Source organism: Euprymna scolopes, chromosome 19, assembly GCF_053919585.1.
Source record: "Euprymna scolopes isolate OS-2025 chromosome 19, ASM5391958v1, whole genome shotgun sequence".
In the NCBI taxonomy this organism is placed as follows: Eukaryota; Metazoa; Mollusca; class Cephalopoda; order Sepiida; family Sepiolidae; genus Euprymna; species Euprymna scolopes.
The window spans coordinates 41,440,403-41,512,491 of NC_136500.1; positions in this window are offsets into that span (position 1 = coordinate 41,440,403).

A 72,089-nucleotide genomic window follows, 5' to 3' on the forward strand; every position below is an offset into this window, starting at 1 on the left:
TACAGATTGATATTCTCAAATTAATAGATGAGAAAATAAGAAGTGGCAATTTAGAACACCGCCGAACCCCCGATTTGTGAATCGGAGAAGACTAAAATCTATTACCACCGAGCTGAATGAAGTCTTGCCATTTTTTCCCAGTAAATAATTTTAAAACTGCTGCTAATACTTATCGATGCTGTTTGGAGTGGGAAAACGGAAATATAGAGGAAAAGAAAGAGCCCTGCTGGTGGAAACGTCTAAATGGGCAAATAAAGCAACTTCGAAAGGACCTAAGCAGAATACAAGTTGCCGGAGAAGACAAACCCAAAAATGTGATAAACTAAATCATAAATTTTACGTGCCAAAAAAAAAGGGTTTCAGTGTGTAACTGAAGAATTGAAAAAGCGTATCACAGCTAAAACTGCTAAAGTTAAACGCCACAGTGATAGAATTGAGCAATATCGGCAAAACCAACTGTTTGAGAATACCTAAAAACTTCTTTTTAACTAACCATCAGGAATAGAAAGACGAAAGGACTGATGAATCGCGTGTATTCCTGAAAGACATCTGGGAAAACGAAGAAAAACATTAAGACGATTCAGATTGAATTGAATTGAAAGAGAGGTGTCATCTAGAATCGAGCAAGAAATGAACATAACAGTCACGTTGGGGATGTTGGGGGCAAGACATTGTAAATATTGTAAACATAAGTGTGAACAAAGCAAAAACTTTGGACCATAACCATTGTTTCTAGTATTGAGCTTTCGAAACATTGAAAGGTTAGACATCAAGTCCACGAAGATCGTGCCCACAAGTAGCCTGGTCTGCATGGAATGTCATTAATTCAGGTAATAGTGTTTAAAGTGCAACAAGAGTTACAGAGAAGTCTTTATAATTTGAAAGCGTCTGGATCTGACGGAGTCCAGAGATACTGGTTTACAAAACTCCCAGCTCTCTACCTACTTCTTGCAACACTGCTAATCGGCTGTTTGATGTCTGGTAACTTCCCTGGTTGTCTGACAAAGAGAACTACAGTCCTAATTATAAAATATAAGGCAAACATGTGAGAAACCAATCACTTGCCTTTCAGTCATGTGGAAACTTTTCACTAGCTTACTGCCTTAAGGAATTTATGGCCATCTGGATCAAAACAATTTTCCGTCTGAAAACAGAAAGGCTGCCCAAAAAGATCAGGAAGCATCAAGGATCAGGGTTTGATTGATAAAATGATTTAAAAAAATTAGAAACGAACATTTACAAACCTTGTAATGGGTTGAGTAGACTACAAGAAGGCATTCGACATGGTTCTATATCCATGGATACTCAAGTGTTTGAACATTTTCGGAATAGCCCCTAACATCCGAGCATCTATAACAAATAGCATGAAGAATTGGGAAACCAATTTAACGTCAGAAAATGTTGTATTAGGCAAAGTGGAAATTAAGCAAGGAATCTTCCAGAGTGATAGTCTTTCCTCTCTGATTTTTGTCATCAGTATGATCCCGTTGACATTTCTTTTACGGAATGTAAAAGCAGGATATGAAATCGGAAAAGAACTTCCTACATTCAACCATCTATTATTTATGGATGACCTTAAAGCTTTTGTAGAGAATGAGAATCAACTTGATACCTTGATGAACACGATCTGATTATTTAGTAATGACATAAGGATGGAATTTGGCATCTCCAAATGTGCTGAATTCTTGTGATGAAAAGAGGGAAGCTAGTTCACTCAGATTACCTTAAACTTCCAACAAAAGATTTGATAAAGAATGTTGACAGCTAGAGAGGTTACAATATTTGGGAACTGGAAGCGGTTAAGATAACCTGAAGATGTAAGAAATAGTAAGAATGATAATGTGAAGGTATAGAGCGAGAGAAGCGGCATGAAATTGTCAGGATTTGGTAGTAATTGAAAGGTCTCAAATCCAAATATAGTCATGAATGTGTAGCGACATATTAATGCTTTTTATTTATGTGTGTGAGTTTTTACACTATGAACTTGAAAACGGCTGAATCGTTTTCACGAAATTTAACACAAATAGTATTTTGTGTGCGTGGCGGTGTTCCTAGATAGTTTTTTTTATCAAGTTGTCTTTTAAAAGTATCGGCAATCGAAATATTTAGATGAAAGACTGAACAGGCGATTTTAACAACAGTTGACAGTTTACACTACCTAAATATCGCAAGTGCATTTGAAAAGTTTTGTTGCTATACAAACCGAAAGGTCCGACATATAAAACCGTAGATTCTCGGATATGACAGGGACGCGTTCGAAGTGAATTTATCTGTTTAGAGCACAACTGAAGCATGATACTTGACTTTTTTTGATTTCAAACCTGTAGCCACGCCATTATATAAAATACGTTTTTTTTTCTTTTTTGCTTGTTACTTCTATATTTTATCCTTTCGAATTTCCGAATAACTGTCTACACTTTTGCCAGCTGATATAATCGCCATATTTATCGTAAGTTGAGTACTTTCGAATCTTTCTAGATTCACATTAAAAATAGATTAATCTAACTCGTTTTGAAGAATTTATATAATTCTTTAACGTGTACAATTTTTCATTGGTTAATTATTTTAAAAACTTTACAATCATTTTAGAATTGGTAAATTTAATTAATAGTAGCTGTTTAGTGTTGTAGTATTTAAAGTTTTCGTTTATTATTTCGTTTATTATTGGTATGTTTGAGTATAGATGTGCTGTCAACTAAAATCTTCTTAATTTTCTATATGATTTCCTAATTATAATTATATAAATATATATACACACACACACACACACACATATATATATATATATGTAGGTATATATATCTATATATACACCCACCCACCCATACACACACACACACATATATATATATATATATATATATATATATATATATATATATATATATATATAGTGGAGATGATAATTAATAAAAACTGAAGAAAGTGCTCAATACGGTTGGAGAGCAAATATGCGTTTTATTTTTTATTACAGTAACTTTCTGTTAAGTTTCATTATTGTTTCGGCTACGCGGCCGTTTTTTTTTTTGCCGTCTGTTGCGTCCTCAGACTTGTACAAAAATGTTCGCTATTTTCGGATGAAAGAGTGGAAGAGTGAATGAGGTCGGGGGGTTGCGAGGAGGGCGAAAGAGGAAGAGAGGAAGGGAACAAGCAGGGAAGTGGGGGCGTTTGGTATGTCGATAATGTTTTAGTTTTGGGGTTTAAGGAACCTGTGGGGGAGGGTCTGGGAAGTTCATTTCTGGTGTGGCTGAGGGCATGAGGATACATGAGGGGAAGGGGAATATGTTGGGGTGGGAGGAGGAGGGTTACTTTTAAATTCTAGTCGTAGTGTAAAAGTTTTTAGCGTCTCTTGGTGAGGTGATTACTTGGTAAGTATGTCTTGAGCTGTTGGGTGTTCGCTTATGTTTGGAGGCGGGATGGGGGGGGGGGCTATGATTCGGTTTATTTATTTTTAGTTTTTATTTTGTTGTTCATTGTTTGGGGAGGGCCAGCTAGCGGTCGCGGCCACGGGTACACACATGCGCACGTACACACATATATACTTAAAAGAAACGGTCAGGTACACATACATGCCCGCCCTGGCGTATATATATATATATATATATATATATATATATATATATATATATATGTATATATATGTATATATATATATGTATATATATATATATATATATATATATATATATATATATTAAGAGAGAATAAAAACTAGAGAGAGAGAGTGAAGGAGCGACATTTATAGGTCTGTAAACCAATCGATATTCTTTTAATACCCAGGGGCTTTCGAGGCGAGTGACCCAGATTCCGTGAGAATATTAGCAGAAAAAAATAAGAAGACTTGGCGCGAAGTTTATTAGTATGTATGAATATAGAAAATGGGAGTTAAGAGGTTCTTCGAGAACTAGACAAATTGAGTAAATGGAGCAAATTAAGATAACGAAATTAGTTGATGAATTGTAGATAAACGAGAGAAAAAAATCAAAAAACTGACTCAAGTAAAAGAAAAGAAGAATCGATATATAAATCGTGCTAATCTACACATTCGCTCTAAATCTAATAAAAATATCTTTCACTCTCAAAGGCCGATAAAACTGCCGATTATTTTCAGCGTATATTTTTTGTAACACTAGGTGGAAGCAGTAGTCGAAGTCTGTGACAGGACACATGTACCCTCAGTTAATATTGTATTCAATAATTCACTAGACTTGAGTCCTATTGCTCTAGATTTTGTGATTCTGGTTGAGATTGTCTGCTTTGTCTGAGTTCCGATTTCTCTTGCCTATTTGGTTGGATAATTATACATAGTTGAGCAAGAAATAAAGTTTTTATTGATATGAAGATAAGTAAAACTTTAATGTTATCTGAAAGGAAAATTAACCTTTTTTAGAAGGGGTCATATCTTGACTTTCACCGCCGTCTCGGATAAAGGATAGAAAACATAAATGAGAAAAAAGCAAATACACTTGACCATAACCATTGTTTCTAGTATTGAGCGTTTCAAACTGAAACGTTAAACATAAAGTCCACGAGGATCGTGCCTACAAATAGCCTGGTCAGCATGGAAGGCCATTAGTTCAGGTAATAGTGTTTCAAGTGCAACAAGAGTTACAGAGTTGGAAAAATGTGGCAAAACCTAAACCGATCGTTTATAGTTCTGGTTAATGCTACTTATGCTGCAGCTGATGTTTTGTTCTTGTTGTTGTTTAGCGGTTAGATGATGCTTAAGGATTTTCTAGTCTCCTCGTTGTTCGCACCTATAGCTTTACCCGTAGGATTTCAGATTTTACTCTCAACACTAGGAGCACCGAAGCCTAGCAGTTATTTGCAAACTCGAGTAAGGTTAGGCCTAGAAGCACGCGAGAGAATTGCGCAGAAACATTCTCAGTTGACTATATTGATTAGGAGATCTGTATCTGACACGTCTTTACTTCCTACACGTAGAAACAAACACGACCCAAAAGATACGTACCATAATACTGGCTCCTCCTAGATTTTCACCTGTACCTTGTTACTCGGGAATCTCTGGAACTACAATTTTAACACCGTGCCTATCAGGGTGAGGGAATGGGATATATATTTGAGGAGGTAATGCACGACGAAAGGAGGTGCTATAAACATATATCTATTTTCATAATGTACATGTGAATTAAGTGTGAAATTGAAAGAACACATGCTTCCAGGTTATATAAAGGTTCTGTAGACTGGCTAAAAAAGGATCGTTTTACTATGATCAGGAGAAAATTGACCAAGGTCATGAATACCTGACAAATGTTTGTAAAAATATTAGCGGCCTCACTGATGACAACAACTTCAGATTCTGTCAGACAGAAGTAAATAGTGTGAGCAACTTTACATCCACCTTTAAGGTTCTACTGAGAGACGGCTACTGTACGATGCGACACACTGGGGTGTGTAAATATATATATATATATATATATATATATATTGAGCAAGAGGTAAAACGTTGAATATCGCATTCTAGCAGGACGTTATGATAACGCTTATCAGAAAGAATAATTGAAAATAAATTATATACCCTGCACTATAACAATGCAATTCTCAGAGATACGTTCCTTGAAAGCAACTATTACCCCTGATATAATGCTATAAGACAAGAAGAAGAAGAAGTAGAAGAAGAAAGAAGCAACCTTACTAGAAGTTAGTGTATTCTATGAAGCTGCGTTAAACAGAGCTCAGAAGGAAAAAGGATAACGAAATCCAACTATAACGAAGTTTTATGCATGCCAGGAAAACAAACTGAATTATTAGAAAGGCATCTATTATTCCAGTAATTAGAAGTAACCGAACTCCTGAATAAGAATTCTAAATACTACTTAGCAAACATACCTCGTGAACCAAGTGCAATTGAGATTCAATCAATTGCTGTTAAAAGGACGGTCAGAATCTTGAATAGATTTTTAGTCGGCATATATAAGGTAGCAGATGCCCCATCCTTTGCTGATAAGAAAATTGAATAAAAGGGCTAATGTTGAAATGCAAATTAATGTGGCTATTACAACACCTATTTATTTAATCAAAGACTAGTCACATGAGTTGTTATAAATGTGTGTTAGTATTGACACGGTAGGTAAGCATGTACCCCATCTGGCTCAACAATAATGTGTGTACCTTGTTTCCATTCTCCTTCGTCTCCTATTGCCGTTCTGTCTGTATCTTCATCTTTTACATATTAGCGACTGATCAGTGCAAATACTTGTTCACAAATATAAAAAATGACCACTCAAAGCAGAAAATACAAACTCCGATTCATTCTGTAGATATCAGTTGGGCTCTGGGTGCGTGTCTTTCATTATCGTGGAAAATAAACTTCTAAACCCTAACGTTCACATCTTAGTTGTATGCAGAGGTCATGTTCGTAACTTACTGATCAATTCATTTCCCCATTAGAGCTGATCCATAATCTGCCTTCTATAATCCCAGTCAACTGTCGTCAACGATCGCAAACTCAAAACTGTTCGTAAACTGTCGATTACTGCCGTAATATGTAACAAAACTTACCCCCTTTTTACTTTAATACACGGAATAATATTTGGTGAAAATCCAGAATGATCATGATCTATATATCTATAAAAATGAGAATGTGTGTGTGAGAACACTTCTCAGCCTATATACTCAACAGATTTTGATTTTCAAACATGACATTTAGTATATAGGATATTCAGATATGTGGAAAACTTTTTAATCAATTTCACCCGGAAAATAGGGCTGCTAAGTGGTTAAAATAGAAAAATCTATAAAAACATTGTTCAATAACATGTTGTGCCAATCATACAGAACTCAGGTTTCGATCGGGCTAACTTTATGCAAGATAATGCCCCATGTCACAAGGCAAAGGTGGTAATGAGTTACCTTAGCAAGATTTCGAAATTATGGATTGGCCACCGCAAAGTCCTGACTTAAATCTAATAGAAAATCTTTGGAAAACCTTAGACGTGAAAGTTATGGAAAGAAACTCCATTACCACGGAGAATTTGTGGGTGAAGCCTCAAGAAGAATGGTCTAAAATTAGTATCGAGGATTGTCAAGAACTGATTCGTTCTTGTCGAAGATGTGCAACTGCCATTGAGATCAAGGGCTCATTTACTAAATATTGATTGTACATGTATTTTTATTGTTTTTTGCTGTTTACATTGTTTTTCTCAATTTTTTTTCCTTACTTTTGGACGTTTCTATTTTGAAAATAAGTAAATAAATGTCATAATTCTTTTTCTATCTTTTGCAAATGATTCAAATTTATGTATGTTATTATGGATGATAACGTCGACCATTCAGTCAGTATATGTTATAGCTAGTTATGTAATAATCAGTATACAGAATTAATGCATACACGCGCAAAAGTTGAATGCACGCGCGCGAAAACACGCATGGCGACCAGTGAAAAAATGATAATGTATTGAATAATAAAGGTCTTAACATCATTGCCCTTTAATTAAATGAAAAATAATTCATATAAGAGGTGTGTAATCCGTTGAGAAAATTGAAAAGGATTAACAGAAAATATAATGCAAGGAAAGAATGCGCATTTTTCAGGAAGTAATAATTAATGAATATTTTTCGGTGAGACATTTTCAAAGCAACTCTTAAAAAATATAACCCCCCTCACACGCGTTCTGAAGTGTTCCTACGTATTTTAAAAATGTTTGGAGATCCCTCCACATCCTGTTCTATCTTTTTCCTCCCCACCTGTCACCAAACTTGAAAAAAATACTAAAGATTACACATCTCGTTTACCGCTACGTGTGCAAGAAATTGGTGTTTCTTTTACGCTAAATTCATATAGGAATTTGATCCCTTCTGAAAAATGTTAAGTGCTAATTAGTTTTTTTTTAATTCCTTATCTTATGTTATCTTCATAGGCTATTGAAACGTATTTGCCCAAAAAGTAGATTTGGATATCTTTTAAGTAAACTACGATGGGTTATATCGTAAAAAATACCAAATATTTTTTTAAATATTTAAATTGATAGTTTTAGTTTGTTATTTATTTAGAAAAATATTTTTGGTTTTTGTTGAAACAATGCCAACTTGTAATGAAAATACAATCATGATAACCGTTTTAAAAGTTTTAGATGCTAAAAATGTACATGGCTTAAGGAGATATTCTACATATAACCAAAAGCATTTGTGAACAATATTTCTATATAAATATATGGTTATATTGTTTAAAATTAAAAATTAAAAAAGTTCATATTGTTTATAATTATAAAACTTCTATATATATTGTTTAAAAAATAAAAAGTTTTATATTGTTAAAAATAATAAAACGTTATATTTATATTGTCTAATTCCGTATATTCTGTTCAAAATAAATGAAAAGCGTTTATTAGTTTATTATTATTATATTTTATTTTTTAATATAACGTGTTTATTAGTTTTAATTATTATATTTTATTTTTTTAATATAACGTGTTTATTAATTTATTATTTTTAATTATTATATTTGTTTTTTGAATATAACGTGTTTATTGGTTTATTATTTTTAATTATTATATTTTATTTTTTTGATATAACGTGTTTATTAGTTTATTATTTATAATTATTATATTTTATTTTTTTAATATAACGTGTTTATTGGTTTATTATTTTTAATTATTATATTTTATTTTTTGAATATAACGTGTTTATTGGTTTATTATTTTTAATTATTATATTTTATTTTTTTAATATAACGTGTTTATTAGTTTATTATTTTTAATTATTATATGATATCTATATATATAAAAGCAAAAATGTGTGTTTGTATGTATGTATATCGGTGTATATTGCCACTTATTCTCAAATCTAATCCGATTCTTTGTATGTAAAACTCAAACCAGTTTTTAAAAGTATTGTTGGTTTTATTTATTTATTTATTTATTGTAAGGAGTGTATAAAAATAGATAAATTATAGCATAAATTATAGCATAAATTTTAAAATATGTATATTGAGAAAAAATACAATCCTGTAAATTGTTAGTTAAAAAAGAAAGCTATTAGCGCTTTACTTTTTATTTATTTACGAATTTTTTAACCTGGTGTCAAAGCACGGAACTGTAAAAGCGGAAGCCGATGTCTGGTTTAAATATCCAGGCAAGACGATTTGAGTCTTATAATATATATATATATATATATATATATATATATATATATATATATATATATATACATATTAAATTGTAATTCAATGAATTTAAAAAAACTTTCATTGAAATGAAGTGAAGTGGTTGAGGTTCATATCAAAGAATTTTTATTATTCTAAGTAAGACAAAGAATGGGTTAGAAAATTAATCTCCTTAATCTATAGGGTTTCGATGTCTACCATCTTATCAGAGGAGAGAAAATATTAGCAAATACTTATAAAGGTATGCACCCTATTTGCTAAAGTCAGTGAGACATGGAAAATCAAAATAATAAATTTATCAGAAGTCCTGTAGCAGGAGGATTTGCAGAAAAAGGATATGAAAGTTTTTTTAGATCCAGCTTGCTTGGTAAATTCCATGTTATGCGTTCTTTACATCCGTTTGGTAAGAAGGTCCAAGTTATATATTGGGTAATCCGCATAGCTGTGTAGATATCCGAATCGGGCAAGTGCTTTTATAAATTTGTTTGTGGGTCCACCGATAATAATTCAAAGTCTGATGAAATCCTTTTCATTAGAAGTCTATATTATTTTTAGTGGGGTGAGGTGTTAATATTAGGGAGAGTAGGTAGTGGTGAGTGGTAAGAAGTGGGGTGAAACATATGTGCATATTCATCCCTATATACACATGAACACACATATACAAACACACACATACACACAATATACATATATACATACATATACATATATATAGACTTATACATACATGTACACACATAAACATATATATATATATATATATATATATATATATATATATATATAGATATCTCTTCAAATAGAATTAAAAGAATCATAAAGTTGGACCGGTCGCTTAATTGAGGTCAGGTCGTGTACTAGATTTAGAGACTTGGTTCGGGAAGGGAAAAGGGGGGCGAGAAGAATATAAAGATAAGAATAAAAATAAAATAAAAATAAATATAAGATGATGGGCCAAATACGTAAATGCAATAATTCGTTTTTCCAGATTTATCCTAGTTTCATCTCAAATCTCTTTGTCAGTTTAATCGTATTTGTTCCGTCAACTCAAGTTATATATACTGCCCATGAGGTGCTAATTATTATTAATTTTATACGTATCTATATTTCCCTTAGAGAGGACGATTGACATAAGGTTTAGAATATACGAATGTTTATGAGCTAATTGTGAAACCAATTCTAAGATTATAAATGGAACGTTTTATCTTTATTTTATGATCCTTACGGTAATAGTTCAATACTAAATAACTAAAACAAAGGTAATAAAGTAATGATAATACCTTACTGAAAAACGTTTAAAATCAATAATATCCATAACATTATGCTATTTAATAATATTTAACTGGGGAAATTTTTTACAACTTCATTCAAATACACACAAAGCTACCTATAAATACATGAATACACACACACACACATCTCTCTCTCTCTCTCTCTCTCTATATATATATATATATATATATATATATGCATACACATACACACGTACACATGAATGCACGCATACAATATATATTTTTACATACACGCAACCATACAGTTTATACACACATACGCTCACTTATTCTATATATACTTACATCTAAGCCCATATATACCTACATATAACACGTATGTCCATATATACCTAGATATACCCTCATATATAATAAATAGATATTTAGACATAAAGAAAGTATACCATTATTTAACACTATTAATAATAACAATAATTAGTGTAGGTAACTTACCTAAGTTTATCATAGATAATTTTTAACACCTACACTGCTAATTTAACATTAATAATATGAAAAGAGTGGGATTGTGTAACTATTATCAATGGATCTGAGGTAATCTCGTCAGCATCAGACAAAGCCAAACTCTTTGTCAAGAACTTTGCAGCTAATTCTACCCTTTGCGACCAAGACCGCCAACCCCCAATATTTCCTCTTGTATCAGAAAACACGCTATGTGATATACGTATATCTGTACGTGATGTTGCCAAACTAATCAAAAACCTTGATTCCAGTAAAGCAACTGGCCCTGATGGTATTCCAATCATAGTACTCAAAAAACTTCAACCTGAACTAGCGCCCATACTTACAAAACTGTTTAAACGTTGTCTTAAGGAGAATAGTTTCCCATCTCCCTGGAAAATCTCATCAGTATGCCCTGTATTTAAGAATTCAGGTGATCGCTCATCCCCCTCTCAGTACAGGCCAATAAGTCTCCTGTGCGTCATGAGTAAGTTGCTAGAATCTGTATTAAATACAGAAGTAATCAAACATCTCAACAAAAATAACCTTCTTAGTGACACTCAATATGGTTTCCGTTCTGCTAGATCTACAGCAGATGTCCTTACAGTTATATCGCATAGGATTAGCAAATCTCTCGACGGTGGCAATCTTTCTAGGGCAATTGCTCTTGACATATCTAAAGCCTTTGATAGGGTATGGCATAAAGGTTTACTTCATAAGATCGCTAGCTATGGTATAGCTGGAAAAGTCTTCTCAATTATTAAATCATTTCTTTCTGATAGATTCATAAGAGTAGTAGTTGAGGGGCAAAAATCAGAAGCTCACAATATTAATGCCGGTGTCCCTCAGGGATCCATCCTGGGCCCAACTCTTTTCCTGATCTACATTAATGATCTTCCAAATCATATCCTTACATCATTTGTAGACATTTATGCTGACGACACTACCATTTATGGTACCACATCTAAAACAGTAAACGAGCAAGTTCTCTCCAATTCTCTCTCCTCTGATCTTGAGCACGTAGTACAATGGGGAAAGGAGTGGCTGGTTACTTTTAATGCATCTAAAACCAAGCTTCTCTCTTTACATCATCAACATTCTAATCCACATTTGTCATCAATTGAAATGAATGGCTCTCGTCTTCAGGAGGCCTCAAGTTTTGACAAGCTTCTGGGCTTGACCATTACTCCTGATCTTAAATGGAACACGTATATCAAATCTGTTGCCAAGGCCGCTGGAAAAATGGTGGGATCTTTCTATCGATCCAGTAGATATCTCACTGCTGATGCTATTCTCTATCTATATAAGAGCCAGGTACGTCCAAGGATGGAATACTGTTGCCACATCTGGGCAGGAGCTGCTAGAAAGAACTTGTCCTGCCTTGATAGAGTTCAAAATAGACTTCGTAGCCTCGTAGGAGATGTCCTTTTCTCCTCCTTGCAACCTCTATCTCACAGAAGAGATGTTGCGAGTTTGTCTCTGATGTATCGTTATTTTCATGGAAAGTGTTCAACTGAGCTTCAATCTATGGTCCCCCCTCGCCAAACTTTCACAAGAAACACTCGTCTAGCTGTAAACACTATCAATAATTTCCCCCACTCTTTATCTGTGCCCAAACCTAAACGTAGATTCCATGAACAAAGCTTCTTTCTTAGAACTGCACGCCTGTGGAATTGTCTTCCGTTTTCCTGCTTTCCGGCTGACTACAATATGGTTTTGTTCAAGTCTAAAGTAAATAAGTTCTTGATGAGCCGTTCCATATAAGTTATTAAATTTACCAAATTTTCATTACTAATGATTACTATATTGACCAACTTCTACTGTACACTCTTTAACCCTTATCCTTGAGTGGCCTCTGGGCCTTGATAATGTGGTGATGCCTCTGTAAAAAAAAAAAAAAAAAAAAAAAAAAAAAACTATGGTTATAGAATTGAATTACCCTAGTACCAACAGGGATGACTCATCAATGAGTATAGTTCATTCTTGTTTATACGTACGGATCTGGAGATTTCCATGCAATGGGGAATTTTTACCCCTTTTCGTGTTAGTAGGTGGGGACGAAATTTTAAATTCTTTAATTGGGAAGCTACATGTTTTTGGAAATACTATTATAATTAGATCTTAGAGAGCAAATTACGTGTAAGAGATTTAAAGTGTAGTATGTTAATACGCTTATAGTAAAGCCCTACTTAACATGTGCATATATACAAAAAGATAAATTTATTATATGGGTTAAAAGAGATGATTAAGAACCTATCTTTAGAAAATGAACATTATTATATTAGCAAAGTAATAGTTTAGATTTTAGTCAAGACTGATGTGTATTTAGTCCTTTGTTTTTACCTATTTATCATTTATACAGAGAGTGTATGTTATTTCATTTTAAGATCGCTGTATTTAAATTTTTTCTTGTGCTTACATCTGGACACTAGCTTATTCTTGGTATTTATTATGGGTTTGTTGAAGGTGATGATGTTAACGTCTTCAAATATACAAAGATTGCAAAACTTATCCCCTGGGGTATATGATCTAGATTTATTCAGTATGCTCTATTTAATTGAATATGGAATTTTCTTGTCCTCTAGGCTGTTGATTAATTTAGTTAAGGATGTACTATTATTATCATTGTTTTAAGATTTTTCATTTCTGAAAGAATGTAGGTGGTTTGAGATTCTTATTTTTATTAAACTTGATGATGCACCTATACGTGAATGTTTTCCTTGTTTTATTACTGTTTATTTGTTCATCGGTCCCATTGCTATTGAGTCCTATATTGTAGGGCTGGGCAAAGATGGGGCCTGGGGATTCATAGCCTTGGTTCTGGTTAATCCTAAACTGGTCTTCACTGGGAATTATATTATTGGATACGTTAGCCTGGCTGTTATTGTTTCTGTTGTTATTATTATTCGAGCCCTCACCATATTTCCCTATGTATGATTGCGTTCTGAATGCTTCGATTATATTCATTGTTTTCCTCGTTTGATTGGTTGTTTGCAAGTTTTGGTAATTGCGTGACTGTGCAGGCGTATACCACGTCTTTGTGTATGCAATCGTTATTAAGTGCGCATTCATTTTTATTTTGGCAGTTACATTGGTTACTAGGTATTATGTCAATTGGTATATCCAGCGCTTGTTTAATTTTCCTGTTATTAGTCGAGATTATTGTCTGTGCTTGATTAGGCATTGTGGAGTATGAGATTTTTATGCAGTTTTTGTTTAATATGCTACTATACTTATGAGGGTATTTAAAAGATTTTTCCTCTATTCTGAAAAATTCTTTGGAATGTTAGTTTTTACATTGGAGCTGAACTGAAGTATATATATATATATATATATATATATATATATATATATATGGGTGTGTGTGGGTGGGTGTAAATGTGTGTATGTATGTGTGTACACCCATTATATATACATATATATGCATGTATATATATGTATATCTTAATCAGCTATTTTTATGTCCCTTCAAACATATACAGTTTATATGATATAAAAGCCAAGTACGTCCAAGGATGGAGTACTGTTGCCACATCTGGACAGGAGCTGCTATAAATAACCTATCCTGCCTTGACAGAGTACAAAATATACTTCGTAGCTCAGTAGGGGGTGCCATTTTCTCTTCCCTGCAACCTCTCTCACACAGAAGAGACGTTGAGAGCCTGTCTTTGTTTTATCGTTATTTCCATGGCAAGAGTTTCATGAGCTTAAATTTCTGGTCCTTCCTCGCCAATCTTTCACGATAAACACCCGTCTCGCTGAAACCACTGTCAATAATTTTCCCCACTATTTATTTGTGCCTAAATCAAAAGGTAGATTCATGAACAAAGCTTCTTTCTTAAAAGTGCACGCTTGTGGAACTCTCTTCCGTTTGCCTCTTTCCCACCTGATTACAGCTTGGATGTCTTCAAGGCCAACAAAAACAAATTCCTGACAAACCGCCCTCTTAAGTAAGATACTTTATCAAATCTCCAATACTAATGATTACTACGATATTATCCCATTGATTACTGGACACGCAATAACCCTTATCCCCGAGTTGCTTCCGGGCTTTGATAAGTGGTTTCTTCTATGTAAAAAAAAAATTATGTCATATATATATATATATATATATATATATATATTTACAAACATATATATATATATATATATATATATATATATACGTACATATATGTAAAAATTGTATCATATATATATATATATTTACATACATATATATATATATATATATACGTACAGATATGTATATATGGCCTGATATATCTATTATTATTATTATTATTATTATTATTATATAAAAGTCACTTTGTGTGCGTGGGTTCCTTCCTCATAGGTTCCGAAACGGCTGAGCCTATCTTTTGCGAATTTCCTACATGAGGAATTTATTATTGTGGCAGTGGTGTTTTATATATTTCGAACAGAAATTCATCCGATAAGTGATAAAAATCCAAAAACTCCGATCTTAAAAATATTTTTCTTCTTTTATACATAAAAATGATTTTTATATAAAGTTTTATGTTACAGCGATTCTTTGTATTCATCTATGAGGGATGAAAACTACTTCAAAGATCATCAAAGCAAAATATCAGCTGACGTGATTTTGTAAACAAACACAGGCGGTATTTGATGGACGACATTATCATTATAATTGTTTTATTTATTTAGTTTTCGAATTAGCCCTCCAGGCAAATTATTGCTCATATAAGATAATATTCAATCAAGGACTATAACAATACAAATGCAATCTTCATAAATAAAAATATCATGTTTAAGCGTATTGTACGACCGGGCAACGCCTGGCGTCTAGCTAGTAAATCATACATGAAAATAAACTGAGAAAAAAAGCAATGCAATAGGAAAAAATAAGATATAATATATGTTTGTAATTATTTAATACATTGAATAAGAACAAATAATAAAAAAATAAATACAATAAAATATTCATAAACTTAAGTGAAAAGTATTTACAAGACATGGATCTTTGATTAAGTTATTTTTCTTAACGATATATTGTTTCTCTATATATAACTTATTAGAAGAGGTTACCTGTGTCTTGCTCAGATTTATATTTAGAACTCGCTAATTCGTATGCTTAAGGATATATGCACATGTGAGATATGTTTGATATTGAATGGATAAAGGCTGATTACTGTACAGGTAGAGAATAGTGTCGAGAAAGAGAGAGAGAGAGAGAGAGAGAGAGAGAGTGTGTGTGTGTGTGTGTGTGTGTGTGTCTGTGTTGTATAGAGCATCCCGGTAAACACTGATTCCGGACCACACTAGTTGTCTTTGCTAGGCTAAAAGAGAAATATTGTTTTAGTAAAATAACGTTAGCTGCAAGTAAATTATATAACTAGTTAAGTGATATGTTTATGTAAGTGATCATTATTAGTTAAATGATATGATATGTACGTTTTGTAGTTAGTTATAAACATAAGAATTTTGTAAATACAAAACAATAAAGTGACCTTGATCATGCCACATATAAAGAAGACTGGAGGTCACGTTAATGGGACGTATCCTTTATCAACTACGTCACCAGAAAAAGAGAAAACATTTTTTAGAATAGTCTAGGAGTTTTCGGCAAACCATTGGAACGTGAGAGAGTCTGCTCCAACTGCAACTGCAGCAGCATATTCAATGGTGTATTACGCTTTGCTATTTTTTTTTCAGCTGAAGTTTTATTGAAGGTATATAACAGTTAGCCAATGTGTTTAATTTGATGATCGTTTATTTTGTTATGAATAATCACTATATTCATCTCAACGGTTTTCCGTTAAAAATTTTTTTTTGTTTTCCTTGGAAGAGGAAGCGTGACTTTCAGTGTCAGTCTACAAACTTTAATTTTAAGTTATTACTAGAGCTATGACAACAGCATATTCTTTTCATTGTTTTGACTCTCGAGTATATATCTGACGCAGTTAATCAACCGAGAACCACATCACTCTATATAAAAGCATATGTCAACGGATACACAATCGAGTGTTAAAGCAATGAAAAGAATATGCTGTTGTCTTGGCTCTAGTTATTACTATCTTGCAGTAAATGTAACGTGGCCGTTACGCTCAAATCGTGTTCGTTAGAGTTCATACCTCCTTCAGAGCCACACGCCGTCCGGCATCGTCGAAAAGTAACAAACAGAAGTAAATAAATCCGACTTGGCTTTTCTTTCTTTTTTAGCATAAGTCGTTTATTACTATGTTTCTTTCTTTCTCCTTGTCTCAACATCAGTATATAAGTCTCTCGCGTTTGCTTCATTACATGCAGGCCGGAGCCTGTCATTTCTTATACGTCTATCTATTTCGACGGCACTATTTCTTCTTCCCCTACCACGTGATGTCTTTTTTTTCTTTCCCTAGGACATCAGCTCGTATTTACTTTTTAATTAGTTTTCTTTTCTTACAGCTGCTCCTAATATTTTCCACCGCGCTCATACGCGCTCTGTAAAATAAAGACATTAAAAAAGAAGATTTATTTTAATTAGAGAACACTTGTGTAAGTCACGTAAGCGTTGGATTCTATAAAACAGCAAATTTAATAATCGTCTACGATGCGAATAGTATACTGTACTATTCTGTTAAAATATGAAGCCGTTCCGGACGGCTTTGTTGTGGTTAAAGATTTTAACACTTTAAGGAAAAACCATACGTGGAATGTACTTATGTTACAGAATGGATTGAGAGAGAGAGAGAGAGAGAGAGAGTGAGAGAGAGAGAGGTGAGTAAACGTGGAGTGTAAACACGTTTACCAGAACCGAGGGTCAGCTGACCAGATTACGTATGAGTGACGTGGTCAGGTTGGCTAGATCTGTGAGACTGGATTTGGACTTTGAAGAAGACGGACGGCTTAATAGCTGTTCCCTCCCCTTCACTGGGGGTGGGGGACGCTGATGTGTTCAAAGCAAGCAAGATTTACTTCCATATTCTGTGTCGACATCTGGAAGGAGAATAAAATCTATAAAACCAATTCATCGTCTTGGAGTGATAAATCTTCGTCTAACAGGTACCAGTTTCCCGCTCAAGAGAAGATGAATTCCAGATGGATCACATCGACGACACATGAAGTAAGGTATGTCGAAGAAAATGCATGTAACACACACACAAAAGCATATGAACAATTCGAGATGAACACGCACAACCGCATATGAAACTAAACGATCATACGCACACGGAATCTCCTTTCATTCTAATAATAAGCATTCCATGACAACAAATACAATTATGGTCCTCCCCTTTTATGTTATACACCAAACGTCAATTTGGTGCCCCTCTATGATAACTCTAGGATAACTTCAATGATAAAGCTATGTAACAAACGTTCAATTTGGTGCTCGTGGACCAGTTTGCATCAATGATGCAAAAAACAGAACCTGGGGTAAATATAACACTTATAGATTTTTAAATATCCTCATTTCCCTCTACGAGAATAAACACAAAACATTACATATTTACACCTGAAAACGAATTAACACTACAAACAATCCCCTTCACAAAAACGTAACTAGTAGTGTAACGTGCCCGATAATCTTTCTCAACAGTATCGTTACAATTTAACATTCGGATCCACACGTTGTGTTAAAGGAACAAAAAAGGAATTCTACTCGGGTTTTTTAATTGAAATAACATGCCTCATGTTTATTATTTCATATCGGAGAAATTGGTAACATGATTAACTCCGGTATTTACTAGCAGAAACATCACCAAAAACACAATAACCTATCACCTACTAGCCACGCCCAGTTGCGCACAACCTTACACACGACACATGTTCCAGAATTAATTCTTGCCTACTTTCAGTTGCATTAAAGTACATCCATTCTTCTCTCATAAACAACAAACGTAAACTTCGGACTCTTTTTTAGTTCATAACCAAAGTCATCTAAGCTTCAGCCTCTGTCCCATCGACGATATGTTTCATCCCTCTGCCTGTTCTACAAGTATTTTAATGATGAATGCTCAAACGAACTGCAAGCACTTGTACCCCCTCGACATAAATACCCCCAACAAACCCGACAAGCAGTTAAATCTCATCCCTATTCCGTAGAGATCCCTAGATTTTAGAGAGCTTTCTACTCAAGTAGTTTCTTCCCCCAGAACTGCTAAACTTTGGAATTTCCTTCCGGGTCTCTGCTTTCCCCACTGTACTGACACACAGAAGTTTAAGTGTACCGTGAACGGACATCTTGTTGTCCAACTCCCTACATAGTACCCCTGTAGCTTAGGTACCTGATAGTAGCCCCCTACATGAAAGTGGCAATGTGCCTTGTTTGGGGTGAAAATGTAATAAAAACATTCATAAAAAAATTAAATATATACCGCCATTCCTTTATCAACTATAACACCGGATTTATTTATTCATGTTTTATTGCTACTAATCCTTGCTCCACGTTTTGCATTCAATTTTTCCTTTTCTTCACGTTATTTCTTTCTTTTTTTTTAAATAAATGCCTTCTTTTTTGTTTTTGCACACACTGGATATTTTGAAATAGTTGAGCATTCGAAAGTCGAACTCTATCCACTATATATTTCTCTTCCTAATTTTGTCAGTCCTTGACCGATCTCTAATTTATTTAGGCAAAATGCTCTACAGTGACATGGCATTAGGGAGGTGAGTCAAACTACTCCACGGTAAATGTTGGCTAGGTTATTGGACCCCCCATTGCCATTATTAATCAGAGGAACCTGTTTCTCCTCACCGCACAACTCTACGAATTATCGTTTGGTGGATGTTATTAGCCTCCTTCCCTATGGGAGTCAACAAAACTCAGGTCTACTCATGCATTTTTACAAGCACGTCGATTCCACCGATCACAATACATAACCCATACTCATGGTTACTTAACAAAACAAACAACCCCTACTTAGAATGTCTGATTTGTAAACCTCTACTTCTACAGAAGAACCTGTTCTGATGCACACACTCGCACGGACTCCAAAAGTCAGCACCCCTGGCACTGATCCACCGAAAAAAAATACACTTCATCTAACTGTAACGTTTATTCTTGAAGACATGGTCAATCCAAACTAATGTGAAAGAACATTTGAGGCAGAAACCGATGACGCTATCCTAAAGCTAGATCCTTTACTACAGCGGCCCTGGCTAGAGGTGAGCAACCATTTCCAATTTTTAACCGGATTGCGTCAGAAGTGTTATCCTCACGCATATAATTCAATTTAGCTTAATATGCTACCTTGTCATCCGCACTGTCGATCGAGCAAATTTCGGCATGTGGTAAATGAAATCTATAATTTCCATATGGAACCACAATTTCAACTTAATTAACAACTACTCTCTTCTTGATCCGTTACATAATTCTCACATTCTATTAAGCATTTTCTCTTTATTCATTTTCAGTGATTCACAAAATAATGGTCCATTTGTCATTAAAGGTGCTGTAAGCCTTTCTGTATGTGGCGGACATTTGCAATGGATTTCTCCAAGTCATGACTACAACCACCATTAAAAACTCATACAAACCGGCCAAAAAAATTCCAATTTTCTACGAGCTAGTCCATAATATGAAACACAGAAAACATTTCAATATAAACTTTTGTTCAGGGTTTCCACAAATCACCCTCAAAACAATAAAATAATTTTCCGTCTTCACGCAAGGCCAACATTTCGAAACCTCTAATATTTAATCCTACACTTTGACCACTAATTTAAATAAACTCTATGGATTTTTTTTCAATTAAGTAATCCTCAAAATAGATATACTCTTCTATAATATTGCCGCTGCGTTTCGCCTTGCATAAAACAGTAAAATGATACGAATAAATATACATATCGACCACAAAAATACAAAAATAAACAAAAAGTTATGGATTACAATAAAGAATGCGAGCATGAAAAGTAATACATTTTAGTTTAAACATGGAAAAGTAAAGGACTAGTTGTTAAAACTGGATACTAAACGAACAAAATATTCTAGTAAAAAAATTATAATAAATATATAATTTAAAATACTACAACATTCATATATAATGTTAAACTAAATTTTAGAAATCTTGGTGTTAAGTTATACATTTATTATATTTTTACTAGAATATCTTGTCTTTCTATTTTCTAATTTTAACAACTAGTCATTTTCCAAGTTTTATCTTAACCATATTACTTTTCACGATCGCTTTTTTCTATGTAATCCATGATTTTTCCAGTCTTTGCATTGAAATTATATTTTCTTTTTTGTGATAGATATCAAAAGCATTGTCAACAGTCCATAAAAACGAAACTTAAAAAAAGCAAAAACAAATGAAAAACGTAATTAAAGAAAAATAAACAGAAAGAAGTGTCAAAAAAGAGAGAAAAAGAATTAAGGACAATTTTTAAGCGAGAGATTATCAAGCCTAGCACGTTAAAGAACATCACTTTTGTTAACTCTCTCTATATATAACCCAAATAAGATTGCATACGAGCGACATTCCCGCCATGATTTATGAAGGTGTTGACGACAAAAAAGTTGCTGTGGTAACCAATCAGAATAAGTCATATTTAAAACGTCAATGTTGAAAACGTTGCTATGATAAACGACAGCCAATCAGAAAAAACCGTTTCTCACGTTCCTTACTTATTCTGAAGACTTTTGAACACCAGTAATTTTTATTATAAATTTTGTTTTAATGAAGGAACATCGAAAAATCTTTATTTCAAAATATAGCTAAGAATGTGGTCAATAAGCTGTAAAAATTGTTTTAAATTCGGTCGCAAAATGAGTTAGTGGTGAAGCTTTAAAGCAGTTCTAAATTAGTAAAATGAACAGTTAACCAGATATTCAAACATGGTAGTGTTTGAATGATTATTCCTATCCCTTTTTCAAACAAGTATCTTAATACAAATTTATACAATTTAAACATAATATAAAATCCACTTACTCTCGCTATTATTAAAAAAATTAAGTCACAAAAACCTGAAGAAAGTTTCATTTACAATACGTTACCATTGCCCAATATTATTTTACCCCGGTCAACAAGTATTACTAGAGAAGTTAAAAAAAACAAAAACAAAAAAAAACATGCGCATTAACAACATTACTCTCCAAACAAAATCAATAAAAATTATAACAAAAATTCTAACTATCCATGTAATTCAACAAATCGCGCGCCAGTGCACGTGCGAACCCCCTTACATATTTCGCTCAAATCCCAAAGAAATAGGCACAAACCTCAGCACAATTGTCAAATTATATACACCATATACTAGCAGGCCGTCAGGCGTTGCCGGGTGGAAAACTTGGCTTAAATATTATATTTTCATTCTTGCAGATTACGTATTTATTATTATAGAGATTTCTTCATCGAGTATTTGATTATACCCCATATATATAGTAGTTATTTCTAATTTAAAAAAAACATGATTTAGGTGCCATTAGCTAGACTTGAAAACAAAACATAACTTTTCAATCTTATTCGTTACCGCATGACACAAATCTATAAGCATACAAACATCAGAAAAACGTAACGTTGTAAAAAGATATGATGCATATTTACGCATGCATATAAATTACATGTTTACTCGACTTATGCCTGGTAATTTGTGCATTCATTCTTTTTGCGTTAATAGTAGTCGTTTCACCATGTTTCGGCCCATCTCCTCTTCAGGTGATTTACCTCAACAGAATAAAAAATATCGAATCTTGTAAATTATCCCCGGTAATCCAAACTATGGAAGACAGTAGTCTTCCATAGTTGTTTTTTCACTACGTTTCGCCTAACTTATCATTGGTATATAAAATCAACATCAGTTTTATTATATATAAGACAGAAGCGAATTCGAAATTAATGCTTTATATACAGCACTATAAAAGTATGATATTTGACTTTTGCAGTTTGTACTTTAATTAAAGCCATTTTATAAATATAATTTTATAAATATTAGAAAAGTCGAACGTTCGTTGATCCTTATTCAATACTGGCAACGTCCGATCTCCATGCTAGTATATATTAACCACTTTTTCCGTGATTTTTTTTCTTTTGACACAAATGTTATTGTGGTTAAAATTACTCTTCAATGACAGTGGCCTGTCTGACTACAAACATTAAACGAGATCTGTGTTCAAAACAGCGATGTTTAGTTTTTTTTTAGTCAATTCAGTTTTTGTGTTCTCATTTATTTGTAGTGTGAATAAATAATTAGGCAGGGACAGCTAAGGTTAATACTTCAAATATTACTGTAAGATAAATAAAGTCTTTCTCAATTAAACCGAATGCCAAGGTTACTAACAGATAAGCTAATATTTTATTTTAGTAACATTAATAGAAAACTAGTCGGAATATTAGAGACCATCATGTGCAATTGGAAGCATATTAGGTCGTATAAAATATATTTAGGATCTTACAATCCGTTCTTATTTTCTTTCTTATTATCACCCCCCCCCCACACACACATATATATATATTAGTGATGGGACGATTCAATATTTTTCTCGATTCCAATACAATTACCGATTCTATACTAAATTCCCGATTCCGATACAATTACCGATTCTGATTCAGATTCTTTACAAATATTTAAATATTTTACTAGAAAATTGTTATTTTTTTTTTTTTCGATTACTCTGAGCAAAAATCTCAAATGTGCATGTATTTTCTTAAACGTAAAAAACACACTTGTGAGGGGGCGGGTGATCTCGAAGTTTTAATCAATAAATATTTATTATTTTATAATGACTACGTGAGCTTCAATTTCACGTAGCATCTCTTCTCTCCTGATGAGAAGCTCTAGGCTTCTAAATACATAGGTATAAAACGTTTAGTTATCTTATTGGCATAATCTCTATATTTAATAAACGAATAAGTCCATATGCAATGGTATATACTTTTATATTTTGGTTGTTTTATATTCTTTACACGCACACACGCATATATATATATATATATATATATATATATATATATATATATATATATATATGTATGTATTATCTCGATATTATATAAAAGTCACTTTCTGTGTGTGATTTCCTTCCTCATATGTTCCGAAACGGCCGAGTCTCTTTTTTGCAAATTTCACACGAAAATGATTTATTCATTCGATAAGTATCGAAAATCGTAAAAACCTGATCTTAAAAATAGTTTTAGTTCTCATAAAAAATATTAGTTTTTGCAGTGAAATACTTTATGTTACAACAGCAAAGGGAGATAATAAAATTTCAGAAAATTATTTACTCTTTAAGAAAAAAAATACTTATCATTATCGAATTTATTATAATAATATAATGTTATAGAGATGAGTGGTAGAAAATTCGAATACAAATCGAATAATCCGCTGTTTAATCCCATGTATATGTTAATATGCTTATTTTTTCTTATTAATGTTTTTAAGCATATTGTACGACCGGGCATATGTTTATATTAAATAAAGTAGGGATTTAATGACGGCCATCGAGATATAGAAGGCCTGTTAACTGAAAAATGTATGCATGCAATGTAGGTAAGATTTGTCGAACTGTTACTGTCGATGCTATATTACGACATTAGAAAAAAGAACATTAAAACATGTTAAAAAAGAAAAATAAAGGAAATAAATTCGATTAATAATGAAACTGAACTTTATTCAATATAAAATATAAATATTTTCTATGTAAAATTACTTTTTTTAAAATCAATATACAATTTAATACTGATAAAACTTAATTATGAATTTAGGAAAAAAAAACAATTAAAGAAATATAAAACAAATAATTCTTGGCCGTCAGGACAAGTATCTCTTCTGATGGTACAAATTCAACTTTTCTGTCCTCGGCTGGTGGAGGAGAAAACATTTTTTTTACTATCCAGCGTGACCCTTATTAAGGAGCTAGATTTTCCCCTACAAGATTATATGTTGAAATATTTTTATAACTATTACTTTTAATACAGAAATTACATTTAAAGTTTTGTTTTTCTGTTATTCGATGTTCATTTTTCCCATTTTTTTTTCACCAAAATGTGTAGCGTATTTTCATCAGTTACATGGTTAGGCATCTCATACTCCGCGATAGTCTTCATTTTCATATCAGTGCAGAAGACATGAATACGGAAATTAAGTTCACATAACTACTTAAAAACAATCATACCATAATGTGAACATTGGTTAAAAACTAAGAAAATATAGTAAACATCTACGATGTTAAATCAGGATGGTGGTGAATTTGGGAGGGGACATTATTATTATTACTTCACTCATTAGAAGTTGTCTCACAGGCCATCATCAGTGATCACTCACTGACAGTAACCTGTGGCATTCGCTGAAAACTGCGTCACAACAAGTCTCCTCAGATTTTCAATGTTCCACCTCTTGACCACTCGTGCAGATGATTGCACGTTATCACAACAGCCGTTTGCCATTGATTTCTCGTTGGCATCAGCCATTGGTGTTTCCTGGGGTTTGGATGACAAAATGTCCTCCCCGTACCAGATACCGGATACCAGATTTGAACTGCACACTTCCAGTGGAGGACTGCTTAGTACTCTTCCACCTCGTTCTTTCCATCCTCCATGACCCTTCACAAGTAGTTGATGTGGCGCCAGTTGACGTCGTCTACACCAGTTTTTTTTAATCATTGTTATAATAATAATAACAACAACAATAATAATAATAATAATAATAATAATAATAATAATAATAATAATAATAATAATACTGGTACTTGTGCAGTGTACGCACCGTGCTATATTTTAGATGGTATTTCCATGTTAAATTAAATTTTTATCGTATTTTTTTCATTAAATTGTTAGGTGAAAGTGCACAATAGTTATAAAGCACGTCCCCCTGTCAAGAATGGCTTTCTAAATAATAACGTTATTTCAGCTGGGCGCGTAAAGCATTTACTCGTACTTCACGGGGAAGGTGGACCCTGCGTAAACGGTGTTTTTATTTAATGATTGCTTCCTGTAAGCGCATGCGTAAAAGGTTTTCTTTGGTTTATTAAATCACGAAAACTTTTTTGCAGGTACTATTTGAGGCCAAAAGGGGAGATATTATTTGAATATGTATGAAAAAAAAATTAACATTAAATAACAATCTTTAGTAGAGAAAATAATTAAAAATTAAAATGAAATAAAATAAAAACAAGCACGAAATAAAAGTATGAATCCTTACTCCCACCCACCCCCCAAAAAACGAAAAATCTAAAAAAAAAAACAATAAATACACGCACGTTTAAAAAAAAGTCTGAGATGTATCAGAAGAAAGTGAAAGAAAACGCTTTCAAGTAGCAAACATTGAATAAAAACAATGTTTATGCAGGGTCCACGTTCCTATGAAGTACCCATTTATTTATAAGACTAGCGGGGGTACCCGGCGTTGCCCGAGTGTTTGTTTCCGGGACGGGGGGAAGTTTAAAAAATGTTATGGTAGGTAAGTAGGAAGGATCAAACCCGGAGTCATGAGTAAAAGTAGGAAAATAAATCTGAAAAAAAACAAACATCTGCAACGTTAACAGTTCGGCCAACAAGAAAAGTCCATTCCAGTTGTTTAGGAAAAAAAAAACAAAAAAAAAAAAACGACTACGGTAGGTCGGCGCGAACGTGAAAATATAATGTGAATTGTCCAACACGCTAACCACTACGCCACAGAGCACTGCAGCATAGTTTAGTGATTTTAAATAACTTCACATGAAAGAACTACGAAGCCAAACCGGTGTTCTCTTCTCAACTGTTCCTTGTGAACGATCCCCAAACGGTGTTAAGTGGTGGCAGGGGGAGGAGGAATTTATTAGAGAGAAAATATTTTACCACTTCCATTGATCTTAACCGATTTTTGCCGTGACTTCTCAGCAGAAAAAATATAGAAATCTAAGATTATCGAGGAATTTGAGAAATAATAAGCCTATAACACACCTCAGATATTGTTCTGCCGTTTGTGCATATTATATTTGCATGAAATATCTTGATTTTTAATCCTATTAAGGTCAAAATCAGACGAGAAAAATGAGTTCATTTTATTTATATAGAGATAAAGCACAAGAAAATACGTTAACTAAAATTTAAGTTCATATCCAAACTTTAACTAAACTGATTAGTTAATTAATTTTTAAGATGAATTTTGTTCGTTATGTCTAAATAAAGATAGAATTTCCTATTTCATTTCCCATTTAAGTCATGTAAATTATTTACAGTTAAAATGTTATAAAGCAAACAAACTTTAATTTTTAAATATATTTCAAAGAAATAAATTACGCCAAGTGAATTCATCGATCATTTTAGTTAAAAAACAATTTAAAACACTCGTAAAAAATGCTTCGAACTGTAAAATATTTGGAAATACTCAATGAAAAGTTTTACTTATTATTAAATGAACGAACTGAAAAATATTCTCATATACAAATTGTTTGTTTTGCAGTTTAAAAGAAAATAATAAAATGAAATATTCGATTTTCTTCTATAGACTTGTGAGAAAATGTTAAACACAGGTTCACTTACTGTTATAATTTGTTAGATTAAAATTATTCAAATGAATGTGCTATTATATAACTATCCAAATGAAGAATCATTATTTCTCTTTAGTAAAAATACGTCTAAATTGCCACAAGGGGCAGCGAAAAATATTTTTAGAGCTATTAGCGGGGTCACGTGGTTGAACACAAGAAACTTTAGGCACCATATACCTACATGATGATATGTAATGACGTCACGCTGTAATGGTCATTGGCCTGTACTTGCTCTTAGTGGCTTCGATTTTATCCAACGTGGAAAACTAAAACAAAAAAAAAAAACACTGAAAGTGGTCGGTAATATCTATATAATAAAGCTGAACATCTGCGTGCGTGTGTATGTGTCTGCACACTACTAGGCTCTTTTATCGTTTACTATTATACTGAACTTACCACATAGAATGATAGAAGGGATATCAAAGAGCAAAAACGGGTATGTTACATTTTGAACAGAGATAGTATATAAAAATGATGGCGCCTGCGTTCGTGCCCAGTCCCAAACGAATGGAAATAAAATAATATAATACATAACTTTTACAAGGGTTTTTTAACAATGATGCGCATAAGAAGACTTTGACCAGTATGTTTCATATGAACAGGGATGATATAATAAAACTGTGGGGGCTGCATTCACGCCTGACTTCCATAGAATTCAAACATGCCACGAACTTCAACAAAGACGTTTGATAAATATTCGCATAAGAATAATTTTATTATTATGTTTCAGCGTGAACAAAATATTTTACTTATACTATATTTTAGGAAAAAAGAAGATATTTATGTTATCGATGGCGATTCATTTGTTATTATTAACAGCTTACATAGAGCTTTCACACAAGTCAGCAAACGATCTGATTGGAGACCTGTAGTGTTCTCTGGAAGCTGAGTGACAACAAATCTCCCCAGACGTCCAGCTTATTATTATTATTATTATTATTATTATTATTATTATTATTATTATTATTATTATTATTATTATTATTATTATTACTAAATAAATGAACGATTAAAATAATGAGGTAGATAGAGTATGCCAAAATATAACACAGGGTTGATTTTGGAAAGTATAAATGAAGATTTTGAGATGCAAAGATTACCTCAATCGAAAAGGAGTTGTTCTTCTCTTATTGACAAGTAAAAGAGCAGATACTGAATTTTTATTATTTATTCGAAAGTAAAATTTAAATTATTTTTTCCATAATGGATAATAATCTTGGAATCATTTATTCACAAATAAAACACATTTTATTTATAAATATGTTTTATATTTCTTTAAAATTTAAAACTCAAACAAATGGAACTTCTTTATTTTCGCATATATTTTTATAGCTTGATTGATCGGATAAGAATTTTTTACAAAAGATAATTTAAAAATAGAAATACATTTGGTTATAGTTCTTATATCACATCTCACTTGACAGAAAATCAGTTTGGTAAAACCACAAAACGTTTCATTTATGTATCTTTATGCGTAGCATTTTATCATCAGAGATACTTGCTTCAATCATCTCCAAAGAATTCAAATGTCTTCCATAAGTTTGCAGTTGATTTGTTTTCAAAAGTTGAAGCAGCAAGACTTTATATATCAAAACTCATTAAACAAAGCTAAGAATAGATTCCTATGTACATCTCGAAAACCATATAAATAACTATGTAGGTAAGATATGCATATTACCTTCTAGCCTCACATGTAGTTTATGATATGTGCATGAAAGGACCAAAGAGGCAATGCCTTGTGTAAGAAATTTTGGGAAAACCAAACTTGTTAATCATATTCATTTCAAGTCCAAAGTTAAAGGAAATTCAAAATGAACTTTTCCCTTGGAAAACATACATAAATCGACAAGATCTCTTTTAAGTAAAAGGAACAGATCTCAGTAAGTAAGACGACAAACTAAATAAGTTGAAAAGGATATTGGAAAATGTTAGAATCGAACCCTGTACGAAAAGTTAAAAAAAGAATACATATTGAAATCCTTAGAATACAGAACGATTTTCATTGTCTTTGAAAATAGCTAAATATTATTTATGTTAGAGATAGATCTTTAATTTAGGAATGCAGTCGATTGTTTATTCATTTAGAAATAAATGGATATTAAATATGCCAGATAAAAGATTGAACAATACGAGTTTAGAAACAATGAATAAAAAATAGATTAGATGATGAACAGTTCAAATTGGGAATTGTTTTGTTTTTTTACAAAAAGTGTGTTTGGACGTACATAGGTAAAAGTCACGTGAATAAATTTCACGTAGCGAAGCATACTTCTGATGTTATGAAGAAATGGGATTCTCGATATATTTAGACAGAGTTCGAAGTTAGAGACAGTCATAGTAAGAGACAGAGACAGAGAGAGCTTGTCGGTCACACTGGGAACTGATGCCCTCTTGAAGGCGAGAGGGAGGAAGATAAAGAAATATAATCGTAAAGGCTTGAATCCCTGACCACTATCATCAACCAGTTGGTATGAATCAAGAATCATCTATTTTTGTAAACTGTTGTTTTATCGTCGTCGTGATTACAACTGAAAGGTAAATGTGTTTTATCTATCCTCTTTTAAACGAACTTTGTATAACCCCCTCCAAGTGTTATGTGTCCCCTCCGCCATCATCAACAGAAGTATATCCCCTTTATATGTGTTAACAATGACTGTTGCATAAATGCCTCGGCTTCGTCTTAATAATAACATGAAGCCCCCAAGAATCCTCACAGTCGTGGTCGTGATGCAAACAGTTTATAAATGTCATTGTCTTCCTCTGTTCTCAGTCCGCGTTATATGCTGCCCCAATATGAATCTCGGACTATATTAGTCCTCGCGCGAAAGAGCAGGACACAAAATGTTTTAAATAATAATAATAATAATAATAATAATAATAATAATAATAATAATAATAATAATAATAATAATAATAGAATAACAATAACAAAGAATTTCGCTGACGAGGACTACTTTTGGGCGCAACCAGTTATACAAGCCTTTTGAAATTTTCATCTCTTTTTTTCTCATTATATACTGAATATTTTAAATTAAACTTATATGAAATATGTTCCTTATTAAATTGTAAAGATTTTCTATTCTGAAAGAAGTTTAAAAAATTAAATCTAAAAAAGTTATTTTAAAGTTTTTGTTAAAAAAGATCAGATTTTCTCATTTTTCAGATATGTATGACAAAGAGGGGTTTGCAAAAAGAGTTGTGGTGTACGGAGAAATACATAAAAACTGAAACAGAGAATATTCAGACCTGTAATTAATAAATAAATAAATACAAAGAGGGGGTGCAACAATGAGTTGTGGTGTGAGGAGATAATCAAATCAGAAATACTTGCCCAACTAAGATGCTTCTTGTACACAACTGAATGACAAAAAAGAGGCTTTCCACATGCGCATATATTATTGTGGCTTAACAGAAAACTCAACTCCAATCAAATTGCTTCCATTATATCAGCCGAGTTACTTGATATACAAACTGATTCAACCTTATTTGAAATAGTAAGAAGTCACATGATGCATGGGCCATGTGGTAATATCTATAGAAATTCACCTTGCATGGTTGATGGCCAATGTAGAAAATAGTCTAAAACCTATCCCTTGAAACTCAGTTTAATGTAGGTATATATATATATATATATATATATATATATATATATATATATATATATATATATATATATATAAGTGTAAGCCATTTTGAGTTTTAGAACAGTGTCGGATGGTTCGCTGTTACACACAAGTCCTGGGAGGTGACTTGTTTGTAGTAGACAGTTCCACAGAACAAAATATTCTTACCGTGTCGAAACCCGAGAAAAGAACATGTGAAATTGCCCCAGAAAAGATTTAATATTTATGAAGCAATTCTGGTTTCTGATTGGTTGGTAGCAGAACGTAAATTAATTTGATTCGTCAGTTCTTAGCAGCATCGTTTATAAATAGAATCGTCCGACTGTGTGGGATCATACCCCATTAAAACCCTCTTTTGATGGGATGTGTCTCCTAGCGGCTTCGGCTGCAGGGAGACAGGGAAGTACCAGTCAAGGATTCATCACTTGACACTCAGCCCAACAGGTGAGGGGCCGGGAACCGGCCCAGCACCTGTTGGACTGAGGTACACCGCCTGGGTAATACCTAGGAGGTCCACCCTCCCAGGCCTTGCCACCGGGCTTTCCGGTGGGGCAAGTTTATTGCTTGCTGCCTGAGGCGCCCCGACCGGGGAATGCCGACGGGGTTACTCAGGCAATTTTTAAAATTGCAGGAGTGCCCCTCCTTTAGGGGAGCCTGCAGTATCCAACTTTCCAGGCCTTGTGCCAAATATTGCCGATGTGGGCGGCAATTAAATATATACCCCATTACAACACTCTTGTGATGGGATGTGTCTCCTAGCGGTTTCGGCTGCAGGGAGACAGGGTAGTACAAGTCAAGGATTCGTCACTTTCGGGCTTTCCGGTGGGGCAAGTTTATTGCTTGCTGCCTAAGGCGCCCCGACCGGGGAATGCCGACGGGGTTACTCAGGCAATTTTTAAAATTGCAGGAGTGTCCCTCCTTTAGGGGAGCCTGCGGGGTTCCCACTTTCTGGCCTTGTGCCAAATAATGCTGAGGTGGGCAGCATTTAAATAACTACCCCATTACAACTCAAAAATATTGCAACATCCTCCCTATTTTTTATAATAGGGAAGTCCTTTGTGTTTGTTCTGCTCAAAAATAAATATATATATTTATATTCACTTAGACATAACAAAAATTAGAAATCATTTGGATCTTAGAATTTTAGCATTTAAAAAGACGTCATTTTTAATTGTGTTCAAATGTCAAAAAGGAAAATTACAAAGATTTTTTTTTTTTAAGCAAAAGTATTAGTTACGCATTAGTAGGTTAAAGTGTTATAAAATGGATACAGTTTAACGTCTTGTTCAGGACTATCTTTTTTTTTTTATATATATAGAAATCTATATACTCTGAGCATTACCCCTAGGGTTTTACGCTTATATTCTTGCCAAAAAGTTAGAGCCTTCTCATAAGTGGAACTTCGCTGGTCTGTATCTTTAATATATAGAGATCCATATGCATACAGGGCAGTGAAAGAGAAAAAAAATATTCAGTTGAATTCACCAACAAGTTTGGAGAAAAAACGTAGCTTTATCCTTGTCGCCGGTTTCGTAAATACATCAGCGATATTTTGTTCTGATGATATGTAATTCAAAATAATGGATTCCTTTTTTATCTCGTTTTTTATGAAATGGTATTTTATATCTATATGCTTAGATCTTTGGTTGATTTTCGTGTTCTGTGCTAAGACTATACTGGCTTGATTATCACAATTAATTACTATGGAGCTTGTAATCAATTCTGGCTCCAAAATAGTCTTCAGGATATTTTTAAGGTAGAGTGCTTCCTGGGTCGTGTGTGTGATCGCGATAAATTCTGCTTCACACGTAGAGAGAGATACAATCTGTTGCTTTTTAGATTTCCATGAAATAATAGGCCCATTTTCTGAGAGTCTGAAACAATATCCAGATACACTCTTGCGATCCTCGTCGTTTGCCCAGTCTGAATCCGAAAAACCTTCTAATTTTAGGGGATTTCTTGATTTTCTAAACACTAACTTCTGTTCTTTCGTTCCTTTTAAATAACGTAGGACTTGTTTAGCTCTGTTTAAATCCTTCATTGTCGGTCGAAATAATTTTTGTGACAGTTTTGTTACTGTATATCATATGTCGGGCCTGGTTGCAGTCATTAAATATATAAGACTACCTATAATTTCGCGATATTATGTGTCATTTATTATTTCAGATTCTGTGTGTATATTTTTATTAATATTATTTTCAACCGGTGTAGAGCGTTTCTTGCACTCTCCCATTCCAAATTTTAATAGTATTTTGTCGATGTATCTCGATTGAGTAATCGTAACAAGTCCTTTGCTTTGAGTAAATTCTATCCCCAGAAACCAGGATATTTTGCCAAGATCGGTCATTTTGAATCTTTTACTTAATTTGTTCTTAACATCAGTTAACATTATGTCACAATTTGATGCGATTAAAATATCATCGACCCACAAAACCACAATCAGTAGTTTATCGTCTTTGTGTTGGGTATATAAACAGGAGTCTACAGCGCATTGTCTAAATTGTTGTTTAATAATATAATCATGGAATACTGTGTTCCAACACTGAGCACTCTGCTTTAGACCATATAATGACTTGTTAAGTTGCCACACGCTAGTTTTACTTTTCATTATAAATCCCTCTGGAGGGGTAATATAGATTTCACAGTCTATTGGGGCATTCAAATAAGCATTTTTACGTCCATTTGATGGATGTTTAGGTCATATTGTGATGCGACTTGCAGTAAAATCCTGATTGTCGTTAGGTTTGTGGTCGGTGAAAACGTAGAAAAGTATTCTTTACCGTAAATCTGAGAGCACCCCTTAGCAACAAATTTTGTTTTGTACTGTTCTACGCCTGATGCTGTACTCTTTTTTGTAAAGACCCATCTGGCAGAAATAACATGTTTATCTCTTGGGAGAGGCACTACCGTATAGGTATCATTTTCGGTTAAGGCATCTATTTCTTTTTTCATGGCAATTTTCCATTCATCACAATGTTCTGAATTAATTGCTTCGTTGAAGCTTTTTGGCGCATTTTCCATTGAATAGCAATAGTCGATTTGATAATCCTTTATATTGTCGACCACAAAAAAATCGGGTCGTGTTCTATTTCTTTTGGGATATCTTTCGACTTTATCATCATCATCATCATCATCATCATCATCATCATCATGGACACTCTCGTCTCCGTCATTTTTATTGTTTTCGCTTGTTCTAATTATTTTTAGGTAGTATAATTTCATCCCCTTCATATGACGGGGTTTCGTCTGTAAAATTAAACGTGTCTGTGAATTTTACACACCGGATTCTTTTTATTTTATTTTTTTCGGGAAAAATATTAAATTGGCTGGACTGTTTTTATCGTATCCAAGAAATATAGCTCTGTCGGCTTTAATATTCAATTTACTCTTTTTCTCTATATATGCGAAGCATGTTGAACCAAATATATGCATTCCATCAACTACAGTCGGCAACTTTTTGATATCAGGAATATTGCAGTGTCTAAGAATTTCATGCCGTGTCTGTAGATCATGGCAGACGGTTTTGATGGGACTACGCTATTTAAATAATATAGTCTTCCATTTTCTTTAATGTCGAATACAGTTCCATTCGGGTATATCCGTTTTGATTTATTGGGGCTAAAGTTTATATTTGCACCTTGTTTTGTGGCAGCTTGTACAGAAAATATATTTTGTTTAAATTTTGGGATTAGAAGAGCGTTTTCTAGAATACAGAAACAAGTTCACCTTTATTGTTCTTTAGCGAGATTATCGCATTGCCTCTTTTCAAAACAATATCATTGACTCGACTCCCGTCAGCTAGTTCTACAAAATGATTTTTTGGCTTAAAGTTGGGATCAAAATTGATAAAATCAGATTCCTTTCTAATCACATGTGCCGTTGCCCCACAATCGACAAGAAAATTATTATTGTTTGTTGAAGCATCAAATGTACACGAAAATGAAAACGTATGTTCGCTTACAGAGCTCTCTACATTTTTAATGTAGTCGCCATTTTGAGTCCTGTATCTACATTGGAAACTCTTGTGATTAGGTCGTCCACAATTATAGCAAATAATTTTTGTACTTTTCTTAGGAAAAAACTTGCTTTTTGCAAAGTTGCGTTTTTTATTCCTGGCATGGGTATAATTCGATTTTGGTGTTTTTATGTGTGTATTTTTAAATTTCATGATATTTGTGGATTCGTTTTTTTTCTGTGATCATTTTTTTCAGTTTCTTCGTAACTTCTGAGTGCTACCTTGAATTGGCTAAAAGTCATTGGTTTTTCTTTCTGGGTTATCACGGTGGTAAATGGCTTGATATCACTCGGTAATCCCTTAAGGATCATGGAAATTAACAGACTGTCACTTATAACTTCACCCGACATTTTTAAAGAATTACTCCAGAAAAGATTTAATATTTATGAAGCAATTCTGGTTTCTGATTGGTTGGTAGCAAAACGTGAATTAATTTGATTCGTCAGTTCTTAGCAGCATCGTTTATAAATAGAATCGTCCGACTGTGTGGGATCATACCCCATTACAACTCCATTGTGATGGGATGTGTCTCCTAGCGGCTTCGGCTGCAGGGAGACAGGGTTGTACAAGTCAAGGATTCGTCACTTGACACTCAGCCCAACAGGTGAGGGGCCGGGAACCGGCCCAGCACCTGTTGGACTGAGGTACACCGCCTGGGTAATACCTAGGAGGTCCACCCTCCCAGGCCTTGTCACCGGGCTTTCCGGTGGGGCAAGTTTATTGCTTGCTGCCTGAGGCGCCCCGACCGGGGAATGCCGACGGGGTTACTCAGGCAATTTTTAAAATTGCAGGAGTGCCCCTCCTTTAGGGGAGCCTGCGGGTATCCCACTTTCCAGGCCTTGTGCCAAATATTGCCGATGTGGGCGGCAATTAAATATATACCCCATTACAACTCAAAAATATTGCAACATATATATATATATATATATGTGTGTGTGTGTGTGTGTGTGTGTGTGTGTGTAGGTGATTATCCGTTTTATAAGAGAAGATAATCTGAATACGGTGGCTTAAAACTATGGTTGGCAGATTTGAAGTTGACAATAGGTGTATTATACTTTACTTTCTGTGCCTTGCAATCCTCACATAAATGTTGAATTTTGCAATTCTGTGAAATCTATTAACTATGTTTGCAAATACACAAATAAGGGAACTGGTGCAGCCATGTTTTCCTTACAAAAATGTTAATCATGAAGTTACTCAATGTGACCTTCGTAGATACATCGGCACTAATGAAGCATTTTGGCTTATTTTGGTGTTTCCTATTCATGAAAGGCAACATCTAATTCAACAGCTTGCAATCATCTTTAAAAGTCGTAGGGTTTATTAACCAAACAAAAAATGCTGGCCGTTGCCCTAAACCCAAAAGATACAACTCTTGCTACTTTTACAAAAAAAATATGTGATTAAGCTAAGTTTGGAAAAAAAACCCTCTTATTTATAAGGTTCCATCTTATTACAAATGCATTAACACCCCATGCAGAGGATCAAACGAGAAGCTAATGTTGAGAGTCATCCAAGTGTAAAATTTGACACTACAATTGATAGAGTGTACGCTGTACATCCACGTCCCCATGACTATTTGTTTTTTGAGACCCCTTCGTCATGAAATAAGAGGATCGACTTCATTTTTATTGCTAAGAACTATCGATGGGCAAACGGTTGGCAAATATTACCTGGTTTTACATTCTCTTTGCATTGGAGAAATTAAAATGTGCAAATATTAGAATTTCCGTTTTTCTGCTTTTCTAAAAAGATGTATTTTATTGGTCACTCTTATCTACGAAGGACAAGAAAGTTGATATAAAAAAATATATATTTCTGCAAAATTTTACTTTCCTTTCATCATATTTGACTTTGGTTTCAATACCTTAAAATTTAAAGTTATTTCTTTACACGAATACACCCTTTTCAGAACCTTTTATACTTTTTTTTACAAGGTGTTCACCACTTATCAAGGCCCGGAAGCCACTCAGGGATAAGGGTTATTGTAAGTACAGCACATTAGTGTGAATATTTAGAGTGTCCACTTAGGGGGGCGGTTCATCAGGAATTTGTTTATGTTGGACTTGAAGACATCCAAGTTGTAGTCAGGAGGGAAGCAGGCAGACGGAACAGTGTTCCACAGGCGTGCAGTTCAAAGAAAGAAGCTTGGTTCATGGAATCTACGTTTTGATTTAGGCATAGATAAAGAGCGGGGGAAGTTTTTGAAAGTGGATTCAGCTAGACGGGTGTTTTTTGTAAAAGATTGGCGAGGGGGGGACCAGAGATTGGAGTTCAGACGAGAACTTGCCATGGAAATAAAGATAAAACAAAGATAGGCTTGCAACGTCTCTTCTATGTGAGAGAGGTTGCAGGGAAGGGAAAAGGGCATCCCCCACTAAGCCACGAAGTCTATTTCTTTCATAAACCAGGGCCCATTTTTTGAAGGCTCTTTTTTGCGCCCGGTAAACGACGGGCACTTATATCGTATAGTACTAAAATAATTATGGTCAGAGTTAATGTTGCAAAAATATTCAGAAAAATTTTATACATTATACCGGAAAAATTGTACTCAAACAGGAAATAATCACAAATATTTAGGAAATATATAAAATAATGTATATAGAAAAAATTATTATTGAAATATCACTTATTTTATATTTATTTATCCTGTTGAACAAGTTTCAAGTCTTTATAGGGAATATTACCAAGATAACCAACTTATAAAATACAGTAAAATTGTGTTTTACGTATTCCTTTTATATATATATATATATATATATATATATATATATATATATATATATACACGAGGGGCGTGCAATAAGTCATGCCCCTGACCAAATTCCAGCTGAAATTTTGCATGTGCAATGATTTATATCTCTACGGCTTATGTGGCAAATTACAGCTCTGAACTAATTGTGGTTTCTGTTTTGCAGGTGTTTGAACTGAGTAAGGTGTGAAATGGAGCCTGTTGAATGTCGAGCAGTGATCCGGTTTTTGTCTTTGAAAGGATGCACACCACACGAAACTTTTGATGAAATGAAAGAAACTTATGGTGATAAATAATGCCCCATCATATGACCGTGTAAAACGCTGGCATCGTGAATTCAAACATGGCCGGAAGTCTGTGGAAACAGCTCCCAGACCTGGTCGCCCACCTTCTGCCATTGAGGAGGCATCTGTCCGTCAAGTTGAGGCTGCTATTTTGGAAGATCGGCGCATGACTATTTGCCAAATAGCCCAAGATGTCAAGATTAGTACAGAATCTGTGGAAACTTTGATTCAAGACCATTTGCATATTCATAACGTGTCTGCCAGCTGGATTCCCAGGTTGCTCACACCGTTCCAGAGGATGAATTTGGAGACGTGCCAAGAAGATGAGTCAAAGATTTTCTAAAGACTGATTATACAGGATGAAACCCGAGTCCATAACTATGATCCAGAGACCAAAGCCCAGTGAATGCAGTGGAAGCACTTGGACTCACCACCTCCAAAGAATGCAAGAGAGCAGCCCTCCGCTGGCAAGGTCATGCTTAAGGTCTTCTGGGACCACGACGGAGTAGTGATGACAGATTTCTTGGCAAAGGATACCACAATTTCAGGAGCCTATTATGCTTCACTTTTGAGAAAATTAATGGAAACTATCAAAATCAAGAGGCGGGGCAAGATCAGCAAAGTTACCCACCTCCTGTAGCACAACTCGCATGTCGCCAGATCAGAAGCACGGCCGTGTGGTTATGAAATCCTTCCCAATCCTCCCTACTCTACTGACCTAGCACCCTCTGACTTTCACCTCTTCCCAGCCATGAAGTTGTTTTTGAAAGGAAAGCATTTACCAGATGATGCAGCCTTGATTTCTGAAGTCACATCGTGGTTGGAGGACCAACCTGGGGTTTTCTACAAAAACGGTCGCCAGAGCTGTATCAAACGATGGAGAAATACATAAGTCTGGGTGCTTCCTATGTAGAGAAAGACTAATAACTGTGCCAAGGTTCGTTGCTCTACTCCTATGGGAAGTGGATCAGGGGCATTACTAATTGCACGCACCTCGTGTATATATATATATATATACATACATATATATATATATATAGGGTGTCCGTAAAGTTACTATACAGCCTTACAAGTTACTATACAGACACCCTGTAATATATTAACAGTACAATAAATTTGCACTCTTCCAAAGTTAGCTTGCGTGGCATGCTTGATTAAATAAACCTGTAAAAAAAATAAATATTAACTATTAATACAAATATAATACAATAGAACAATAAGACTGTATAGTAACTTTACGGACACCCTGTATATATATATATATATATATATATATATATATATATATGTATGTATATATATATATATTTATATATATGTATATAAGTGTGTGTATATATATATATATATATATATATATATATATATATATATATATATATATATATACTATTACATAAAAGGAACTTTGTCTATGTGTCTGTGAGTATTTTCCTTAAGGACTCGAAAATGGCTGCTTTTGGTGGTTATGAAATTCTACACGAAGTGATTTATTTGCCTGAAAGTGTATTTAGATAGGTTTTGTATCGGGATGTCTTGGATAAGTATCGACAATCGATAATCGAAATAATGCGATAAAAGGAGTCACTGGCGATTTTTTTTACCAAAATTAACATCCTACACAACCTGACATCACAGCTACATTTGAGAAGTTTTATTACCACACAAGATGTAAGACCCAGTATATAAAACCAACCGTAGGTTCTTTGATATGACGAGGACTCTTTCGAAGTGAATGTTTTTTATCACAATTTCACAATGATACTTGACTCTTTCATATATTGAAGCCCTTATTAACGCACAATCAGTATATTAAATGAACATCACATACTTTGATAGGAAAAAAATGTTCTAATTGGAACACAACTGAAGCCTTACATTTGATTTTGCATTATAAACTTTAATGCAAGTCATCATATAAAATAATTTTATAAAATAATCAGTAGGTTCTCTACAGTGCAATGTAGACTGTAATATACTGTCGAGTTAGTCACTTCGAAAGGTTTGAGAAGTTCCTCTAGATGCATCGCGATGTGTCCGTAATTAAAACTGGCATTCAATCGATGTGATTGAAAAGTAGGCTATTCATCGATTTCGATGGAGATAAATATATGGGACTGTGAAATATTCGTTGGTCATTATAAAATCCTGGGCAACATCGGGGCACCCTCCTACTTTATATATATATATATATATATATATATATATATATATATATATATTATTCTCGGTTCTCCTTTAAGTTTCGCATGATAAAAGTCAGTACATACATATTTTTAAAGGACTAAAAGACAAGACGGCAAAAACAAAATATTAATAATGACGTAAACTAAAAAGAAATAGCCACACTAGAAATAATAAGCAAAAAAAAAAGAAAAAGAAAACAAATCTATATTCTTAAAAAAAAGTAAATAAAAAAAGAAAAAGAAAACAAATCTATATTCTTAAAAAAGAAGAAAAAAGTGAATATAAAATGGTGGAAATAGCAAGAAATAGAACGAAAGAAAATAGTTCACGGCGGATGTGTAGCCTTGAGCAGTAACTCGCCCTCTGTGCTTGACGCGTTCACAGCTTAATTACTCTGAACTAAGACGCTGTGACACACGTTAACGTTTCTCCACGCATGCGCAAATGTGAGTTTTCGGCTTTTTTCTTTTCTCCATTACTGGGCTTCATAACTATCTTGGGGCGAAAATCGATCGTCTCTATCAGAAAAACAAAAATAACGAAGAAAATGCCAATAATAATTTATGGGTAATGAATCATTAGTCTGTCTGTTAGTCCATATTCAAAATAGAAATTAAAATCATAAAATAGTTAGCATTTATGGTATACACTAAGAAATATATTGCTCTCTCTCTCTCCCTGTCTCTGTCTGTATCTCTCTCTCTCTCTCTCTCTCTATATATATATATATATATATATATATATATAAATATATATATATATGTGTGTGTATAAGTATATGTATAAATCCGCATATATTCTAAAGTAAGCATTTAAAATCATATATATATATATATATGTATATATATATATATATATATATATATATATATATATATATATATATATATATATGACCTTCTAAAAAACACAAAAAAAACACCCGATCCCCAAGGTGGAGACGCTAAGTTTAATATTGCTTAAAACATTAATAACAAAGACTACCTAAATATATGAAGAATAAAAAATAAACAGTAAATTGTCTATGGCATAATAGCGTAATGGATTAAGACGCTGGACTGCAATACATAAGGTCCTGGGTTCAATTCCTAATAACAGTCAAGCTACGCTGAAAAGGGATTGGGCCCCGAAACACGATAGTACGTAGATAACTGTTTTAAATAAATAAAAAATTACGTCCAAATAAAAAATAGGCGACTTTCTAAAAAAAAAAACACACACACACACACAAAACAAAACACCCGATGTCCAAGGTGGAGACGCTAAGCTTAATATCGTTTAAAAATCAATAACAAAAAACTACGTATATATATATATATATATATATATATATATATATATATATATATATATATATATATATATATATACTAGCTGTATCCTGCCACGCGTTGCTGTGGCTCAAATTGGCGCAATGGAAAAAATTCCAAAATGAGAAAAAGCATGTTTCTTATAGGTTTAAATTTCCATTTTGCATGGGTACAGTTTTTGCTGTTCCATTTAAGCTGATATAGAGATTTTCCGGTTTGGTGACTCTTGAATATGTAACATAAATTATCCATGTTAAAAAAACAGTCAGTGTGTAACTGTAAGGCCCACAATTGTAAAGATTGTTCCCTGTGCTTTGTTGATGGTTATTGCAAATGACAATAAAATTGGAAAGTGCAATTTGTTAAAGTGTAATGATGTATCTGGTGGAATCATAGGAATGCATGGAATGAAGATATATTCATCTGTGAAAGGTCCTGTTAAGATTGTTGTTTCTATGATATTGTTTGTTAATTTTTTTCTTACTGCAAGCTATGTGCCATTGCAAAGCTTGGATTGGTTTATATTTCAACACATGATAATTAGTACACCAAATATCAGTTGCAATACATGCGGTGGCATCCCTGGCAAATATAACTGTTGGATAATTAACCACTTTATCTGCTTTCACAGCAGTGTCGATGGATTTGTATTTGACTACCTCACTTGAAATTTTACATTGAATAATAGCGTTAAGTTCATAGGCATCTTTGTATTGACCTGCAAGAATAGCTCATTCACTCAGTCAAAGGGAATTCTTATAATTTGAATATTTGCAAAAACCTTTTAAACTAACTATTCTTTTGATGAAATAAACAGAAATTACAGAAGTTAAAAGTCAATGAATTTTGCCCTTAACTCTGATCAGCTGGCACTTTTTCGTACCCAATTTCCCACAAGTGATGCAAAAGTTTTTGTGCGGATCGAACAGTCTGCAACTGGACATGCATATTTTGAGTTAAGTTTAATGTCTTCACATGGAACAAAAAAGTAGAGTATTTGAGGCAAGCATTTATTTCATCTGCTGGTGTTGATTGAAGAATAAAAGGTAACATTTGTCTGAAATCTCCTGCCAGCAATATTACTGCATTCCCAAATGGTCTGAAATATCCACGCAAATCTTGCAAGGATCGACCATGAGCCTCAAGTGATTTTTTTTGCGTACCATTGTGCATTCATCCTAAACAATAAGTTTGCATTTCTGCAATATTTTTCCCCATATTCGATGTTTTGGAGATGTCGAACATAAGATTTTTGAAAAATTGATGTTTTAAAGTAGAATAAATAATTCTTCTACTTGGCAGCAAGGTCGCAGGTATTCCTCATGCAGCAAGGGCTAAGGCTATGCCATTTTGTTACCAAATGGCTTCCAAAATCAATTTAATTAGAAAGGTTTTACCAGTTACTTCTGGTGCTGTTCAAGGTAGCAGTAATTTCCAAATAACTTCTATTCTCACAGTCAGTAAATTAGGTGACTAAAATAGGATTTGTCCATGTTTTGACAATGCCTTATTCACTGTAATTAATTTAGGAGACTAAAATAGGATGAGGGATTAGAGATGGACAGATAGAGAGGAAGGTATATAGATAGAAAAGAGACAGTGAGAGGAAAATAGAGAAAGAGAAGGAGATAGAGAGATAAAGGGATTGATAGATAAACAGAGAGGGGGGAGAGTTAGAAACAGAGAGGGATGAGACAGACGAAAGGAGAGAGATAGAGGGAGTTAGAGAGAGAAAGGGGCTCAAAGAGAGATGGAGAGGGTGATATAGAGAGAAAGATAGATTGAGAGAGGGAAAGGGAGAGATGGATAAAGAGATATATTAAGAGAGGAAGAGAGGGGGGAGAAACAGAAGGTGAACTACACTTCACCGTTTTTTTTCTCGTTCAGTAGAGAAGAAATCTTTCGAGACTGAGGCAATTTTAATGTTTTGTTATTATCCAGAGTACCCCTTTTTTTGGGGGGGGGGCTAGATTTTCCTCGCATTAGGAACCGACCGGGTTATCTGTACTTTCATTTAACAAATTAATAAAAGAAAAACATATTGAAAAATTTGAATTTAACAAGAAAATACTATTTTAAAAAATAGCACGATAACATAAGTACATAAGTGGCACTTTATGTACTCCTTGGGCGTTGAGTTCCATGGCGACCAGCATAATTATTCAATGGTCGCTCCCTGAGCCCCCCCCCCAGTCAAGGCTTATGCGTGCGCACATAACATTTTTTTTATTTACTGACGTTGGCTTAGTAACTAAACGATTTATTGATAATTTCGTAACCCTTAAACGCATGCCGGAAGATTTAACTTGGTTCATTATTGTTGTAATGAAAAAACAAGTTTCATTCAACACAAAACCAAAAACACATTAATGATAAATGATTTATTATTCTATTCATTGAAATTTACTTATTTTTAAATAAAAAAGTAAAAAAAAAAGTTAATAAAAAAAATAGTTGCTTATGTGCGCATAAATAACTTGTTTTTTTTTGTTTTGTCTTTTTTTTAGATTAGGTCCACCTTATAATCACCCCACCCCGCCAACCTCCTCATCTTTAGAACAGCTTCCGCAATAAACACCACTTTTGGAGGGGGGGCTATTTGCCAAATTTAACTGATATTTGTTGTCAGCATACTAACCCGAAAATACTATTAAAAAAAGGGGGCTATCCTTTACCGAAATGGTCCCGACGTCCGCCTTGTTCTGAGTTCCGGGAGAGGCCGTTTAACCCTAAAATATGCGATATGCCACAGACAGATGCTTTTACAAATATTGTGAAACAAATCAGAATTTTACAGGGTTAACTAACTACGTGGAACTATTCTAATCATGTGAACTGTTTTTTTTTTGTTTTTAAATTCTAATTATTTGAACTGTTTATTTTGTAAAATTCCAATTATTTGAACTGTTGAATTATCAAAAATTTGAACTGTTTATTTTTTAAAATTCTAATTATTTGAAGTGTTTAGAATAAAAAAAATAAAAATTCTAATTATTGGAGCGGTTTTTTTTTCCTTAAGTTAACAACTGGGCACTTTATTGAAGTCGATAAAAGTCGTCATTTAAAAAGAAATTTAAAATTAAATGTTTGTAAAAGTGAGAAATTATTAATAAAGGTTTAGTAACATTTTTCGGTGCTAATGCAGAGAGTTATCCGCGCTATTTTTTAAATCGTGTTTTTTTTTATTCAATTAAAAGGTTAAAGTACAGAATAGGTACAAAACACCCTCCCCTCCCCATGTTAAGAATGGCTTTTTAAATAATAACGTTATTATTTCAGCATGGATCACTCTCTGCATGAGTACTGATTTTTCTTTTAATATTCATAAAAAGTAAAACTTTTTTCAAAATAAATAAATAAATAAATCTTTGTAAATGTTACAAATAATCGTATAGTTATGGCAACGTCAATAAATAAAATATGTTACGTGCGGGGTGGGGTGGGAGACTAAGCGAGCGACTATTATTTTTTTTCTACTGGTCGCCATGGAACTCAACGCCCAAGAAGTACCAAAATGTAAATTTTTTTTTGTCAAATAAATAAATTTCAAGCAATTTTTGCAATAAATAATAGATAGCAACTTCGTTAATTTTACGACTCGCCCCAGCATATTATAAACACCCTAACTTCCCCATGTTAAAACGGTTTTCGGAATCAACAACCTCCCCATAATAAGAACGGCTTTCGAGGTTTATGGAAGGGCGTTTTTTTAACATGGGGTGGGGGTTAGGATTTTTATAATACGTTGAGGCATGTCGTAAAAATGAAATAGTTTAGAAAAAGTTAAAACAAACTTTTTTATGTAAACAATGCCGTGAAAAGAAACGAAACAATTAAAACGTAATGTTTCATGAATGAAATGCCTTAACATAAATAAAATTAAAAATTGGTAAGTACATAAATGAATTTAAATTTTTAAAGTATGGGATTTTGTGTGTGTGTGTGTGTGTGTGTGTGTGTGTGCTAATGCAGAGAGTGATCCGCGCTATTTTTTTTAAATCGTTTTCCACGTTTAATTAAAGTTTATGATATGTTTTAATTCAATTGTAAGGTTAAAGTACAGAATAGGTACAAAACACCCTCCCTTCCCCATGTTAAGAATGGCTTTTTAAATAATACCATTATTTCAGCACGGATCACTCTCTGCATGAGTAAGTTCTTTTGTTTTTTTTTACTTACGAGTTAACAGAAAATGAAATCTTTCGTCAATTCGTGGCTGTGAAATGAATCGAACCGGAATTTCAGTTTTACAACAGAACAGATTCGCAGTAACGGTTAAAAAATACATTTATTTTATTTAATATTTTAATAATTTGCGAGGTAAATTTATTTCAATAACATAAAAACATACCTCGACTCTAACGATGGGTTGTCTGAAAATTTCAAATAAATTGGTAACGTAGAAATAGGGTTTTATTATTTTAGAACGAACCAACATTTACATTTATATATATATATATATATATATATATATATATATATATATATATATATATATATATATATATATATATATATATATATAGCAGTTCCGCCCGGCTTTGCTCGGGCCCTATGTACTGTGCATAACTTGTTCTACGTGTGAATACACTTTATGTACGATTTCAAATGTTTAGGGCAAGATTTATCTGATTAAGTTCGTAGAGAGCGCAGAGGTCATGATTTTTAAATTTGACCCTTTAACACTTATAATTTTGTCTCAAATCCAAATACTAAGTTTTATACATGCCCAAGTTACCTACATCTAAAATTTCAAGTCTTTAGAGAAAAATTGGCGGGGGAATTTGGTAGAATCTGCAAAGGTCAACTCTTTCAACTTTGACCTTTCGGCACCCAATTTTTCACCCAAAACTGATTAATATGCTGTCCGTATGTCTGATTACACGTTATAAATACATTTCGACCAAAAATTGGCTGAGTAGTTTGCTAGACACTGTAAAGATCAAACCTTTTAAACTTAGACATTTGCAGCTGAAATTTTCGACCAAAACCGATTAAAAAGCCTGCCTTTTCGCTGAATACCTTTTACGTAAATTTTCAAATGTTTCGACCAGAAATTGGCTAAGTAATTTGATAGAGGCGACTTAAGTCAATTCTTTTTTAACTTATTTATATTCCTGGGCTCAAATCAAATTGAAAAGTTCCATCTACGCCCAAGTAACTGACAATTAAAATTTCAAGTATTAAGACCCAAAATAAGCGGAGGAGATTGGTAAGGTTTTCAAAGGTGAAATCGTTGAACTTTGACGCCTTGACAGCCGTATTTATGGCTGCAAATCGATTAAAAAGATTTAACCAAATCTTAATACCTCTTATGTAAAATCTCGAGTTTCTAGGAAAATGTACACAGACACACACAAATGGACATTTTCAAACCGGAAGTTACGTACGTTTAAATTAAGCCTAGACAATCGAAAAGAGAGGATGATTTTCCAAAATATCGATGAAAAAAGCGACCCCCCTGTAGAAAAGTTCCCAGTTGAAGGTGAAGATATTAATGTTTTTAGCCAATTTTTCGATATTTGTCGTCTGAAAGGTCGAACTTCAAAACGATACTGATCTTGATAAAATCCGGCGCCTCTGTCGAAAGTGTTAGGAAGACATGCAAACATACATACATACATTTATATATTGATAACTAAAAATTTACGACCCAAACCGATTAAAAACTTGCCTTATTTCTGAATACCCATTATGTTAAATTTCAAATGTTTAGATCAGAAATTGTTTGAGTATTTTGGTAGAAACCGCAGAGGTAATTTTTTAAAATATTTAAAATGTATGTATGTACGTTTCCATGTCTGCCCAAAACTTGCGACAGACGCGACGGATTTTTACAAGACCAGTATCATTTTGAAGTTCGACCTTTCAGACGGCGAATATCGAAAAATTGTCTAAAATCCTAACCTTAACCTTCAATTAAGCACTTATCTAAAGGGGTGGTCACTTTTTCGCCGATATTTCGAAAGTCACCCTCTCTTTTCGATTGTCTTAAACCTACGTCACTTTCGGTTTGGTGGTGGTCGTAACAGCAAAGACCTCAGTTTTTTTCCCCGTTTTTACGTCCTTCACGAGGCTACTACCACTTTTTTTGGCTCAACACACACATCCAAACAACGTGGCAACGCCGGGCTGAAATGAAGTGAACGTGTCTGTGTGTGTATCTGTTTGTCTGTGTGTGTATCTGTTTGTCTGTGTGTTTACACTTCCCTACGAAATAAGTTTGTCAATTTTTAGTCTACAGACTCGAAATATGACATACAGGGGGCTGAAATTTGCCTGTTAAGGGGTCAATGTTCAACTATTTTCCTTTAACAACTTTACTAAACCCTGTGACAATTTTGTGTCTAAACACTTGACATTTTAGATATAGGTTCCTTGCACATGGATCTAACTTAATAACTTGATAATATATGCAAAAATAACACAGAGTATGCCAAATATATATATATATATATATATATATATATATATATATATATATATATATCATCGTATAAAGCAATCTCACTGCATTATCTTTCATATTCCTATTGGATACACGTAAACCTGTTTGTAGTAATGTAAACGATTTTCTCCTTTGTCTATTAAATTAAAATTGAAGCTTGTAATTTTCTAGTTGTTTCTCTAGTGTTTGTCGGCAGAATGCTTGGGAATTTAGGTTGTGTAATGCTGTCATATGCTGTACACATGTAAACTAAAAAATAAAATAAAATTTTAATTTTGTGAAAGGTGAATTTCTTTTGAAAGTTAAATTCTCTGTGTCTGTGTGTGAACATTTCCCTACTAAACTACTCTGTCAATTTTCAGTCTACAGACTTGTGATTTTACATAAGGGGTATTGAGATTTGGTAAAAACTTATGAATTGGTTTTCAACCAGAAATTTGGCTGTCAAGAGATAAAAGCTCGACGATTTGTACTTTGGAAACTTTACCAAAAACACCCGCCAATTCTAGGCTCAAACACTTTAAAATTTACATGTAGGTTACTTGGACATGGATAAAACTTTGTAACTTGATTTTAACCCAAAACAAGGAATGTTAAGGTGTAAAAATGAGGGTCAAAGTTTTAAACAATATGATTTCTGTAGTCTCTACAGAATTACTCAGCCAATTTTTGATCTAAACATTTGAAATTTTACATAAAGTGTATTCAGACACAGGGCAGCTTTTTATCGGTTTTTGGCCGATTCGATAATTTTGCTGCCAAGAAGTCAAATTTCAACAGAGTTCACCTCTGCGGTCTTTAGCAAAGTATTCAGCCAATTTTGGGTCTAAACATTTGATATTTTACATAAACAGTATACTGTAGACTGAAAGCTTTTTAATCAGGTTTTGGGCAGAAATTTTGCTGCTAAGCATAAAAAGATGACAGAGTTTACCTTTGCAGACTCTACCAAAGGTCTTCGTCAATTTTGAGTCCCAACACTTGAAATTTTAGATGTACCTTACCTGAATATGACTCTAACTTTTTAATATATATACATAAATAAAACAGTACATAGGACCCGAGCTAAGCTAGGCTGAACTGCTAGTACGATATATATATATATATATATATATATATATATATATATATATATATATATATATATATATAAATGTAATTCTTGGTTCGTTATAAGCGAATAAAACCATATTTCTACGTTACCAATTTACGTTACCAATTTATTTGAAATTTTCAGACAACCCATCTTTAGAGTCGAGGGATGTTTTTATGTTATTAAAATAAATTTACCTCGCGAATTATTAAAATATTAAATAAAATAAATATATTTTCGTAACTGTTAGTGCGAAGCTGTTTTGTTGATAAAACTGAACTTCCGGTTTGATTCATTTCACAGCCACGAATTCACGAAACGAAGTAGATTTCATTTTCTGTTTACTCGATAAGTAAAAAAAACAACAAAAACATAATTCATTCGTTTATCTTCCAATTTTTTTAATTTAAACATTTTTTCTTTATTATATAAGGCAAAAAAAGTTTGTCCCTTGCTTTTTGAGATTTTTTTTTTTGTTTTTCGACATAAGATTGGTTGGTAAAAGTACAGTTTTTTACGGATTGGTAACTTGCTTAAATAATATTTGGTGCTAATGCAAAGAGTGGTCCGCGCTATTTTTTAAATCGTATTTCCCGGTTTAATTATTATATGTTTTTTTTTAATTCAATTGTAAGGTTCAAATACAGATAAGGTACAAAACACCCTCCCCTTCCCATGTTAAGAATGGCTTTTTAAATAATAACGTTATTATTTCAACACGGATCACTCTCTGCATGATTACTGTACTTTCACCTAACAATTTAATAAACAAAACATGGTACTTATGCAGCGAAAGTACCATAATAATAGAATAAAAACGTTATTTAGAAAGCCATTCTTAACATGGGAGGACGTGTTGTTACTATTCTATACTTTCACCTAACAATTTAATAAACAAAAGATGGTACTTCTGCAGAGAAGGTACCGTGCTGAAATAACGCTATTAAGAAAGCCATTCTTAACATGGGAAAGGGAAAGTGTTTTGTAACTATTTTATATTTTCACCTTACAATTTAATAAACAAAAGATAGTACTTATGCAGAGAAGGTACCGTGCTGAAATAATACCGTTATTTAGAAAGCTATTCTGAACATGGGGAGGGAGTTTTGCATCTGTTCTATACTTTCAACTAACAATTTAATAAACAAGAATAGATAGTACGTATGCATAGAAAATACCGTGCTGAAATAATGTTATTTAGAAAGACATTAATGTTTTGTTCTTTGCTTTTTTCACCGTATTTTTTTTGTTTTTTTTCAAGAAAACCTTTTTTAACAAAAATTGAAAGTACACATTTTTTCTATTTTTTATAGAAGTTGTTTTTACAGAAAAAATATTAATGCTTTTTCTTTATTAAAGAAATTGGGTACTCGTGCACTTATTGATCCGTGTTGAAATAATAACGTTATTATTTAAAAAGCCATTCTTAACATGGGGAGAAGAGGGTGTTTTGTAACTATTCTGGATGTTCACCTAACAATTTAATAAACAAAAAATAAACTGAAGCAGACAAGGAACCGTACTGAAGCATTAACATTATTTAGAAAGCCATTCTTAACATGGGAATGAGGATGTTTTCTAACTAATCTGTACTTTCAGCGCTAATGCAGAGAGTGATCCGCGCTATTTGTAAATCGAATTTCCACGTTTAATTAAAGTTTTATGATATGTTTTTTTATTCAATTGTAAGGTTAAAGTACAGATTAGGTACAAAACCCCCTCCCCTCCCCATGTTGAGAATGGCTTTTTAAATAATAACGTTATTATTTCAGCACGGATCAATCACTGCATGGATACCGATTAACGTTTGGTTCTTTGCTTTTTTGCCGTATTTTTTTTTTGTTTTTTTTTTAAGAAAACCTTTTTTAACAAAGATTGAAAGCGCACGTTTTTTCTTTTTTTTTACAAAAGTTGTTTTTATATAAGAAAATATGAATGCTTTTAAAGAAATTGGGTACTCGTGCACTTATTGATCCGTGCTTAAATAATAACGTTATTATTTAAAAAGCCATTCTTAACATTGGGAGAAGAGGGTGTTTTGTACCGATTCTGTACTTTAACCTTACAATTGAATGAAAAAAAAACGGTAAATTTTTAGATTACGTCCACCTCCACAATTTTCTTTTAAATGACGACTTTTGCAGGTTTTTGACTATGCTGAATACGGAAATCGCATTGAAATTTTGCAGAAATAAGTAGTTATCGAGATATTAAAAATTTGTATAATCAATTGTAATCTCTGGCAGCCGTATTTTTTACACGCTTGCGCGCGTCATGAACAAATCTACGCGCGTAACAAAGATGGCCGCCAAAGAATACAATGCATAAAACAACTATCTATATCGCGATAACTACTTATTTCTGCAAAATGTCAATGCGATTTCTGTATTTAGCATAGTCGGATACCTTTAAATGTCGTCATTTAAAAGAAAATTGTGGAGGTGGACCTAATCTAAAAAATAATACAAAAAAAACATAAAACTTTAATTAAGCTTGGAAATACGATTTAAAAAATAGCGCGGATCAGTAAGTGCGTTAGCACCCATTAATCGACTCACGTGACCTTATTGCCAAATACAATGTTGAACGCGCCGTTCACATTGTTTTTTTTTTTTTTCAAGTTAAATTCAACTTTCACAATATCTTTTTATTTTTTTATAATTACACAATATTTTTTTAAATAATAAATTGTTAGTTAAAAAAGCACAGAATAGTTACAAAACACTATCCCCTCTCTATGGTAAGAATGGCTGAAAAAATATTAGGTACTCATGTAGAGAGTGATCCGTGCTGAAATAATGACGTTATTATTTAAAAAGCCATTCTTAACATGGGGAGGGGAGGGTGTTTTGTATCTATTCTGTACTTTAACCTTACCATTGAATAAAAAAACATATAATAAAACTTTAATTAAACTTGGAAATTCGATTAAAAAAATAGCGCGGATTAGTAAGTTCATCAGCACCAAAAATTGTTAGGTGAAATACAGAAAAGTTTCTACCAAGAAAACCATTTTTTTTTTTTTTTTTTTTTTGCTATTCTTACCAAGGAGAGGGGATTATGTTTTGTCACTATTCTGTGCTTTCAACTAACAATTTATTAAAAAAACAAAAGGTACATTTTCACATTAGGTCCACTTCCACAATTTTTAACATGGGTAGGTTGGGGGTGTTTATTCTGAAAGCCGTTCTTAACATGGGGGGAATGGTGGTATTTATTCCAAAAACCGTTTTTAAAAGACGAAAGATAGGTAAAAGGTTAAAACATGTGGTTAGGCATGGGTGTTGTTTATTCCGAAAACCGTTTTTAATATGAGGAGGTTGGGAGTGTTTATTCATGGCCGTCAGTGAATTATAGTGCATAGTACAGGTCTTTATATCTCGAAAACTAATGGCCTCTGCAAATTTTAAATGAGATTTTCTTATTCAGCATAGTCGAAAATTGTGGAGGTGGACCTAATTTAAAAAAATACCCTCCCCAAAAAAGATATCGTGAAATTAAAATTTAAGCGCGGTAACAAAAATAATATTAGACAGAAAAATACACCTTTGCGTTTGTACTTGCACAAAGACTTGAAAAAGTTGTCAACAAAAACAAATATATAATAAGTAAATATTTTCAAAGGCAAGATAAGTTACTTTTCTACCTAATTGGATAATTTTAAGTGTTTTTATTGGGTTTGTACTACTGTACATATAGATTCGAAAAAGTTGTCAAAAAATAAATGTATAACAAATATTATCAAAGGCAAGATATGTTACTTTATTAACAAAGTGGATAATTTTTTTTTGTTTTTTAATGCAAAATTTTTATTCGGCTGAAAAAAACACAGCGTTTACTGCTATATTTGAAAATTACAAATGGCGGCAGACTGTGTTAACATATTAGGTTTGGGAAAATGAGTTAAAACTAAAGAAAAATATACAAAATACTGTTAAAAACCACTGAATACATGTCTGCCTATGTCACAGTAACATATATTGAGTGAGTTCCTGACAGTATTTTGTATAGTTTTTTAGTTTTAACTCATTTTCCCAAAGTTAATGTATTCAACAGTCTGCCGCCATGGTTATTTTTCAAATATACAGATAAACACTACATTTTTTCAAACCGAATAAACATTTTACACTAAATAAAACACTAAAATCTTATCCAGTTAGGTAGAAAAGTAACTTATCTTGCCTTTGATAACATTTATTTGTTATATTTATTTTTCAACAACTTTTTCATTTCTGTGTTTAGTAATACAAACCTGTTTTATTTACTATAACGTTTAGTCGGCTCGAAAAACAGTGTTTATCAGTGTACTTGAAAAATACAAACGGTGATGGACACTGTTGATGATGTTAAGTTTGAGAAAATGATTTAAAACTAAAAAACTATACTATATACTATCAGAAACCCACCGAATATGTCAGCCTATGTCACAATAACATATAATCAGTAGCTGTCTGATATTGTTTTGTATAGTTTTTAACTGATTTTCCCAAACTTAACGTATTCAACAGAGTCCGCGACCATTCGTCTTTTTCAAATACATAGATAAACACTGCGCTTTTGAGCCGATTAAACATTTTACATTAAATAAAAACACTAAAAAATTATCCAGTTAGATAGAAATGTAATTTACCTTACCTTTGCTTTCATTTATTCGTTTTTGAACAACTTTTTCGAATCTGTGTATAGTAACACCCCCCTTACCCAAATATTAATTAAAAACTCGCATTTTTGAATAAAATAAAAAAGAAAACTATTTAGCGTTTCAATGGTTTAGCAACTTTCGGCTTAATCCACTGAATGTTGGTCGAGCCCAATCCATGATTGATGGTAACTCCCGAGGATCCGGATCCAATTCTGCAAGAGTACCATATTTTTTTTTCATATTCGCCCTGTTTTTTTTTACTTTTTGGAGTGGATGGCTGTACTAAGAATATAAGAAACATGCATTTTCTCCTTTTATTAGAATTTTCCGTTACACGAAATTAAGCCACAGCAACGCGTGGCAGGGTACAGCTAGTATATATATATATATATATATATATATATATATATATATATATATATATACTAGCAAAAGTACCTATCGTTGACTGGGTTCAAAAAACAGCCTACAGAAAATGGACTCTGATTTATGAAAGTATGATAGGTTATGAAAAGGAAGGGTTGTAAAGAGATAGCTTCGAATTTAGAAGGGGGGTATCAAAACCAAAGCAAAATATGATGAAACTAAAAATAAAATAGATAAACCCCATAATTTATTATACCACACCTGTTCACACTGAAACACTTATCACAATATTCTGTGGATCTATATTAAAAAAAACCTTGTTAAACTTTGTGACATATTTCCATTCTATGGAGGTCAGGTGCGAACGAACACCCCATAATTTTATTATACCATATTTCTTCAAACTGAAACATAATTATCAAAGTATACTTACGCAGATAGATATGAAAAGTCTTACTTAAAGTGTCTGCCTATTTCCATTCTATGGAGGCCAGGCGCGAAAGCAAACCCACATTTTTATTATACCATCCCTATTTTAGTTAAAACACACTTATCAAAGTATTCTTATGTACATCTTTATCAAAAACACCTGTAAACGTTTTTTTTTTAATCTTTTATTTCCAGACTTTATGGACCAGGCGCGATGGGAGACCCCATAATTGTTATGAACCACTGTTCTGCCAGATCAAACATACCCATTCCTGTGTCTCGATACATCTTCTATCATTATATGTAATCAGTTTTTTAAAATAGTCAACCATATAGGAACCTATTCGTGAGCACACACACACACACACACACACACACACAAATATTCGGCTTTATATTATATTATATATATATGTATGTATGTATATATCTACACACACACATATATATATATATATATATATATATATATTGCCTAGTCGTAAAATACGCTTACATATGATATTTGAATCAACGACGAATTATTGTTTATATGGATTAAATATTTTATTAATTATTATATTGTACTCAATACATCGTAGTAGACAGTCTTATTTGTTGCGTCTTAATGCAAACAAAAGATAACGTTTTCAAAAGTGTAAATTTATATTTAAGAATGTACAGAAGAGAAATTTTAGTCGACTCCCAACTAGCAAGTTCTATATTTTTCAATTTTTAGCTCTTAACAACTATTATAAGCGACTTAAGCCTAAACAGAATTTGTACGACAGATGCAAATAACTTATATATCAAGTTTTAAGGTTGTAGGTTACAACTGATAGAGTAGTTTGCTAGAAATGTTATTATATATATTTGATCTGAATGATATTGCGCATCTGTCAAATGTAGTATATTTGGTATTGTAATATTCATATTATATTCGCCTGGGTGTCCGATGTTGCCCGGGTGTGTGTTGAGCAAAAAAAAAAAAAAAATAAATAAATAGTAATAATTGAAGTTGTAGTAGAGCGGATGGCTCTAACCCGTACCGCGAAGGAGAAAAATAACGTGAAAAAAAACCCTGACGTCTTTGCTGTTGCGCCTATCGCCAATCCTGAAGTAACAAAAGTTTAAATAAAGTCAATCTAGTCAATCGAAAAGAGGTGATGATTATCGGAATTATCGGCGAAAAAAATCAACCCATCTCTGTAGACAAGTTCCCAATTGTGGGTGATGGAGTTAATGTTTGTCGCTAATCTTTCGATATTTGTTGTCCGAAGGTTCGAGCTTCAAAATGATTCCAATATTATAAAAATCCGTCGCCTCTGTGGAAAGTTTTAGAGAGGCATACAAACATAGATACATAAATACATACATACATTTGCACAGACAGGTAAGATTTATGTTATACTTTGATGCCTTCTCTGTCATACCTGGAAAACGTTACTATTGGAATATTTACAAGAAAACCATAAAAGTATATATATATATATATATATATATATATATATATATATATATTTATAATTATTTTTTTTTTACTATAATAATCAAAGGGAATTAACAACATTGAAGGAGTTTTATATCAAGATATAAGAAGCTTTACACGTTAGAATATACGTTGAGCCATAATTCCATATCTACTTCTGGAATTTCTCTGCTTTAAGTCTGGATTCATATCCGATATCGCAACAACCATTACCGTTCACTGGACATTAGCAGAAACCACTGATTTTCACTGGAACTTGAGTGGCAATAAGCCTCCCTATGGTTCCAGTTCCTTTGTCACTCATCCAATGGAGGTTTTGCTTGTGCTTTCTCCCATTCATCTTTGACGTTCATCAACTCTTTGGTATAATATGCTAATCCACTCCTTCCAGTTTTTTGTTTAGCTGTGGATCGATTGATGGCGGGTTTAATCATTATTATAGTTTCTTGGTTCCATGTGGTGTGACCTTTGTATTTTACATCTGTAGCAGGTATATATGCCCGGCTTGCGTTTGTAGTTCATGTATATATGTATAAATGTTTTCCGTTAATATTTCAACCGTTTTCATTTTTGTTGTCCGTTGTATTTTCTCATTTTTCTGATTTTTATCTCTCTCATTCCAAATTTGTTGGTATTGTACTTAATGCTCCTACTATTAATCGTATTATTTGAACTTTATTCTTCTTCCATACATCTTTCAGCTCTCTGGCTAGTTTCGTCTATTTGCGTCGCTTCTCTGTCTCCTTGACCTCAGCTCATAATTAATAATAATGTTGTTGTTGTTGTTCTTCTTCTTTTTCTAATTATTATTATTATTGTATATTTTGTTTATTTATTTTTTTGTTATCACTACAATTATTATCTGTATTATTCATTAATCGATTTCTTTTTTGTTTTCTTCTTTTACGCCCACCTTAAGCCCAACACAAATATCGTCCCGGGTTTTTATGCCAAAACGCTCGCATACTATATGTCCTTTCTCCCTTTCCAATATTTTTCTGAATGCTCCTCCATCTTAGTCAACAAATTACTTCTCTTTCTCACCTTAATATATCCCCTGTTCTTATATAAGCACATTTTTATCCCATTCTAATTTAACAATTTATTTTAACAGTTTATTTCTAATGTACCGTAAGATAGATGCCGCATTTCCCTATATCGTAAACTAAGTTGCTTTCTCCGCTTCTGATAACAAGCATTGCGTTTGAAAATGCTTAGGTATGAAGAGAACAACATCTCTCTTCCAATTGATCTTTTTTTTTTATTGAACTGACAAATAAACTTATATATACTTATATTTACTTATATTGTCCATATTTATACATATATATATATATATATATATATATATATATATATATAAATATATACGCACACATACACATGTACACACACACGCACATATATATATATATATGTGTGTGTGTGTGTGTGTGTGTGTGTGTGTGTGTGTGTGTGTGTGTGTGTGTGCAATTCATATGTTACCTTCCGAATAAAATATGCTTTAATTGGACTAAAAAATAGTTCATTTGACGTGAAATTGTCTTGGACATAGATTATGTGATATTCATAGATTTTACATATAAATGGAAAAATAATGAACATATGCAGACTGAGAGCTATTTTAAAGCTATTCATGCATTTCGCTCCACAATTAATCATCGTCTTTATTAGCTAGAGGCGACTTGCCTAATACATTTGACTACAATGAAAATGTCCAACTTGGTGATTGAAATAGCTCTCTGCCTTTCGAAAAGCAGACAAAATGGTAGGATTTATGTTTGTAAGAAATTAGCAAAAACGATTACGGAATAAGGAGTCAGTTTGAACATTTGTTAAAAGTTTGAAAGGCAAACGATTTTGGTATTTATTATTGTTCTGTGTAAATAATTAAAATGTAACACGCATATGCTAAACAACATGTCAAACGGTATTAATGGGCCAGGGACCATTTGTTTAACATTTGATTAAGCTAATATTTTGGCTGCAAATACCAGCCTTTGTGATATCCCCCATGATTAAATCCCAAAATACTCCAGACAAATAACTCTCCGAACTCTTCAAGAACCCGGATGCTAACAGAGCAAAATGCTTCGAAAAAATTCTTGTTATAGTGAATAAGAAACAGTAATCCCAATTCTTGCAAACCTTATTAATTCATAAATGTTTTCATTACTTTGAAAAACGTTTATGGTGTGTGCAGTATTAAGAAGTACTAGTGACCTGTACTCTGCATCTCAGTACAGATCGATTAGTGTCCTATGTCGTTTGAATCTGTAACAGATCAACTAGTTGTCAACAACATCAACAAAAACAAGCGACCTAATAAGAGCAATATGGATTTCGTCCTGCAAGATCAACATGTGATGTGCTGGTTCACAAAATTTATAAATTGATTGAAGATATCTTCAGTTTCAAATGATAACTCTTAATATGTCAAAGGCTTTCGATAGGGTTTCCCATAGTATTTTCTTGATAGGATTGATATCTATTGTATATATAGACATTTCGTCTTCACCATCCAACCATTTCCTCTTGATTAGTTCTTTTATAGGGGGAAACCCCGAAGTACATGGCATGTATGTCGGCGAACTCAAGTATCCATTCTCAGACCGCTACTTTCCTCCTGAATTTCGTAAATTCTCTTACAAATCATATTCTTCGATCATTCGTTGATGTCTATAAAGAACAAAACACTATTTATAGCAGCACTTTGAAAAACATTAATGATATTTCTGAATATTATAACTGGTAGAAGGGTGTACAATGTGGCGGACTAATTGTTACTTTTAACAACTCTAAGAATTAAGCTCCTCATTTTATACGACAAAATATAGGAACCATAATTCTCCCCAGTAAAATTAATGAGTCTTTCATCAAAGAACAACTATCCACCGAAGAATCTCTGTTTTCTGATAAACGTTTAAAATTGATATAACTGTAAACTTAAAATTAAATACTTACACCAAATCTGCTGTTACATCGCTGCAAAAACTGGTTGGATTATTATCTCGCTCTAGATAGTTCCTAAGAATAGCTACCCGTCAGAAACGTTTCTGGCTTCAAATTATGAGCCCAGTGCTTCCTGTCCGTACACCCAAAACGATGACAGTCAATTACCGATTTTAATTTTATAGGTCGATGACATTTTAATCGAATAAAATTTTAACATAATCAAACTGATGTTAAGAACAATAACAAATTAAAAATGACCGACCTTGGCCAGATGCCATGGTTTCTGCGCATACAATTTACTTATGAAAAAGGAATTATTATAATGAATGAATCAAAATACATTAGTAAAATCTTGTATTGGAAGCAATGTTAAATTTCAGAAGTGTTTCCGATGAGTAATTATTTAATACAAGTCCTGAAAAGGAATAATTTTCAGTGGTTAACTATTCTGTACAGGTTCTGGAATTTATAACTTTACAGGAAAAAAGAAAAGGTCCTTCACGCATAAGCACAAAAAAAAATTATGTTTTTGAACGCTAAAAGATTTAATTTTTATGAAGGAATTTGTTGCTAGCAGAACGTGGATTAATTTGATTCGTCAGTACCTGTTGTCAGTGTCTATAACTAGAACCTTCTAACTTCAAGGATCATAGCCCCATTATATATAAAAAATATTGCAACAAATGCAATTTAAAGTCTCGTATTTCGCATTCAGAATGTAGAGACGATGTTCTTTTATTTCAATCCCAATACCTATAGAAGTTTCGTTTTTTTTTTGTTTTTTTTTATTCCTGATTCAAATTCCAATTAATCGTTCAAACATTAATTGATCATAATTCAGGTAAGTTTAATTGCACAGTGTTAAAATAGAGTATATATATATATATATATATATATATATATATATATATATATATATATATATATATATATATATAATACAACGCCGTTCAGCGTTGTCCGGTCAGAATATCGCATTTTTATAATTATTGTTTCATGCAAGTTTAGGATTATTTATTACAAAGTCAACTTTCTAATAATTATTATAGTGTACGCTATTTTAATGATTTCAATAGTTAAACAAATTTTACTCAAGTGACATGTTCTTGAATTGAAACCAAAACATATAGCGCTTCAACATTATTCGTTAGTATCCGAGTTATATCCAAACGCATAAAAATATTTAAAAATTACGTTGTAACACGTATAAATGTATACCTGTGCATGCGTAGAAAATTAGTTGATATCGCCTACCAAACTCTTTAACTTTTTACATTTTGACAATTATCTCGTTTTACCAAATGTGTTACACAGGTTCGAATCTCTTATATATATCGCGGAGGCAGACAAGATCAATATATATATATATATATATATATATATATATATATATATATATATACACATAATTATATATAATTATATATATAGTTATATATGTATATATGTATACACATAGTTATATATAATTATATATATAGTTATATATAGATATATAAATTCCCGTTCACATACACCTTACAGGATAAAGCTAGAACCCAGAACTAGATAGAATCAAGCAATTGCATCGACAACGGACAACGCAAGACCCAAAGTGGGTTTCGATGTGCTGCATCTCCCATATGGCCCATATCGTTAGGTCGTCGGTATTGCACACTTCATGAGTGCGACGACCTGGGTTCGCGCCTATGTCGGAGCACGTCACTGATGAGATGCAGTACATCGAAACCTACTTTGGGTCTGGCGTTGTCCGTTGTCGATGCAATTGCTCGATTCTATCTAATTCTGGGTTCTAGCTTTATTCTGTAAGGTGTATGTGAACGGGAATTTATATATCTATCTATAATCTCCTCTTAATTTCTAATATAGTTATATATATATATATATACATAATATATCTACTCATACATACATAATATATATATATATATATATATATATATATATATATATACTCGGATATCTATAAAAATGAAATTGTCTGTGCCTCTGCGCGTGTAAGTTTCCCTACCGAATTACTCTGTCATTTTTCAGTGTACAGACTCGAGATTTGACATAAAGAAGTATTAAGATTTGGGAAAATCTGTTTAATCGGTTTTCGGCAAGAAATTTGGCTGCCAAATGGGTCAAAGTTCAACGATTTGACATTTGAAAACTCTACCAATCTCCTCTGCCAATTATAGGTCCAAACACTTGAAATTTTAGTTGTAACTTATTTGGACATGGATGAAACTTTTTAACTTGATTTGAGCCCAAAACAATAATCTTTTATGGGTTAAAATTGGGGTAAAAGTTTTTTTAAAAATTGAACTTTGGTGTCTTTAGCAAATTTATCACCCAATTATTGGTCTAAACATTAGAAATTTTACATGAAGGATATTCAGACAGAGGGCAAGCTTGTAATCGGATTTGGCTAGAAATTTGGCTGCTAAAGGTTAAAATTTAAAGAATTTTACCTTTACGGTCTCTAGCAAACTATAAGGCCACTTTTCAATCTAAACATTTGACATTTTACATAAAAGGTATTCAGATATTCAGTCAGTAAGTTTTTTAATCCGATTTTTGGCGGAAATCGTGGCGAAGGAGTTTGGAAGAGTTTTCAAAGATCAAATTCTTGTATTTTTGCACCTTAACAGCCAAATTTCTGGCTGAATCCCGATTTAAAACATTTTCCCATATCTCAATAATCCTTATTTCTAAATTTCTAATCTCGCGTCTGTAGACCGAATATTGACTGAGTAGTTATGTAGGGAAACGTACACACTGGCACACACATACCGCACACATGCACACACAGAGACAATTTCATTTATATATATATATATATATATATATATATATATGTATATATATATATATATATATATATATATATATATATACTTATATACACCTACTTCAGTTTTAGGAATATTTTCAGTCGTAGAAAGATAGTAAAATTAACACTAACAAATGAGAATAAAAGCCAGGAAAGAATGTAGGTCGAGACAAGGGTGCAGACCATCTTTTTAGAGGGGGGGCAACTCCCGATTTCACACGACTAAAAACAACGATGACATAATACACGTTATCGGTATGTATTGCACGTGTTATAATGCATCAAATACATTCGTTTGTTTTTCTACTTAAAATGTTCCTCTTCTTAATATTCATGTCCACGGGAAAAAGTGTTATTAACGTTTCATTTTTTTCGTTCTCCTGTTTACATATTTTATTTTTTGTTCATATTTCTTCATGTTATTTCAATTTTTTACCATGTTTAAATGTGTTTATAGTTGAGACAATTCTAACTCCTACTCAAGATTCGACAATTCTCTTGTTCTGTTATTCTCAAATGTAGCTTTCCTGTTAGCATTGTTTATTCTCCGAATTATTTCTTCTATCTCTACCGTTAAATATAATTCCGTATTTTTCATAGTATCAATTTGCTATTTCTATGGTACCCTAACAAAAAGATAGTAACATTTTCGCGCTCTTCTTTTTTATACACCCCCACACACATACATATATATATATAATAATATACATATATCATATTTATATATAAACCCAAATAGGATTTTGAGCTTTTTATAAGTACGTAGGTTTAATAAAGTATGTTGGGAAAAAAAATTGGCAAGAGTTCAACACATATTCGGAAAGGAAACACACATAGAGGTGGAAGTTCTTGATCCGCGGTGTTCGGAGATATACTTTCCTTCTCGTCAGATGAAAGGTGTTAGCAAAAATATATAAAACATTTGCCTGTAAAGTTTCTAAATAAACTAAGTATGAAATGAGTCATACTAGTGTGAATATGAAATATAGAACAATGGAACAGATGGAGTGGAGTAAAAAGAAAAATGCTTTCACGTGAGAAGGTGTCCAAAACCAGTGAAAGTAAAATATCAACGTTTGTTGTAGTCCGTGAATAAGAACACATGAAAAAGTTAAATTTGTGAGTTAAAATAAAATGAAAGCGATTTGAACAAGGAGTGAAGAATGATAGCCCGAAATGGACTGAGTTAATTCAAGGGTGACGGATAGTAGTTGCCCAAAATCAAGGCAGTTTTACGCTGTGGGATAAGGGAGGATGATGATCTGGTGATCATGAAAACCTATCGTTATATAAATAGTAAATAGCGCAGTGGGTGGAGCGAACTGGAATAGTCCAGTGGATACCGTTTGGTGAAATTATGGACAGAGTTAACGAGGTTGAAACAAAAGTATTTTAAGAAGAATTGAGGGCTGTAAGCTTATTGCGAGAAAAATTTTATCTGGAAAATTGGAAAAAATATTTGAGAGTTTAGTAGATTGAAAGGGTTGAGAGAAGAGTAAAATACAAGAGAAAAGCTGCTTGCGCTCGCAGACTCCCGATAGAAAGGTATATATACTTAGGCATAAGCACACTCAAATGCACACATGAATACAAGCATTAGGGCACATATACACGTCAAAGCATAGATGCCCAAGTTTGCATATACATAGAAGAGAAATATATGTACACATACATAAGCATTCTAGTGGAGTCCGCAGGGAGCATGATTAGCCGATCAATAGAGTTAGTAGAAATGAAATGGGGAATAGACAAATTAATGAGCTAACATAAACTACTGATGAAGTGAAAGGCAGAAATCTAGAATTGATGAGAATGAAATTTTAAGGACATTATATCTAGCTAAGTAGTTTCAAATCGACCATATTTTTTATTTATGTTCATGTTTGCAAAAAAGGAGACTAGTATACTTTTAGAATGTATTATATTTTTGTTTTGGGAGAAGTAATTATTGTTATAGCTTCAGTTGTGCAGAGGTGACAAGACTTCAAGCCTGGGGTACAGGAATTAACTTTTTTTTGAATAGTCAATTTAATTGAAAAACCGAGTTTTATTAGATTTGAGCTTTTTTTCTAATTAACGTCATTAGAGAAGTGTCTTGCTTATTATTTGGGTCTTGGTTGTTAAGGGAACAATTGTGGTTTGATATTATGATCTTAATTTAAGTGTAGGTGGCGCCAATTTAATTGTATATTTTATGAGATGCTCCAAGCCTATTATTAGTTTGTTGCTTTGTATTATGATTAGGGTAGAGTAATGAGTTAAATTTTGTTCATTGTGGTACGATAGAAGCTTGGTTTTAGATGCATTAAAAGTAAACAGTAACTTCTTTCCCCATCGTACACGTGCTCAAGATCAGACGAGAGAGAATCAGAGAGAAGCTGGTCGTTCATGACCTTTGATGTACTGCCATAGATGGTAGTCTCGTCACAAAAAATTTCTGAGAATGATCTAAGGGTGTGATTTGGGAGATCATTAATGTAGATCAGGAAGAGAGTTCGGCCTAGGATGGATCCCTGAGGGACTCCAGCATTAATACTAAGAGCTTCTGATGTGTACCCATCAACCACTACTCTTATGAACCCATCAGAGAAAATGATTTAATAAATGAGAATATATTTCCAGCTATAACATAGCTGGAGATCTTGTGAAGTAGACCTTTATGCCATACCCTACCAAATGCATTTAATATGTCTATAGCAATTGCCCTAGAATACAAGCCTCCGTCGAGACATTCTATAATCCTATGAGATATAACCATATCTCATAATCCTATGAGATATAACCATATACACATCTGCTGTAGATCCAACAGAACGGAAACCATATTGCCTGTCACTAAGAAGTTATTTTACTGATGTTGTTGACTACTTTTCTATTTAACGCAGATTCCAGTAACTTACTCATGACGCACAGGAGATGTATTGGTCTGTACTGAGAGGGGATGACTGATCACCTGAATTCTTGAATATAAGGCATACTAATGAGATTTTCCAGGGTGTTGGGCAGAAATTCGCAAAAAAGACAACGCTTAAACAGCTTTGTAAGTATATGAGGTTGTTCTGGTTGACATTTTTCAGCATAATATAGGCATACCGTCAGGGCCATTTGCTTTACTGGAATTGTGGACTAAGTAACTGCGGGGAGAATTGAAAAATCGGCGAATGAGGATAAAATATGGGAGTGGGAAACATACGTGTATCCTCATTCACTCCCGGGCAACTCCGGGTATCCCTGCTAATATATATATATATATATATATATATATATATATATATATATATATATATACTAGTAGTCATAACGACGTTGCCCAATCGTAAAATACTCTTAAATATGATATTTGAATTCCTGCAAATATAATAGTTTTTAATATCGAGTCACTATCAGTTGATTATTATATTGTGATGAATGGGTTGTAGCAGTTTCGAAAGTAAATAATAAAGATGACTGGTTGTCATCAGCTAGATTCGTAACAAAAAAGTACTAGATCTTCAACTTTATTCGATACTGTTTGATATAAATTCATACACCTTTAAAATCTGAAAACTATGACATTGTATGACCGATAAATATATATTTGTGCATACGATAATGAGCACTGGAAGTCCACTTACACTTCTGACGTCTAAAGTTTTCGTGACCCTTTTCTTCAAATAAAACGACCTTTCTACATAAAATAACTGACGGTTCTTTTATAATTTGCTGATAGTATATGTCCGAGGGATCGCTCTTTGTAACGATGCGGATGACTATAGATTTTAGCGGATATAAAACACACACACAGACGACTTAAATTTATATAATATATTATTTTGGTGTAGAGAGTAAGAGTATTAAGTGTGTGGGCACCTTGGGTGAAACTTCAGATTTCCTCGAGTATTTGTAAAATTTAAATAAATAATAAGACACGAATTTACAATTATTCCTTGAATTTCAATTTCTTTTGTGTATTTCTAGGGTATTGAAAAAACATAACATAAGCATAATATCCTATAAAAATCCAAATATCACAGACCTGTATTATATTTGATCGATAATAATAAGACTCTAATAAGGCAAGATTCCATTAATCTTCCTTCCCCTAAAGTGTACGTTTTTACTTTTAGAAAAAAATCTTAATAAAAATCATGTAATGGATATTGATGTATGTTTTACTTTCGACACTTTATTTAACTTTAAACAAGACTTATTGCTACTGAGACATTAGAGATTACTGGAATTATTATTATTAGTATTATTATTATTATTATTATTATTATTATTATTATTATTATTATTATTATTATAGTAGAACGTTGTGTACTATGATGTGTGTTGGATTGTTCTGTATGGTGGTATAGTCGGAGGGACACGAAGCACGAAGGGTTCAAGAGGCAAAATGATTAAGGAATCTAGCTATTTGAATCAAAGGTTTGTCAGCATCTTCGGACTTTGGCAGTGAACAGGTGGACATGTGCTCTTAATCCTGTTAATGGTGGATAATAACGTTGAAATGTACAGGTATAATAAATCCGTTGGAGCACATTCTGTAGAAGTACTTGTATAACAAGCACAGAGGTGCAAATTTGCTGTTATGAGACAGGGACTGGAACTTAGTAGTCAACGTTGAGGCAATGATGGTATGAACTCTCTTTTTTCTCCCTATCCGAGTGGCGGAGACTAGTTATTGGTATAACATTATAAAATACTGCCAGTTGTCACAAGTATTTAAGCCATTAATAAAAACCTACATTTCTATAACAAACACATGGGTGCAAGATTGCTGTTATGAGACAGGGGCTGGAACTTAGTAGACAACGCCGGATCAATGATGGTACGAACTTTCTTTTTCTTCCTATCCGAGAGGCGGAGAATAATGATTGGTATAACATTATGCAATACTGCCAGTTGTCACAAGTATTTAAGTCCATAAATAAAAGCCTACATTCCTATAACAAGCACAGATGTGCAAAATTGCTGTTATGAGACAGGGGCTGGAACTTAGTAGACAACGTCGGACCAATGATGGTATGAGCTCTCTTTTGCTCCCTATCTAAGAGGCAGAGACTAGTGATTGATATAACAGTATAAAATACTGCCAGTTGTCGCAAGTATTTTACGTCCATAAATAAAAGCCTACATTCCTTTCAGCACAGTTGGCAGTGTCTCCATGTATTTGTCCCAATTCCTGTTGCCTGTGAATATTAAACTGTGGATTTTAACGCTTGACCTGCAGGATAGATTCTATCAGCCACAGTAATCGTTGGTTTACAAAGTGTCAGCATTCTTTAAGAAAATGCATTTTGTGTTGGTAGCAATTTATGTAATCCTCTATTGTTAATGTAATTATAATACGAGTTACTGGTCGTATTCCCAGGACTCCAACATTACCTTGAATATGACGGGGTTGGATTCGTAATAATGCCGAGAAGAAGGCATTATATTATAAGTATACCAGTCTTGGTCAGTATGGATTCAGTAAAAGAGTGTATGAAGGACAGAAAAAATATTTGTTCTTCGAACACACTCGCATTAATATGATGTTTTAATATACGGCTTTCGAGAATTACCTAGGTTTTATTTAGCTAACTAGAATTTAATTATATTAAATATTCCTTCAGTAATATCATAAAAATTAATTTCTCTGAGAAGCTCACCATACTGGATCAGTCAAAATACATGGTTACATCATGTGCTTCTGGCCTGGATTTACCTTTCTTATTAGCTGTATGGTGTAAGTAGTGACTCTTACGAAGTCCACAAAAAAATGAATTCGCATAAGTCCATATTGTTTGTCGGAAAGAGGGATAGGATTTGGAAATCATGGACTATAGCTAAAATGAAAAATAATTCAAAGATTTTAGCGAAGAGCGAGGAATTAATTTATGGGCCAATAAATTTGTGAGTCAGTTCTTTTGTCAAAGTTCTTGAATAATAATAGATTAGATACAGCTTTTCAACTGTAACATTCGACAAAATATTTGTTGTAGATGCGAGTGATTTATAATGCCACTGCAATAGATAATTCCTTTATATACATATACAAGGAACAAGTTTTGGTTGATTGGTAAATAGAAGCGATGATCACCTCATTTATAGTGGTCTTTACAGGTCGTAGCAAAATTAGATCAGGAATGATTTGTGGAGTTAAAAGTAAAGATTATCACAAAGACAGTTGACGCCATATTGGCTTTAGTCTTAAACAGACCAATATTATAGGCAGGCGGGAAAAAGTTCCATAGATCTGCAGTTCTTAAAAGTGACTTAAATAAGAATCTAATATCATGGATAGAAACAGCGAATTTATGGAGACAAAAAACCGATGAATGAAACCAGCTGAAACATAAAGAGCAGTGAATAGGCTAAGCAATTTAAAAGAATACGTTCAATAGTAGGATTTATGAAAAAAACAAAGATTGTGACTAGCAACATAACGTATGTCAGATAGAGAGAGAGAGAGAGAGAGAGAGAGAGGGGGGTGTCGAGAAGATGAAGCTGGGCCAATCAGATTACAGATATCTTTCTGCACTCAATGGTAAACCTTGAAATAAGAAAGAACCAAATATGATAACAGCACTCCCTACATTGTCTGATAGTAAATTTATACGGATAGAAAGTAGCCTCACGTGTAAGTTTTTGGAGCGATAGTGATTCTCAAAAATCTGCAAGAACGACAAGTTCAATGTAAAACTTACAGACAAATTATACGAGAAAAAAAAGGCCAAGAAATCTCAAAGTCGATTTCTCTTCAAGAGCAGAGCCATGAGAATCTTAAGAAAAAAAAGTGACACGCCTACGATTGGAAACCACAATGTGCGTCTAAACAGAATTAAATGGAACAATCCATTTCATACAATAATCAGCAATGGACTATTTTAGATTAGCTGCATATTTTACATAATCTGAGGATAGATGAGCGAGAATCAATAGCAGAATAGAGATTGGTTTAATCGGCATAGCTGTTAATTTGCTGATGAATATTCTTTACATGATATTAACATCTAAAGACATGTATGATACTTTATGGAGATTCACCAGTGTGGCTTTAATTAACTATAAACCCCTTTCATTATTTCAGTACTAACTGCAAAAGCACACTGTCCCATCTCTACTGGCCGGTCTGGGTGTAATGTATGATAATATTCACCTGATATTTCAATGGACGAAACTTTTAGAATAGAAAACTTCAGTAGACATCTACAGTAAAAGCGTGGAATTTCGCTGTTGTCGAGTTAGTCAGAGGCATATGTTTCGAGGGTGATACGAGTGCTGCCTGGACGCGTTTCATTAAAGTAATTGTAAAAAACACAGAAGTGCAACATTAAAGCGATGGCGCAGACATTGGTGTTTGATTGACAGTGCTGGATTTATTAGATTGGAGACCTTATCCAGTCTACAGAGTTATCAATCAAGTTGGAAACTTAGTGGGTGATGCCCTTTTCCTTTTTTCCTTCAACCTCTTTCCCATAAAAATACAAAAATAAATGTTGGAAGTCTGTCTTTGTACTTTCATTATTTTCATGGCTAGTGCTCGTTTGTAAATTCAATCTATGCCCCCTCAATCGGCAAAACATTTACAAAAAAAAACAAAAAAAAACAAGAAAAACACTCGTCTAGCTAAAACTACTATCAGCAATTTCCACTCATTCTATATGTGCACAAAATTTAACCGCAAATTCAATTCTTCCCCAATACCACACGTCTGAAAAATTCTGGTTTGGTTTCTAGCTGAATAAAACATGGTCGTCTTCAAGTTTAATATGAACATGTTCTTTTTGGACTGCCCCTTCAATTATCAAGGCATGCACGATTGTCAACCCTTACGATGTTGTTCTGATGACTACCGTGTGCCCATTAACTTTTATCATCGAGTGGCCTTCGGGCTTTGGGGAATGGTTACTACTTAGTAAAAAAGAGAGTGTTTTTTAAACTTTGTCTAACAGAAACAGATGCTAATGTTTCCGTCCATATACGACCACAGTATTTCATGGTGTTTTTTTTTTTTAGATTTTAAGACACTGACTAATGTAGTTATTTTCGTGAAATCTTGATACAGCAACACAGAACATACTCTCATGCTTAAAATCTGTCAAAGGTTCGATTGAATAAGAACAGTTTAAACGCGAACTGTGGTTCGCGTGTGACCGGTTTCTTTGAGTAGGCATTCGATAGCATTGATCTTATCCCCTCCCCAGTTTCTATCTCTGGGACAACGTATACAAACAGGGTTAGTAGGAAACTTTATGAAACAGCAATGACGGAATTAACAGCAATATCTCTCAGATGTATCAGTTTGTAAAGATGTGCAAAAATTTGTCTTGCAACTTAGGGGTCATCACGACCATATTCTCTAAAATGAAGATACCCATGGGTTTATTAAGTGATTAAAACACTACAAGGCAGGCATCACTAAAATTTTATTTAATTCTTGCAAAGAAATGAGCCCCCCCAAGATGGGTTTGATTTTTGCAGGAATATAATTATGTATATTTCGAGAGTAATTAAAGGGTAATTTTTAACGATATTTCATGTTATTAAGTCTTATAGCTGAGAAAATGCAATGTTAGACACAATGAGTTAAGATCCTCCATTTTCTTGATATATGTTTGAGATTTTTTTATACAAGCATTGATAATTACTCCATTTTGTTCTGTTATTTTCTTTGTAAAACCTATGCATATGAAACAGTGGGGGAACGTATAAAGGTTTTAATTACAATCCGTCTAAAGTGGCAATATCTTAAGGGGTGGGGGGATTCGATATCTAGTATAGACGATATTAAGAATATAAACAAGCCTTACGTCGAACTACAACACAGATTAACTGACGGAATAAGACTTATGTAAAACCATGGATAACGTAAAGGGGCCAATGTGTAATTTAATACGCAAAAACCACTTAGTTCTAAAGAAGGTCGGATATTACATCGACCAAAACATTGTGAGAATATCATTTAAGATGAGAAAAGTGACCCGAATTATTTGAATTATGCAGTTTAATTATATTATTTTTTATATAAAACGCAATTTTTTGTGTGTTTGAATGTGCAGCTAAAAATCAAAAGCTAATAAACAAACACGCACAAAGTTGGTACATTTTTCATTAGCCTGTTCCCTGATGAATAATATCTAAAATTTCAAAAATATATATTTGATCCCAAACCGTCTCAAATTTCGTAGGTTCGGGGTAGTTTTCCATCCATTCAACGTAGTAACTTATAGAAAGTAACTGTTTTTTATTCCTTATATTGCGGCATGCCCTGAGGAATCTATAGAAAAGATAATTGTATTTATGTATGTGTGTGCCCAAAAGGATAAATGGGCTGCACAAAAAGACAGTGATTATAGGGAGAGAAAGATAAATAAAAAGGTAGAACTTTTAATACTTTTGCCCCGAGTGATGCTGAGCAGCCTGGTTAGTTTTAAATAAAGCCATATGCCAGGACCAAACACTTCTTTTGAGTAAATTAATGGAATGATGTAATTGATTTTGTGCTAAAGAATTTTACAAAAAAATTGTAAGGTGCTGTATTTCTATTTATTTCTCTTCGCTACAGAGACAAATTAAGACACCAAGTCAATTTTATATGTAGGGGGGAAATCGAGTTCTCCTAAAACAAAGTACTCTGTATGGGAACCAAAAAAATAAAATTGCTAATCTAGACAGACTTCTAGTTCACTGACCAAAGAGAACATAAACTACGTGTAGAATCAGAACAGATACTACATTTTGTTCCTAGCTGAGGAGTAAAGGTGTGCATTTATGAACTACAAAGATGAAATTTACTTCATTTTGAAAATAGAAAAATCATCGAAAAAAAAGTCCAGATGTATTTTATGTATATATATATATATATGTATATATTCTACATAGACTAATTAAATATTTAGGCTATATTACTGACGAGTTCGTATTCCTAGTATTATATTTCATATGAATATTGTATAACGCCTTGTTAATTTATAAATGCGATTTTCATTGGATTTATCGTATTTCCTTTTAAACGAATTTATAAGTAGGTCATCAATCCACGGAGCTTAAATATGAGAATTAATCTGATATATAACACTTAACCAGTAGATATACTGAGTGATTAGAAACTTTGGACGATGGCATGCTTACCATAAATTTCATATCAATTATATATATCGGATTTCAGTTCTAATAAGTTTCAGGATAAAAATAATCTTGCAGATAGGCAATTAGTGATAATTATAACAATAAGTAATAATAGTACGAGTAGTAGCAATGCTAATATATGTACGAAAATTAGGTCTCTCCCAATCTGTATATAGATATATAAAGTTAAGAATGTGTAGATGTATATAGATTTGTATGTTGAGGATTCACTTTTTAAATTAATTAACCGATTACACTTCTTGCTTTCGATTTTAGACATGTTCTATTGGATAAATGACGTAATTTAATGATAATAATAAACATGAGATG